Source organism: Condylura cristata, unplaced genomic scaffold (assembly GCF_000260355.1).
Source record: "Condylura cristata isolate star-nosed mole 26May11 unplaced genomic scaffold, ConCri1.0 scaffold00023, whole genome shotgun sequence".
Lineage (NCBI taxonomy): Eukaryota > Metazoa > Chordata > Mammalia > Eulipotyphla > Talpidae > Condylura > Condylura cristata.
In genome coordinates this window covers 31350578-31422666 of record NW_004567124.1, presented here as the reverse complement: position 1 = coordinate 31422666, position 72089 = coordinate 31350578, and the positions used below count along the sequence as shown (strand labels likewise).

Genomic DNA, 72089 nt, shown 5'->3' with positions numbered 1-72089 from the left:
AGATTAGGTCTGTCATGGCTGTTATAAATAATGGTGCTATTAAATAGAGTAGAGAAGGGGAGTATAGCTATATTTTTTAGTTAGTTTTCTTTTCCTTTAGTTATATTCCTAAAAGTAGAACTGCTGGATCATATGGTTTTAATATTTTAGTTTCAGGGGATTCTCCATATTGTTTTTCATAATAGCTGCTACAAATTTACATTCCCACCAACAATGCACCAATGTTCCTTTTTCTATACAATTTGTTATCTCTGAAATTTTTGATCACAGCCATCTCAGTCAATCTGTGACTTTTCATTGTGGTTTTAATTTGCATTTTTCTAGTGACTGTGTCTCATTAGATAATTTATTTGCATTGTATTGTTGATTATTTCTTTCTGTTCAAAATGTAGTCACTCTCTAAGTACAATCTCTAAAACCACCTCCTTTAGAAATTTTCTGAAATGCCCATATATAGAACTGTCTTTCCCTCTGGTTTCTGACAGCATGTTTTTCTTACCATCCTTTAGCACTTAATTTTCTTCACCTTGTTATTTTAGCAGTTTATGTGTCCTTTCCCACCTCTAGGACATGAACCGATTTCCTATTATATCTTCCATGATGCATTCTCAAGCACAGTGCCTAATAATTGTTTATTGACATAGAAAGGACTTCAAAACACAGCATAAAATGTTATTAAGTGAGTGTAAAGATCCTGGATGATATAAGAGATTGAAGGAGGAAATGACCCCCAAAGAAATGTGGAGGCCAGCGAGGGCTTAGAGGAAGATGTTTTATCATAAATAGGATCACCCTCAACAGAAAGTTGTAGATGGGATTCAGAAGCCAGTGAGAAAATGTTGGAGATCAGCTAATCTTAGTTCTGGCAGGTCTTCCAAATCACCTGGGGAGTTTTGTAAAAAGTAAACAAATCTACTGATTCATAATCCCAGGAATCTGCAATTTTAGAAACTCCCCAAGAGAACATAGAACAAGAACACAAACACATTTTGTGTTTGGTTGCCTCCATACATGTCTTGACTTACTCTTCCCTTGCATACATAGAGCAGATAAGCTTTGGAGGTGAAAAGAAAGAGGCTCCCACCTTGGTGATTTTTAATGATACTCAGCCAAGTTTAAAACTGGTAGGTTTAAAGGTCTCTTCCAACTCTGCTTTCTTATGATTTTAGGTAGGAAAGTCAGCTGAGCATTGACAGAGTGGATGAATTTAGCTACTTGAAGAAGGAGGATTGAGGACATTGTTGAAGATCACACAGCAAAGCCCTGGACTAGGGAAACACAGCACACTCTTAAAGGAATCACGTAGTATGATTCCAGGACCAACCTGTCGTCATCTTTTCCATCCTTCTCTAAGTGCCTGGTCCATACCAGTCTCTCCTATATTTGCATTCCTATCATATAAATTTGCAGCACTAACTCAGTTTTATTTAAACAGTTTAAAAATATCTCAGTGATTTAAAAATACCTATTAGGTCTTAAGTGCTATATAAGCAGTAGAACCCTATACTAGAAAATTTTAATCTAGTGATCACACACAACCTCTTCATAAAGATTCCCCCAATCTCTGTGGGCTCTCTTTTATCCAGAATGTAAAGGATTTACTGTTTTAGCATTGGTACTTTTTTTTTCACTCATTTAGTTATAAACCTTTTCTCTGTTAAATAAGCTGTAAGCCCTAAAAGCCAAAGGCGGCATCTTCTTTGTTTTCTTTCTAACATCTTATTTTCCCTTATATTCATAGTTGCTCAGTTAATATGTATTGAACAAAGAAGTGTTGAGGTTTGTAACAGAATTTTTTGTCTGCTGGTGATAGACATCTATATTTGGATTTTGGTGGTGCAGGTCCCCAAGTATATTCTGAGTGAGTTACTTTTGCCCAGGCAGCTAAACATCTTCATTGCTTTGTTAAATGGACATGTTCAGAACAAGAAAGATTTGTTAATGAGGCAAAACAATCATCTTCTCTGTTCTGGACCATATTACTTTCAATTTATTTTTTTTTAAAAAAAGAGCTTAGAAAATACAAGGAAGTGAAGATTCTTGGGATTCATGACTCTGTGGAGCTTAAAACATCTTTGGAACTCAAGTAAGAACCTTAGAGTATCTGTCCACACTCTATTTCCCTAGCTTGGCAGACTTCAATGGAAACCTAAAGTAAGTCTTCATTCAGCTAGAATATTTCTAAATTGCTTATCTGTGGGACTCCTGACAGCTCCTGCCTTGGGCATAGATTAGATGGAAGAGGGGGCTGCCCGGGTCATATGATTTGAGGGGCGCCAGAAAGGCTGCCTGCTCTATACATGCTCCTGTTTCCTTACCCTTTTTATTTTAGCCACCCAGGCAAACAGTTGATCAGTTTTGATTTTTGGTGAAACTCAATAGGTGGTACAGGTTTCAAAACCATAAACGGGGGAGTTAGGGTCTACAAGCACATGCCTGTCTTCATTGTCAGGATTGGAAAGGTTTTCCTAAGACTCACTGTGCACTGCAATTAAACGTGCAGATTTATGACACAGGGCCGGCTTCAGTTTCCAAGCTGTCTCCCAGACACCTCTCCCTGAACAAGGAAATGCAATGCTGTTACCTTTCACTCTGCACCTAAATCACTGGGGTGGCTTAGGGTGTTTCGTCTACCAAGTGCAGAGTGATCGCCTTTAACTGATCATGCATTCCAGGGTAAGTCCTGGGACCCCCACCCAACCCCCCCATCTCCACTCCCCCGCGGCCTGGGGGAGAAGCTCTGCAAACGGAAGCGGCCTTTGTTCAGCAATTAATCATTTGAAGTCAAAGTGTGTTTGGATACTACAAGCCCACTAAAGCTATGAAGTGCTTGATTGTGTAGCTGGTGAAATTTGGTCTCTAAGAGGACGTCCTTCATTGTAAATAGAAAAATATTTTAGGAATGGGATAAGGAAACTTGTCAAATTTAGGAATTAGAAGTGATGGGCCAATTTATCATAGAATAATTTTTAGAGACTGGAGTCTGATGGTCTTATGTGTAAGGAGTTCAGTCTTTCACATCTAAGATATGTTACTTCCCTATGCAGCTAGTGAGACAGACCTGGGTGGCACCAGGGTGCACGGGTGGTCAGGGTCAAAGGTCAGCCTCTGAAAGGCAGAACGAGTATAAAAGAGTATATGTTGCTTTAAGTATGTAGCCTATTGGCCTGACTGAGAAATGATTTCAGGGTTACCCATTATTTCATATTGCCTGTGGCTCTCTTCACTGAGTTATTTTCTTACCCTTTGGAAACATTCCAAATAGACTAGTAGTCAATGATGTTTTCATCAACTGCTACAGTAAGGAAGAAATTTCCCTTTTCATTGAGGAGTTAATGAGTTTGGTCTCTGCACTGTTTGATTTAGCTGATGGTGAAGAGTAACTCGACTTATTTCATTAACTTTCATAGCTTTTTTTTTTAACATTTTATTTTTGTGTAGAAGAACTGGGGTGTAGGCTAGAGGATTCATCAGAGACAGAGTGGAGAGTGGACCAGGTGGATCCACTGAAATGCACTGCTGAGGGGAGCAGTGGGTGAGACAAGGGAGGTCTGCTGTGCCTTGTGGGTCAGCTCTCTGGATGGAGATCCAACTCAGGCGTTGTAGTGATGGCACTGACATTTAACCCTTAGGCCACCAGGGAGGCCCCTAACTTTCATAGGGCCTCTGGTAATAGTTAAAGCAAGAATTCAAAACACTTAGTGAGGGAGTATTGTTACAGCAAATAGAAATAAGGAAGGTCCACAGGATCCCTGTACATTCTCATGATAGTACTTACTTAGAAATAAAGCTAGATGTTACTCCTTCCCCCTGGCATTGGAGAGACAACATGACTCAGTAAACTGAGGATAGTACCTTGTAAAGATCGGAGGAGTCTCCAAAAACAAAGATAATTTTCAGAGTATATAAGCTTTATCGTCTGTGTTCAGAAGACCAAGCTATGTGTGGGAAGATAGCCTGACAGAGCTATGTTCTTTCAAAAGCACATTAAAAATAAACACTGTTGGCCCTCCTGGTGGCCTGTGACTTGAGTCTCAGCACTACCACTGCAAACACAGTGTTTTTGTTTCTTTTTGTTTTTTTTCAAAAGCACAACTCACAGCCTGAGTTCAGTCCCCAGTCAAGGAGCTAACTTAACCCACAAAGCACAGCAGACTTCTCCTGTCTTACCCACTGCTCCCCCTCAGCAGTGTATTTCAGTAGATCTGCCTGTTCTGCTCCCCACTCCGTCTCTGGTGAATACTCTCACCCCTCCCCACCCCCACACCTCTGGCCTATACCCCAGTTCTATGTGAAAAATATAAATAAGCACTGTGAAGTTGAGACTATTTATAATTCAGATAGTCCTAATGAGGCAAATATCAAGAAGTTATCCTCATCCTTCCCATCTGAAGTACCATAAATCATATGATATCAAGTTTTCTTAGACAGTGAGTCACTTCACACCTCCCTAAAGTCTCTTTGGAATGTATTCTTTGTTCTTCGACCTAATGCCATTTAAGTCAAAGCTAGAAGTTTGGCAAAGGAGTGAATTTACTTTTGGTATTTTATCTTTGCTTCCTCTTGTACACCTGTCTGATTGGTGAAGTCAACCCAAAATGGACAATCAGACTGGCAAATTGCTTTACAAGTATGATCTCCAGCCCACAAAACCATATCCACTCTTCAAAGGAGCCTAAGCTAAATGTACTAGGCCATTGACAAAGGCATGTTTTCTCGTGTTTCTTTGTTGATTCTGTTCCATGTATTTCAGACTAGTCATCAGAATGAAGAGTCCTTGTCCTAAAGACGTTCTGTTCACTTGTCCTTAAATTTTCAAATAAGTCCAGTGGAACAGTAATTTGGACTTTTAGCGTTTCACATCCTGTTTCTGAGGGAACTGGGGTATTCTCTATAACATGCTGACTTAGAGTCCCATTGCTGTATTTGCTGTACAGAAAGCCTGCCTTGTTTGTTTGTTTTTAAGATTTATTTATTCATACAGAACTGAGGAATAAGCCAGAGGTGCAGGGGTGGTGAGAGGATTCACCAGAGATAGAATGGGGAGCAGAACAGGCAGATAGACAAAGTACAGTACTGAGAGGAGCAGGAAGCGAGACAGTAGAGATCTGTCACACCATGTGGATCATCTCTGGGGCCGGGGATCAAACTCACACTGCAGCAGCTGTTGTAGCTTGCGTGCTGTGTCCTAACCCTTTGCGCCACCAGGGAGGGCCATGCCTGTTTGTTTTCTAAACCATTTTGACCTCTCTTAAGTGATGGAGGGAGACAGGAGGAAGGAAGGAAGGAAAAGTTAATTCACATTCACATTACAGCTTGACCAAATTTCATGCTATTTACCAAGATGCATTTCATAAACTGTATTCCCTGTTAAAGCTTCCTTTCTTTTACCTTAATCCACCTATGCTTTCCAATTGACTGAATGCCTTCAGTGAAGCTGTGTCGATGGCCCAAATCATGCAGTGACTAATGGGGGGTGGAGGGGGAGGTCATACTCTGCTAAATGACTGATTGCACTTCCTCTGTGACACTAGTAGCACTATAGACAAAAATTTTTACCTATACTCTTAAAGTCACTTCCACGGTTCTGTTGTCCACATGATTTGTTTAGTAATAAATGTGCCTTGGTAATATTTGATATTCCCCCTCCCCCAACCCCACTGAGTTGACCATTTTCACTTAAGAGAATTTCTAACAAATATTCCTTATAGGTATATAAAACAGGTTGTGTTTTGTGGAGGACTATTTACCCTGCTTTCTCTTTTTAGAAGGATTTATCCTTAGAAAGTTGTAGTATTATAAAAAAAATTGAGAAGGAAGTAGAAAGATTTCCCATATGCCATTTTCCCTGCACATGCATGGCCTCCCCATTATCAGCATCACTCACCAGAATGATACTTTTTTTTGGTTACCAAAGATGAACCCATATTGATACATCATAATCCCTAAAAATCCAGTTTTCCTTAGAGTTCACTTTTGGTGGTCTGCATTCTGTGAGTTTGGACATATGTATAATGACATATAGTCATCATTGTAATATCATACAGAGTATTTACATTGCCCTAAAAAGTCCTCTGTGCTCTGACTGTTCATCTCTCAATCCTCCCCCACAGCAAACACTGAGCTTTTTTTAATATCCCTATTTTTATCTTTTCCAGAACATTTGCCAATTGTCAAACACTAAAATTAATCCCACTGTTTAGAGTATAAACCCCAACTGAGGGTTGATTTGAAACCAGTCATATTCAGCCATCAATTCATTGCCTGCCTGACTTTTCTTAATTACATGTGTATACTAGCTTCATATTTAAGAGTTCTTCCAAAGTCGTTACATATCTACAGATATATATTTGGACTGGAGAAGAAAGGAAAGGAGAACAAGCAGATAACCAAAGGAAAGGAAAAAAAATAAAAGAGAAGGAAGGGAGAGTGAGAAGGAGGGAGGAGTAAAGAAGTGGGGAGGGGAGGAGGGAGAGAGGAAGGAAGGAAACGCTAATTAAGTGAGGAAAATTTTTAGGTAGAATGTAAGCAGATGGACCCATTTCATTTTTATTCTGAAGCAATTAAAGCCAATCAAGAGCCAATGAAATGCTGAATGGCAAAAGAAGAAAGACATTGCGCTTCTTCAATTCCATAGATGACTGGGTTCTGAACTGGTTTGATGTAGCTAAGTAATAAAAATTTAGCCTAGAGAGTCCAAAACATGCCCATTTTTAAGCTTTCCAAGAAAAGGAGATTGTAATCATGGAGACCTATGCCGCTAAGTGGAAGGACATGTCACTTAATTGGAATTTTTATCTTGGGACTCAGCTCTCTGTTGATTTAAAAAGCAGTCTTATTTTGTACGTTGTCATTTTAGGGTGGGAGCAATGTCCTCTTGCCATTTTCTTTATTCTAAGTGGATACAGAAATCCCTCCCCAGGTGGTTCTGATATGAAACCAAGGCTGCAAATCACTTCTGTAAAATAAGGACCCAGCAGGAAAATCAGAGCACCTGTGTCCTTGTCCTGTCATCAGACTTGTGTCTTCTCTCAGTCGACTTTGACATTTGAAATTTACTGGGGCCTTCAATAACTCCACAGGAAGCATATGTTCTGTAATGAGAAAGAAAAGATAGCATTTTCAAAAAGCAGTTTTACTGAGGCATTTATGAACTGAGAATAATTATTTTTCTCTTTAATTTATTTATATCTCCCCTCCCCCTATATTTCAGATTTTATTTTGGAGGGGGTGCCATGTAGCCTTCAAGATCAAGTCTAGGTATCTGCCAGTGAGTAATCATGAGCAACTGTGTGTGATATTCTAAAGTAAATATTTTAACCAGAAACAAAAATAGAACCAATATCAGAGCCAGAAGCAAAAACAAGTTCATAAACAATAGAGTCAAGGGGGAGATTGAACATGTATGTAGCTTGAAGCTGTCTAACCAGCAAGGTTCCTTGGACTAAATGCAGAAATGCTCCTACCTCCTATGAAAGAGGAGAAAATTCCAGACTGGGGACAAGTTATATAACCTCTCTGGGCCTTGGTCTTCTTGTAGACAAAGTAATGAGGCAACTTGTTGGAGTCCCAAAATGTTTATATATGTTGACAAGGACAAATATTTAGCACATTTGGGTGGCTTTGGTGACCCTTTCTTTTTCTCTCATCTAATCAATATTTTTTTTAAGATTTATTTATTTATTTATACAGAACTGGGGTACAGGCCAGAGATGCAGAGGGTGAAAGGATTCACCGGAGACAGAGTGGGGAGCAGAACAGACAGATCAACGCAGTACACTGCTGAGGGGAGCAGCGGGCGGGTCAGGAGAGGTCTGCCGCGCCATGTGGTCACCTCCGGGGCAGGCTGGGATAGAACTCATGCGGAAGTGGCTTTAGCTTCTTAGTGTTGTTTTAGCCCACTGCACCACCAGGAAGGGCCATCTAATCAATAATTTAACCTCCTTTTAAAAAATGTGTTTTGGAGTTTCTTCCCCCAGGGATAATTGCAAGACAATCACTCTACAACTCTGTGTATTGACTAAGCATTTAGACTCATTTATGGGAGGGAGGGAGGGAAGCTATCAGTGTGAGTCTTTGGTTTGTCACTTAGATTTTCATCATCAGCTGATGTGTGTGTGGCATAGAGTTGCCTGTCAGAACAGGGGCCAGGTGTGTGTATGGCCTGGTCATTGTCCCCAATTGGTCCCACTAGTTTAAGAGAATTAAGACATCACCATCATCTGATGAAAACTCCTAATTGCTTTAAGAGAGATAGAGATTCCCCATTCACTTCTGATTAAGAGAGATAAAGGAACTTTCCTGACTTTGGCACTTAAGTCAGTTCTAGAAGAATGCAAAAATTTGAGCACATAGCAGTAAGTGAGAAAGCCATTGAGTGAATAGTAATAACAAGACATAGAAGTGAGAACACACTTGGACAAAGCATTATGAATAGTTTGGTTTGGATAGAGAGTCATGGAGTAAGGTGAAGGACAGGACATGTGATAAGTTATCGTAGGCAGTATTTTTAATTTCTTAATTTTATAACAATTGTGTTATTTATTTATTTTTAAAGATTTATTTATGCACACAGAACTGGGGTACAGGCCAGAGGTGCAGGGGTGGCGAGAGGATTTACCAGAGACTGAGTGGGGAGCACAACAGGCAGATCAACGAAGTGCACTGCTGAGGGGAGCAGCAGGTGCATCAGGAGAGGTCTGCAGGGCCATGTGGGATCACCTCCGTGGCAGGCAGGGTAGAACTCATGCAGAAGTGGCTGTAGCTTCTTAGTGCTGTGCTTTAACCCGTTGCCAGGGAGGGCCCAGCAATTGTGTTATTTATATGTGGTATTTTCCCCACTTTTAGCAGGTGAAGAAATTGAGGTTCAGAGAGGTTAAATGATTGGTCTAAGAACAATATGGAACCAGATCTGGGTCTGAAAAGACAAGTAACAGTTAGTCTGAGGGAACTTTAATTGCCAGAATCAGTAATTTGATCATGTGCTATATAATTCAATGGTCAACAAACTGTAACCTCAAGGTCAAGTACATTGCACACTAGTTGTTGTAAATAGTTTATTGGAACACTACACTGAATTGCCATTCATTCTATATTTATTCTTTTTTTTTTAAGATTTATTTATTTGTGCATACAGAACTGGGGTACAGGCCAGAGGCTCAGGGGCGGTGAGAGGATTCACCAGAGACAGAGTGGGGAGCAGAACAGGCAGATCAACGAAGTACACTGCTGAGGGGAGCAGCAGGCGGGTCAGGAGAGGTCTGCCATACCATGTGGTCACCTCCGGGGTAGGCGGGAATCGAACTCACGCAGAAGCAGCTTTAGATTCTCAGTGCTGAGCTTTAACTCGATGCACCATCGGGGGGGACCCTAAATATATAAATCTTAAAAAAAAAGAAGGTCTCACCTCCCCTGATGGTGCAGTGGGTTAAAGCACAGCACTAAGAATCGAAAGCCACTTCAACGTGAGTTTGATCCCCGCCTGCCCGGAACGTGATCCACAAGCCGTGGCAGGCCTCTCCTGACCTGCCCGCTGCTCCCCTCAGCAGTGTACCTCATCAGTCTGCCTGTTCTGCTCCCTGCTCTGTCTCTGGTGAATCCTCTCACCACCCCTGCACCTCTGGCCTATACCTCAATGTTCTGTATGCACAGATAAATAAATAAATCTTTAAAAATATATATTTATTTATGCATACAGTACTAGAGACCAGAGGTGACCAGTCAGGGGGTCATTGAAAGTTTTTGAGACGGACCATCACCTTCTTAGAGTTACGCATTATGAGTTGAAACCCCTTTAGTTAGCTGGGTGACTTAGAGGCAACTAGATCATTTAGAAATTCAGTATGCAGCTCTCAGGCCCTTCATCTTAGACTATCTGAGTCACCTTCCAGCAAATCTCCTGGCCAAAACTTTGAAACTTAAGAGAATCCAAGCAGGGAACAAAACATGAGTAGAGAGTCATTGGATATAAGAAAACCAACTATACAACTAGGCTGATAGATGGCTCCTTTAGATGTCCTCTGGCTGCAAATATGACATGTCCCCAAGCGCTGGGACATTTCTGCCCAGAATGACCAGGTGGTGCTGTCACACCTTCCAATTTTATAAGAAAACTCAAGACTTTGAATTCTTATGTGAAGTTTCTGCATTTACAAATGTTAACAACAGAGTCAAATGTATTTAAATCTCCCATGAGTGATCAATACAGAATTTACGTTTACTTAAATCCTCTGAGATTGTTTAAAACTACAGTCCTGGCCTTTCCTGGTGGTACAGCGGGTTAAGACATAGCACTGCAAGCTGGCCGCAGCTGCTCCAGTGTGAGTTTGATTCCCAGCCCCGGAGGTGACCCACATGGCGTGGCAGACCTCTCCTGACCCCCTGCTGCTCCCCTCAGCCGTGTAGTTTGTCAGCCTACCTGTTCTGCTCCCCACTCTGTCTCTGGTGAATCCTCTCACGGCCTCTGCACCTCTGTACCTCAGTTCTGTATGCATAAATAAATAAATCTTTAAAAAAAAATAACTACAGTCCTCCAATTTGTAATCTTTTCCTATATAATTTCCAGGACACTGATTCTGTTGAATTTAATATGGTCATCAACAGCTCCTGTCACTTCTTTAGCAAACATAGGATGAACCCTTTGACCAGTTTTGAAGAACATTTGCACATGAGAGAAACAGAAAGATAAATAGAATTACTGACTGACTGAACTAGCAACTGTGAGCTTCTTATAAAATTTTTAAGACCTACCCATATGCTCTGTCATGCCTGTGTACAGAACAGGGTATTTGCCAGAATATTTAATCATTTGCTTCTTCTCATAGGTACAGTACAAGAGCAGCTGACAAACACCTCTAAAGGTGATGTGGCCTCTAATGTTAAGGACATATAGAGAATCTAGTGAGAATTTGCTGGTTTGTATTTTGTAGGGTGAGTGATGCTATATTCAGATGCAGTTGAGGGACTTAATATTTTTTTAAAAGATTTATTTATGCATACAGAACTGGGGTACAGGCTAGAGGTACAAGGGCAGTAAGAGGATTCACCAGAGACAGAGTGGGGAGCAGAGCAGGCTGACTGACAAAGTACACTACAGAGGGGAGCAGCGGGCAGGTCAGGAGAGGTCTGCCGCACTATGTGGTCACATCCAGGGTCAGGACTGAACTCAGGTTGAAGTGGCTTTAGCTTCTCAGTGCTGTGCTTTAACCTACTGCGCCACGAGGGAGGACCCGGGACTTAGTATTTTAATGGACTTAATATCTTCCCTATAACTGTTCTTGATGCCCATTATAAGCATTTACTCATTCATTCGGGTGGTATTTATTGGTCATTTTCTATATGCCTAGTACTGTGCAAATTGCAGAGGAAAGTGAAGTTTGAGAAGCTGCAGTATAGTAAAAATGAACATAATAAGATAAATGAAGCTTGAGGGATGTGTCAACTTTATCCAACCAAATATTTACCTTTCTTTTTTTTTCTTTCTTTTTTTTTAAAGATTTATTTATTAAATAAAATAAAGGATTTATTTATGCATGCATGCAAGAGCTGGGGTGTAGGCCAGAGGTGCAAGGGTGAGAGGATTCACCAGAGACAGAGTGAGGAGCAGAACACACATATCTACTGAAACACACTGCTGAGGGGCCTCCCTGGTGGTGTACAGGGTTAAGCCTCAGCACTGTGAAGCTGTCTGCAGCCACTGCGGCATGAATTCCATCCCTAGCCAGAGAGCTACCCCATGGCAAATATAACTTTCCTTACAATAAAGGAAAGAAAGGTTGAAAGTGTCCCCCTTTATATTAATAAAATGACCTAAAATGCCAGAGGAAATCTTGGGCAGGACCAACTACATAACTCATACTACTTGTTCAAAATCTAAAAGTTTGAAAATGGTGACACACAGCATTAAAACCAGGAGCCCTGTGTAACTGTAGAGATCACATGCCCGTGAAGACTTGCGGCTCAGCAATTTCAAAACTAACTGGAGTAGTATTTTAGGAAAGAAGAATGTTTTTCTATTTTGTTCTATAGGTCTTTTCTCATTAATAGCAAGGGTTGAGCATACAATAGTAAAAATGATAGCTGTCATTTCTCATATATCTTAAGATCTGGCTGGGAGCCTTGCATGTGACACTTTCTACTCACAACCTAATTATATGTCTTGACTATTTTCTGAGAAAAATATTAAATGATCAGTGAATCATACTTCATATTTTAGAGTACATGTTGAAAAGAATTAATATGAAAAAAATCCTCATTCAGAATTTCTGTAGTATCAGAGATTTAAATTTTATTTATAATACATTCCTCCAGGAAACTTAGGAGGGAAAAACTGACGCAGTAAATATAACCTTTGTTTTGATATTTAAATAGTTTCTCTTATTTATGTGTTTGAGAAAATTTTTGTCATACCAACACCAAAGTTTAACTTCTAGATAAAGCTTTTAGAATCTGTTTTCAGATCAGAAAAATTGAGGTGAGGTCCTGGGTTTGCTAAATCTCAGGGTAATAACATTAGTTGATTTGTTATGATTTAGGGCACATCTAAATGATCTTTCTTTGAACTAGTACTTCACTAATAGTTCACTCATTTCATTTGAAGTTAGAAACTGTTATGTGTCCTTAAGGAGTTCCTTTATCTCTGTGATGGAAGACTCCAATGTGGTGATGTATTATTGACCAGATAGATAGAGAGAGAGAAAGAGAGAGAGATCGTCGATCGATCTCAATTCATTTTATCCTCACAGTAATACCATGTGGTTTATATTCCACTTTATAGCAAAGAAAATAGAAGTTTAGAAAAAGTTGATTCACTTGCACCACAGCTTTAATAATTAATTGGCAGACAACAAGCATATGAAAAAATGTGCAACATCACTTGTAATAAGGGAGATGCAAATTAAAACCACAATGAGATACCACCACATATCAGTGAGAATGGCACATCTTAAATCAAATAGCAACAACAAATGTTGGTGAGGATGTGGAGAAAAGGAACTCTCCTGCACTGCTGGTGGGAATGCAAACTAGTCCAACCACTATGGAAAACTGTTTGGAGGTTTCTCAAACTGCTAAAAATGGATCTTCCATATGACCCAGCAGTCCCACTCCTACGTATCTACTCAAAAGACAAAAACACTGATTCAAAAAGATACCTGTACCTCCATGTTAATTACTGCCTTACATGTAATTGAAAAGACATGGAAACAACCCAAATGCCCAAAAGTAGATGACTGGATTAAAAAGATGTGGTACATATACACAATGGAATATTACTCAGCAACAACAACAAAAAAATAAACACATGCCTTTTGCAGCAACATGGATGGAGCTGGGAAAGATCATGCTTAGTGAGATAAGCCAGAAAGAAAAGGAAAAATACTGGATGGTTTCACTCATAGCAGGAGTATAATGGACCAGGCAAGAAAATAATAATAATATGAACAATTATATACCAGAGATATTTTATGGGGGTGGAGTGGGGAATGGGATCAAAATCAGTGGGGGGAGGTAAGTGCACTGGACTATGGTGATGGCACATGGGTGATTTGGTGATGGGAAGCCCACAGGGATTACAACTGAGGTGGGAAAAGGCACAAAATGATGTAAAAATAAACTATTATATTACTATTAAAACTAAAGGTAAATTAAAAAATAAGTAATAATTAATTGGCAGATATAGGATTAGAATCCTATCTAGCGAATGCTGAAGCTTCCTGCCTCCAAACTATGCCTTCTCTCAACATTTTAATCGTCAGGAGTATCCCATAAAAATGGAACTAAATCACTGCATGAAAATGTTTGGAGAAGAATAGAACCAGTGAGTGTATGATGGCCTGTCATCTGCAGAACTGCCCCAATATAGGAAAAGGTTTGCAGTGGGGACAGAACCTTAGCTAAGAAGACCAGAATTCAAAGGCAAAAAGAAACCATTAAAGCCAAAAAAATGACTCAAATACTTCCCTAAAAGTTAGACCTGGAGAGAAATTGTAATTCCAAACCATGCCATTGGAATTGGCATTAAAAGGTCACTAATAGATGTCTCCTAAAAAGCAAGTCTTGCTGGAGCGAAGTCAAGAGTAAATGCTACAAACTGTGGTCTCATTTTCAGTATCATCATCTTGGTTTTGCAAATTCCTTAATAGTCAGTCTCAGTGTAGTCTGACCTGAATATGATCCTCTAGTGCATTCTTTTCTCATGTGGGTAAAATCGGTTATTACTGTAAAGGGAAAACTTTGCTAGGCTGTGTGGTATGTGCACTCAGACCCATGTCACTGTGGAGAAGTGCCTGTTCCTAGGGCAGCTTTGCAGATGTATTTCTTCTTGGATTATATAAATCATTGTTCATCTTTGTCTCATTTTTATTTCTTTTCTGATACACAAGCCAGCATATTGAATTCATTGTAACTAACTTGTACATGTGGACAGGGAGATTGGATTACTAAGCGTGTGTTTTAAGTGAGCTGTGTGAAATTAGCTAAAAACTAAAGCTGTCCACCTCTTCAATATTAAGTAAATATGTGATTAATATTGAGCAAAAGAAAAGGCATGTTCACTTTCTAACTGTCTGAGCTGGTAGATCCTTAAAAATGTAATATTAAAACATTTTGAAGATTTTTTAATGAAAAATGCAAAGGATAATATAACACACCCACAGTCCCATCACCTAGCATTATGACCTGTTAATATTTAGCCACATATTATTTAAGATAATATTTAAGGTGTTTTAATAGAAAGTGAAGCATTATCGATAAAAATTAAATTCTATTTGACCTATTCTTTTCCAAAGCCATTCTCTTTACCTTTCTAGTGATAACTTCTAGGGAGTATCATTCCAGCCTTGATTTACCTATAATGCATCTGTAGGTAAATGTAGTAGTTTGTACAGTTTTTCATATGCACCCATCATTTTGTGGGTACCATATACAAACATATATACAGTTCAGCATCCTTGTTGCACAGAACAAGTATTTAGTGATCACACTGCCTGGACCTACAATATCTTCATCTTTCAATGATTCTGTGTAACATATGCACATTTATATTTTTTAAAGATTTATTTATGCATACACAAATGGGGTACAGGGCAGAGGTATAGGAGGTGAAAGGGGAGCAGAACAGGCAGACTGATGAAGTACACTGCTGAGGGGAGCAGTAGGAGGGTCAGAAGAGGTCTGCTGTGCCATGTGGGTCAACTCCCTGGCCAGGGATCAAACTTGTGCTGCAGTGGTTGTGGATAGCTTCATAGTGATGCACTTTAACCTGTTGTGCCACCAGGGAGGACCCACATATGCACATTTATTATTATCCCCCTTTTTAGAAAATTAAGGCATAGGTAAGTCATTTGTTCAGGTTTATACTACTACTAAGTGGTAGGGCTGAGAATAATCCCATCGTCAGGCCCTGGAACCTGACCATTTGACCACCATGCTAGATGGCCTCTTACCATGTCGCCGCAGAATCTTTCATTTCCTCAATAGCATGAGTCTAATATCTGTCATTGTTGAATGCCTAGGCCTACTTTATTTCTTTCCACAGTTACACCATAGTCCATTAGGTAAATATAACCACATAAGCAGCATTACATGGGGGCTAAGATCTATAAAATAGGATTAGTAGAAGTTTCTATCTCATGAGAATTAACGGATTTATTTCAAGTGAAGCAGGAGAATTGCAGTTGGCATGGAGTAAGCAAGCACTCAGAGTAACCTTCTGTTTATTATTATCTACAACATTTTATCCTCTTGAACCTAATCAGTGGGTTGATGCTAATTTTTCATTATTGCCTAGTTTGTCACAGTGAAAACCCTTTGTCTACCTATGAAAGTTTCTCTGGCATCTGTCCCTAAAAGAGGAATTGATGACTCATATGGTGTATGTGTTTTCCATTCTACCTGATGTTGCCAAAACCAGCTGTACCAACCTATACTCTCTAGAATACTATGGCCATTCCCATTTCTCTATAACCTCAGCAACAGTTGATATTGTCTAACTAATAGATGTACTGATCTGATGACATAATTCACACAGTAGAATTCACCCTTTCACAATACACAATTCAGTATATTCACAAGAATATGCCTTCCCAACCAGTCCCTGGCATTGCTAATGTACTTTGTGTCTGCCTAGATTTGGACATTCTGATATTTTATATAAATGGAATCATATATTATGTAGGATTTTGAGGATCATTTACTTTGCAACGTGTAGCAACACTTCATTCTTTTTATGGCCAAGTAATATTCTATTGTATGGCTAATACCACATTAAGTCCATTTATCAATTATGGGAATTTGGGTTGTTTCCACTCTCAGTTATTATGAATAATGCTGTCATACGTATTCATAGGCAAAAGTTTCTGTGGATATTTATTTTCATTTTCTTGGATCTATTTACACATATATGCCTAGCTTGGAATTACTGGGTCATATTATTTTATAATCCCATCAGGAGCAGATGAGAATTCTGATTTCTCCAAATCTCATCTCCAACACTTGTTATTTTCTGTCTTTTGATTCTAGACATCCTAGTAGATATGAAGTAATATCTCATGTTGATTTTGATTTAGTGTTTCCTTGGTGGTTAATGATATTGAACATCTTTTCATCTGCTTATTGGCCATTTGCATGGCTTCTTTGAAGAAATGTCTGTTCAAATCCTTTGTCACTTTTTTTTTTTTAAAACACTGCGGAGGGGAGCAGCAGGTGAGTCAGGAGAGTTCTGCTATGCCACATGAGTCGCCCCCAGCGCTGACTGGAACTCTCCCGTGAAGCAGCTGCAGTCAGCTTGCAGTGCTGCACTTTAACCCAGCATGCCACCAGGAAGGGCCCTTCTTTGTCATTTTTTAACTAGGAAACTTGTCTTTTTATTTGGGTAAGAGTTCTTCAGGTATTCTGAGAAGTCCTTTTTCAGATATATAACTTATAGGTATTTTCTCCTGGTCTGTGGCTTATCTTTTTACTTTCTTGACATGAATTGGTATATTTTAATTTTTATAGTTTTCTTTTTTTTCCTCAAAACTTCAATTTGCAGAATTGTCTTCTTCTTTTCTGCTGAGTGGATCACAAATCAGATAATTTGAAGTGAACATTGAGACTAATGTGGACATGTCTAGTATTCCATATGAGAGGTACCTGCATCCCAGGCTGTCTAGGTGTTAATCTAGGTGAACATCTCAGTGATGAAAATTCAGTTTTAATAATAGAGAAGAAATACCTTCACACCTAGAGTTTGAATTTAATGTTGAAAATCTCCTTAGATTTTCAAACTACAGCTTGATTGTTTATTGCAAAGCATTTGCATTTGTGCTTAACCTTAACCCTTTTTTTCTGTTCCTCCTTCCCCTGCCTCTTGTTTTCCTCCCCACTTTCTATTTCAGACTGAAGATGGCTCAGGAGTCGGTCAGCAAGTTGACGTCAGAGAAGAAAGTAGAGACAAAGAAAATCAATCCCACAGCTAGTCTGGTGAGATGAATTTTTTTTAGTGTAACTTAAGATGTTTCCTTTTAACCTGAGATGCACCCAGAAATGTATCTAAATTTAAAGGCTAAATCTCAAAATACTGACAGGTACTATCCAGGATTTCAGCTCCCACCCCAAGTTATACATGATAAAAAAGATTATAGATAAAGGAGAAAGAAACAAACCAGAGCTTCTTGTGTTCCGCCAACAAAAAAAAAATGGCCATTTTGTGATAAATCAAATTTGTTCATTTTGCCATTTAACATCCTTCTACACCCTACCCCATTCCCATGATCCCCCTTACCTCAAAACACTTCTTCTGAAGGTTTAAATATTTTATCTTACTCAGTTCCTTTTCTTTTTTTTAAAGATTTTATGTATTTATGCATACAGAACTGGGGTATAAGCCAGAGGTGCAGGGGTGGAGAGAGGCTTCACCAGAGGCAAAGTAGGGAGCAGAGCAGGCAGATGAACAAAGTACACTGCTGAGGGGATCAGCGGGCGAGACAGGGGAGGTCTGCTGTACCATGTGGTCACCTCCGGGGCGGGGATCAAACTCACCCTGAAGCCACTGTGGCTCTCTGGCAGTGCTGCACTTTAACCCGCTGCACCACCAGGGAGGGCCTCCTTTTCTTTTAATAGTTGGGAAAACTCAGATGTACACAGATATGACCTATGTAGGAGCGGGGTCCAGATCACAAAGCCAGTAGCACACTTCTGATTGCCCGGTGTCTCTCCCTGGGCTGAAAGCTAGCAATCCGGTCAGTCCTTCTGTCTTGGAGAGGACGTTGTCCTCCACAGCACAGTACATTTCTCAGTAAGGATAGCCCTGACACTCAACCCATACTTTACAGAGAATACTCAGAATAGCTTAATGGTTAGGAACCCAAAGTATCAGAGTTCAAATCCCAGCTTGAGATTCGAATATCAGGCTCCTCACTTTGACTCTGAGACCCTGTTTCCCTGTATCCTCACTCCAACAGCTACTTATTTTCTCCTTTTGTGTTATCAATACTTTTTTCCAACTACTTTAAATCCACTCAAAGCAATCTGAGTTTGGAGGGGCGGGGGGATGTGGGGGGGGGGTGGAGTTCCTGAATCCCAGGTGATATTAGTGATAAAGTGATGTTAGTTCTGTTGGTTGATTGTGGCATCACTTATAGCAACCCCAACAGCAGTTTAATGAATGTTGAGGGAGGTGATGAGTGAGAGTTAGAGACTTCAGACCCCTTGACTATAGCCAGCTGTGGTTGGAGCACCTCGCCCCTAGGAATACACAGATTCACTGCATCCTTTTGAAAGTGATCATTACACTCATTTATATAATTTTCAGTAGCAGTGGGCTCAGCCTGATTTGTATCTTCTTCCTTCATCAACCTCTACAACTTCCCCCTTTGTTTGCTCCTCACCCCAATTTTGACAGCCAATGCTGTATCCAGGGGCAGAGGGAATGGCTCCACTCTGTAGAGTTAGAGGGAAGCAGGAAGTACTGCCTTCTAGTATAGGCGACCCCCTTATGAGCAACCTCCTATTTATAATCCTCACCTTGTTAGAGTGGTTGTTTGCTGTGTTGGAAGTTAGGGAAGAACTTGTAAACTGATCCATGATTCAATTTCACAAGTCAGGGTTGGGATTCAAACTCCAGGAGGGTTTTAAAAATTACCAATTTAAGTTTACGTCTATGCCCAACTAGAAATTCACTCCAGCATTGCATCACAGCTCACAAGCAGGGGAGAACCTGTCCCTTTGAGATGGACGGTTTCTGTTTTGTGTCCTCATTTTCTTTCACTACATTGTCCCAACAGACTGCCTTGTCCCTCACCTAGAAGGTTGTCCCTGAGAGAGCTGAGGGAACACAAAGTAGAAACCCCATGGCACAAAGGGATCTGCCTTTCTGCAGAGACTCAATTTAGTCACCTTCCATCCACCTCTGCATCAGCTTTTCTCAGTTCTGCCAAGTTGATGGCATGCAGACACATTCAACTAGGATCCAGTGATCTTTTATATCTAGGCTCCTTAGAAATTATTTCTTGAATATTCCCTAATTTTGTTAGTGGACCAAGGGATAAGGTTAGGAGTTAACACTATAAAGCGAGGCTCTTTGTCACAGAAGAAAACAGAGCAACCTGATATGGTAAAGGTCAATGTTTAAATGACTGGTCATTCATTTTGTTTGTCTTTTAGAGAGTAAGGGTGGTGGATTGGGACATCTATCAACAACTAAACCAAAATTGGAGGAATTTATCAAAGTTTGAGGAAGGTGGAACATTAAATAGTACTAAACTCATTTTTTTCCCTTAAACAACAGAAAGAAAGACTGCGTCAGAAGGAAGCCAGCGTGACCATCAACTAAACAAAGACATCTGAAAATGCTGACCAGGGTGACAAGTACTCAGCATGATCTTTTGCCAGGCCTGTGCTACAGGAAGATCTTAAATGATGCCATTACTAACTGTTTGTTATGCTAATCTCTTCCTGAGGTCATCTGCAGTGAACTGGCTCTTGCCTTCTTAAAGAAGTCACTTACTAAGCCCCAGCAACATTGAAAAGCTGCTTCTGGGAACATTGCAGGAGGATTTGATAATTACCACTTATAGAAGTCTAGAAAGGCCAGAAGAATTACCAAAAGTTCCCCCAAATATTTTAAGTGGAGATTTCAAGCCTCTAACCATACTTGATATATGTAAACTTAAGGCAGAAAAAGAGAAGCTCAAGCCTTTGTTTGTATACAATGCTGGGTGATTATTGTTCTTAATTTTGATTCTATTGTAGTAAGATCCTGAAGTATCTTTCTCAACAAAAAATGTTGAAACCTGCCCAAGTTATTTTTTGAGATATCAGACCCTGTATTTCCCAGGCTGGAAAATGGCTATTTTGTTGCTGATCAGGTAATGAGAATGGGAGAAAATGTAATGTACCTGTCCTTTGTGGTTTTTCTCCTGGAGCAGCTGAGACTCCCAACTCTCAGAAGAAATACTGATACTTGAACAGGAACAGACTCCGGGACAGAGCACCTGCTTGGACAAAATGACTTAGTAAGAGAGCACACGTCACATTACTTGTGAGTGGATAATGTCACATTGACACACGACTGAGCCCTACATTGTGTTCTGGGGTTGTGTGGGGCTGGACCTCTCCTGCCCCTCATAATCCCTGCCCCTAGAAGGTGGTTTCCAGGCAGAGCAAGTGATGTTTACAATGTTTTATAAAGACTGGCAGGCATGTGACATCAGGTAAAACAGGCACCTTTGACATTGAAAAAGTTTTTTACATCAAAATGAAATTGTGATTGCATTAATATTAAATATTGAGTGGAATGTCTTGCTTTTTTTAACCCTGGGAACTCAGGTGTTGCTTGAATCACAAGGAAGGCCATACCCTGGACCTGTCTCCCTGACACTTTTTCCTAAGCACTACTCTCTGAATCTGTGTTGGGGTTTGGGGGGAGGAGGAGGAGTGAAAGGATTGAGGGCAAATTGAAAATAGTCTCCAAAATCACCACGCTTCCACCTTGAAGGGAGAGAGATCCAGATAGTCCAGACAGGAATAGCCTTTCCAAGCCCCGCTGTCTTGAGTGGCTACACTTTGCCCCAACATCTTGAAAAGTTGTATTTTTCAGCTTGCCGGGTGCCTGAATGTCACCCAGGACAAGCCTGCCCGTCCTCAGGCCCCTTAGGGACCCCAACAAGATAGCTAATGAAGTAGCACCATATCCTAATGTAATGCCCATCTCTGGAATAAAGAATGCACAATCAGGATCAAATCAAGTCTCAGAAGCCATATTCATGAAGGTGCTATCACCCTTTCCAACAAATCAAAAGAAAGGATATGGTGACATGGTTGGTTGGTGGTGTTTTTTGCTTTGGTTTGTTTAATTCAGAATTAAAGGTGAGAAAAGCAACATAAAAAAGCTGGTAAGGAACTTAGATAACTAAAGTTACTTGTGAGTAGGCATCTTTCATACTGCTCTCTTTGCATTTTCCTTCACCTCTAAAGAAAACCAAGAGAATTCATCCATTTAAAACCAATTTCACTTAGAGCAACCCTGTCCACCCTGATGCTACCTCTAGTTTGATCACACAAAAGAAAACTGCCTGTGTTGGCCCACACCTTGGGAATCAACTTTGAGTTCAATGAGACCAGCATTCACTTGGTCCGCGTGATCCATACAGACTTGAAGGAAGCCATCAGTGGGGTCTCTGTCATCCATTTCAGATCTCTAAGTAGGATGCTCACAAAAAAAGCATTGAAGGTGGCAGAACTGGCAGGTCACCCTCCACAGATACCCGTTCAGGGACCCAGTGGTGAAGGGGAATGTGTGGAGTCAATGCATCTCACAGGTAGAAATTTACAGCTCAAGTTGCATTTCATTGTAGTGAACAGATGAGAAACTGGCAGTAAATACCTACTTCCAAAGAATGAAATTTGCCTGCCTCTGTTGGAAAAAAACTGATGACTTTGTCACACCAGTCAAGTGCCATAATTTAGTGTAGTTAGACACCATGGTGGCCCTCGTTCTTCTCAAGCTGTGTGAACCTTGCTTTATGTATCTGGGTGCCACTCCCCATGTGCGCATATACACCCCATTGGCAACATAGCCTTCCCTTCTAAGTGACACAGTAAAGTTTCACAAAATTTGGTCAAGATGGTACCTAAAACAATTTGTAAGTGTATTCTTGCTAAAGATGTGCCTGGTGGCCTGGGTTTGTAGATTATGCTGCCAGTGTTGAGAGAAGTATTTGTTTTAATTAAATTCTCACCTTCTGACACATTATATTTTCTCATTTTCATTTCTACTTCTCCCTGGTCTAGTGTCACTGGCGCTGGTCACTGCACCCAGCAGTGCAGCAAACAGCACTGAGTCACAGTCTGAATGGGAAAGAGACACGTCGACTTGTGGTCTGTGTCTAGTCACCAGACTGTGCTGACAAGGGAGCCTCTTCATTCTCTGACATCCTAGGTCTACTTAGTAGTACTCTGGTCTCCCCAAACAAGGATAAGACCAATTTGTGTCAAGAAGAGGGAAGACATCCAAAAGATACCATTGTTCCCTAAATATCTGATCCAAATTTCAAGTATATGATTTTAGAAAGTTGTTTAAATTTTATTTAAAAATTGCTAGCAAGAACTATCTTTTCGGTTTGAGCTTCATTTTTCTTTGATTCTGCCTATTCTAAGCAGAAAAAAAAAATGATAAAAAGCTGAAAGGGAAAACAAAACATCAGATTTGGTAGTCCCCAGTAAAATAGATATGTTGTGAAATTCAGTGTTGTAGAAGTTTTTAACATAAGAATTTCAACAGCCATAAGAGCTGATGATTGTGGGCAAAGTATGAGCTCTGTAATGATCACTTGAGACTCAAGTCAACAAGGCAGTTTTTAGAATATGAATTTGAAAGAGTTTTCAAGAATTACCCTAAATAGTTTATTTCTGAAAAAGCTCCATACAGTGAGAAGGGGTGTGATATAGTAGAAGTACTAGACCATTAAAATTTCCTTACCCTGAATTCCCTCCAAAGGACAATTTATAAATATGTGGAATATCCAGAAGACATGAATAGCACATTTCATATATTAAGTATTTTACCTTCAAGAAGGCCTAAAGACTATGGAAGAGAGTGGATTTAATTAAGAAATGCACTTGATTCATGTCAGCTACTTTGTTGTCATAAAAAGTCTGCACACAAAACGAGTCTATGGCAAAACTAATAGTATTTTAAAATAATGGATAGCTTTTAGGCTTTCCAAATGCAAATAGCTTGTTGGATGTGTTTCCATTTTCCAGCTATAGAGAGAAACAACCCAGCTGCTTGGAAACTTTTCTACTGTTGGTACAAAAATGACTAAAAGACAAGTACCTTCAGAAACAGGCCTCAGCAGGTCTGTCTCCTTCAGACTCGCATAACAGTATTTATGACTCCATTAGCAATTGAATCCAGGCATAAGGAGGCTCAGTTACACAGGCGTATGTGACCAAGAGGTCCATTTTGTGTCATTTCTGCACACCCGTCAGTTGTTGACACCTTGTTAGAGGCACTGAATGTTAGTTTCACAATTCTTCATTTCCCCTCCCAAGAAGTGGGCAATCTACCAAACTCTCCCAGTTCAACACTTTGCTGGGAAGTAGTGAATTCAAAGAGTTTTAACTTGTCAAATTTGAAGCCAGTTCAGTAGCTTCATTTGGTCCAAGACTCTTAATCAACATGGTGATAGAAATTTAGCATTTGGGAAATTTGCGTAGTTAACAGCTTACCGGGAAATCTGGGAAATAGTAGTTCGCTCACTCAGGTCTCTTAGGCCCCTGTGCAGTTTCTACCAGCAGAACCATTAGGGAAGCAAGTCAAGCCTCGTTCAGTAGGACAGCTATCTTCAAATGGAGCTGACTGGGCCCGTCTCCCCTCTATTCCTGACCACCATGGGCACAGCCTAGCATAGAGGTCCCATTCCCCCTTCTCCTTCCCTGCTTTACTATGATGGTCCACTTCAGTTAAGAGCTCAAGTGAATTCCAGACTTTATTGCATATTACATCAATGAAGTACTTGTTCAAGGGATCTTCTCCATCCTAAAATCTGAGAAAGTCTGACTTCGTCTTAGGTTTGTATAGGGAGGTGGTAACTCATTAATTATTCTGCATTTCATCTATAATCATATAAGTCTTTAATCTCAAATATATTAAGAATCTCTTGTTGCCTTTCTAAAAGCTGATCCAGATTCTATTCTTTTTTATGCTTTGTATGACATTTGATAGTATTGGGCTAGCAACATGCAAATGAATCCATAGTTTCTGCCAAACTCACCTCCAAAGAATTTGGAATCCTTCCCTATGTAGTAAACAACCTTCTACAAAGGGTGCCTTACAGACTGAATATTTCCCTAAATCCAACCTGTGCCAAGACCAAGGGAATCTCTGGCTTCAAAGACAATCTTTCTCCCCATATATGGTGTGAGCTGCCAATGCATAATCTCATACTTAGCGTATCGAGAACGAAATCAAATCTTTTCAGTCACGTTGTCACCGTGGTTTGTCAATGTCTTTGGCAGAGTTTCCTTTACTTTCCTTTATTGTTCGCTTCCAGGGCTTATTTCCATTCTTATCTCATGAAAGAAATTATTTTTTAGTGTTCATTTTGTCCCATTTTCTAGGGCTTCCTTTCCAAAATGAAAGGCTAAATCACTGGATAAATAGGGAACTTGCCTCTGCCTCCCCTAGATGAGGTTGATAGATGTTTTCAGGAATAAACAGCTCTGAGAAGTCTTGGGGCACATTTTGAACTCCAGGTTTACTTCTACAGTTAGTATGTAAGTGGGAATATCTCATATAGACATTATACTGTTCTTCCCAGTAAGAGACTAGGAGAGATTCAAAATCTCCCACTTTAGATAGGTTTGAGTGAACGATAAATAGCTCATTTTTCCCCATTTTTCTTGGTTACTTTCCTCTTCACCTCTGACACCAAGCCATCAAGAAGGTGGTCTCAGCCCTACTGAGATTACGCTCTGAATAATCCCCCAAAGACATCCATTTCTTTTGGAAACAAATTCATGACTGAGAGAGAAAGTTTAGTGACAATTCTCCTGTCTGCCCAGGGAGATGAATAGGATTTGGAGGGATAGATGTATTTCAAATCAGGGATAGATGTATTTCAAATCATTAATTTTGCATCCTGCAATTTTACTCTGCAGATCTTTGATTTCCCAGGACACGCAATATGACTCTACTCTAAATGAGATAAATAATCTTTGGAGTATAAGCATTAAGGAAAAAAGACTTCCCTTTCAAGAAGCATATAAGATACTCCTTAAAGGCAGAAAACTTTTGAAATTAGGAATTGAGCTTTTTTTTTTTTAAGACTCCTAGAGAAAATATGTCATTGATTCATTGTAGTCTTTTCCTTTCATTGAGTTTTAATTTAGACTAGCATGGGAAGCCCGGTGCCTTTGGACTGGGATTTAGGGGGATCGTGCTTTGGCCTAAAAAATCAGCACTGGCCTGCATGCCCAGAACCTAAGTGAAATCAGTCAGGATCCTAATAGGAATCAGGCCTAATAGAAATGTGAGTTATTTCAAGTCCTGCAGGGCTTAGTTTTCTCAGTGATACCTGGACCCTCAGTTCTACTTCCAGCCATGTATTCTACCCATGCAATGATGTGTCTTCATTGTGCCTTGTGAGATTGCAAGCAGTGGAATGCAGGAGACAGAGGAGGAGAGTTTCAAAGAGGTCAGCAATATTTTACTGAAATAACACATTGCTAGGAAGCTAGTGCTTCTTGCCATGGTTCTGTCATAGCCTTTCAATGGAAACTCAAGGAATCTGTTAGGCAGATGGGAATGCCCAGTATCTCGTATTGGGCAGTGCTAGACAATGTACTGGGAAAACAGGAACCCCAGCGAAACCACCCTGTGTTTGCTTTAATAACTCCATTAAAGTTCATGTTCATTTCCATGGGATGGTTGGCCATGGACCTTCCTGTTTTCTCTCTGCATGTCCAGAAGTTCTCTTGGCATCTCACTTCATTTCACTTTCCCTCTTTTCCACGCTTATGCTTCGATCTCCCCTTCCTTCACACCCCACAGCTATTTTTTCCCTCACTTTACCTATACAGTTTCTCCAGGGCCCTGCTTTTCCCCCTCCCTCTCTCACACCCGTCCCCCAGCCCTTTGGACTGGGCGCTTCGCTGTCACCGAGACACAGCACTGTGACTGCCTCTTGTTAATGTCAGCATCACCTCATCACTTAGGCGAAGGGGAAAATCCATAAAAGAAATGGAAAATACATTTCTCATTTCATGCTACTTTATTTTAAGAAGGTTGAGGGGAGGGTTGTTTTAGTCCTCCTTGATTTCTCATAGATTTCACTTTAAAGCTGTCTAATTAGGAGCCATTCATTTGACAAATTATAAATCAGTCCAGGTCACCAGCTATGATGCATGAGATTACATTTTTGAATCTCAAGAACTTTTTTTTTTTTCTGCTGGACAAATGGATTGACTTCTGTACAAACATTTTGAATCAGACTTATTTAGAGCCACGCCTATCTTTTTATTACTCATGATTTGAGCATCTACCCTAGTCTGAATCAGGATATTAACAACTCGTGGTTCTTTACAGATCAACAGTAATTGTTACACTCTTGAAAGTGCTCTAAAAGAAAGTGTTTGTCCTGAAAGTGTGTCAACCATTTGGCCTCAAAAAATGTTGTCTTTACTGTTCAATTGAGTATTAGACCTTTCCTACATGTAACCTTGAAGGAGTTTAAGTAATAATGAAGTCAGTTTGAGAAAAGGTTTCAAGATATGAAACCTTATACTTCACGCTCTTGGATATACCTTATTGTAATAAGCTAATTGGGTTCAGGTATTTTTCCCCTTTAAACTTTTAAAAATATGTATTTCTAATTTGTTTGCATATTTAATATTGTCAGAAAGGAGAAGTGCTTATGAGTTAAATTTATAAATGTCAATTGGAATCAAATGAAGTATTTATTTTTAAAAAGTAAGGGTGAAGGAATCAATATTGACTTGCACATAATGAAAATATGTGTACGTGTATAAATATATTTTTTTCCTTCTTGACACTACCTAGACACCACATCATTGTATTTTTGTACATAGTATATCTTACAAAATATAGATTGTCTATTCAAAGAATTCTATCTCTGTGATAGGTTATATTTATCCTAAGCTGTTGATAACTGTTAATTTGTTCTAAGAGATAGAACTCTATTTTTTTGATATGCAGAGTATTGCATTCATGGCTTTCAGTTGTAAATATGCTAAGGGTATTTTAATAAATCTTGGTTTCATGTCTGTCTGGTGTGAAATGCAGATTTGTTTTCGGGGGACATGTGAAACAATCTGCCAGTTCTACACTAATGTGGAGAATACCTGTCATTTCTATCCTTCAGTATCGCAGCAGTGAAGTGCCACTGTCTTGCGGCAAGAGCTGGGTCTCATATTCATATTTTCTCAGTCTTCCTTGTCCACCCTAACAGGAGTGGGCAAAGTGGCTAATCACTCAAAGCTAACAACAAAAAACCCAACCAAGCATTGTCTCAACTGGACTAACCCCAAAGTAACACTGCCAGAACATCAAACCCCCAAGATGGTTTGGGAGGAGAACCACAAAGATGAGTGATTTCAAGTTGTGAGTTGGTATATGATACATTTAGGGAAACAGAACAGAAATATGACTATTTTATTCAGCACTTAGCAATAGTATAAATTCTCTTCAAGCAATGATAAGACATATGAAGTTTTTATGAACAAAAAATATAACCTTTCAGCAAAACTCTCTATTATTTAAATGGATATATAATTGTATTTGCTTTTTGATTCATTTGTTCAGTGTTCCTAAATGCCACATATTCCTGCATTCTAGAAGTTTGTTAAAATATACTATAGTGTGGATAAATACATTTAATGAAGGGACATAATTACTAGCTGAGGAGTTATTTCATCACTAGGAAATTCTAAATCATAGTGTCAAAGAACTGCAAAAATCTTCAGACATTGGATAAAATCTTTCACAGAGTAAAAGTTTCAAGGTTGAAGAGACTTGCTGAAATTCACAGACAGTGTTAATAATCAGATCAAGTCTAGAATCTAAATCTCTTGACGCCAGAAGCAAAGCCCTCCCACTATTCCATTCATTCATAATGTTAAACTTGTCTCTTAGTATAAACACTCTGTGATGGAGAAATGTTCTAGAACTGTTGTTTGAAAAAAAGGGCCCAAAGGCTCCTGTTTGTTTAAACCATTATTAAAATTGTGCTCTGAATTAAAGCACCTAGAAGAGGGTGGAATCCTATGTATTGTAACAACTTAGAAGAGGTATTATCTACCTCAGGAAAAATATCTTCTCAGGTTTAACCAAGATTTCCTCTACCTTGTGAGCATAATGAAACCAGCTGACTTACAAGTACACTTTTTATCTATTCATTGATTGATCTGTATATTCTAAAGTTCCAACTAACATAAGTTCCTGAGGTTGAACATTTCGCTTCAGCTGCCCATTTTCACCTGGGTGTGATGCATTCATGGAAATGAAGACTTTGAGGTTTGTCTAAACTGGCTCTGCCTGCGTGGATGCGTGTGTTACTTTGGATGCCTCTGAGTCGGTCTCCTCAAAGTAACATCCATTTCATATCCATCATTGTGTAGCAATGAGTAGTAAGAGAAAGTAACTGTAGTTAGTTAGCAATTGCTGCAGAAAACAATACCCCACAACTTAATGGATTGAATCAACCACCATCATTTCTCCTGGTTTTTGTTGGCTAAAGAAAGTTTCATCTGGGCAGTTCTCACATAGAATCTCATTAAAGTTAGAATACTATGTCTGTTGGGTCTGTTGGCATCTGAAGCTGGGAGACTTGAATGGGACTGGAACAAGTACTTCCAAGGAAATTGACTCACTCAGCTGGCAAGTTGGTACTGGCTCTAGGCTGGGGACTTCAGCCCTTCTTCTCAGGGCTGGTGGGATGACCCAAGATGAACATGTGATACTTTGCTTGGCCAGACCCACAAGTCACAAGTCACATCCCATCACTTTTATTATGTTATTGTTTGAAGTATTTCCCAAGTTCTTCCCAGACTGAGAGAGGGGGAAATAGACCCTGCCTTTTGACAGAGGAATGTCATTACCACATTGTAAATGTGTATGCAGGTGGGAGGTATATTCACGACCCCTTCTTTGAACAATTCAGTTTGTCCCAAAGCTTCTGTTTTTTCTGTGTGTGTGTGTGTTTAACCTCCTTGTTCTAAAACTAAATTTCAGACTTCCTGATTCAACATCTCTCCTTCCTTCAATCTCCTTCCCTCCTATATTATAGAAATGTTTGTCTTGCTTCTCTGAATAGAGACCTTTTTAAAAAAAAAATATTTAGGCATACAGCACTGGGGTACAGGCCAGAGATGCAGGGGTGGTGAGAGGATTCACCAGAGACAGAGTGGGGGGCAGAACAGACAGATCTACCACGTACACTGCTGAGGGAAGCAGCAGGTGAGACAGGAGAGGGCTGTCACATCAGGGCTGGGGCCAGGGATGGAACTTGCACTGAAGCGGTTGCCGGTAGCTTACAGTGTTGCATCCTAACCCATTGCACCATCAGGGAGGGCCCTGTATAGCGACATTCTTTACCTTGGAGAAAGTGACCTTCCTAGCAGACTTTATGAACATTAGTGGAGAAAAGGTCTCAAAAGTGATCCTGGTATTCTTACTCAAAAATCTTTCATCTGCATTTCTTATCATGAATAATAAAATTGCTAACCCCCCTGAAGCTGGGTCTTGGTCAATAGTAAATAGAATCACACATTATTGGTGATTTCAAGTAGCGCTGTATTGGATTGTTATAGTAAAACTATGTATGTATATATGTACTAATAAAATATTTTTCGTCCTTGGAAAATTCCATTTCTATAGTATAAGTGAAGACGTGATACTAAGTGAAAAAGTCACATAAAAATAAATGTACAATTCCACTTAGTACATAGAAAAGTCAAATTCATCAAGACAGAAAGAAGATAATGGTTGTCAAGTACCGAGTGGTTGGGTAATAGAAGGCTATTATTTAATGGGTAGCAAGTTTTAGTGTAAGAAGATAAAGTTCTGAAGATGAATAGTGATGATAATTACACAATGTGAACATAACACCACAGATCTGTTCACTTAAAATGGGCTAATTATATATAGGCTATATAAATATATTAAGGGCTTCCTGGATACCAGATGTTATATTAAGCATCTCATATGCATTACTTGGCTTAATTCTCCTAAATACTATATGGAAAAATTACCTCTATCATCATTTTATAGACAAGAAAACTGATGCTTGGAGAAGTTAATGTCCCCTGCAGTTAGTGTGTGGAGAAACCAAGCTTTCCAAAGAAACACTCTCCTCACTACCTGTCTCTAAAATCATGGGAATACAATTAGCTCATTGAGCAAAAAGGATGTATAAACAAGGCTTATTAGGTCCTAACCCATCAATGATGTTACAGCTACATTTTTTGAGATAGGGTAAAAATACTTTCCATCTAACTGCTTTTTTCATATCTTTTTTCATATCTTGCCCTTTCAAATCTTAATACAATATTTGTTAAATAGCCCAAGTGAATTGGAGCCATCAGCATTTCTTTAAATGCCAAAGAAACTATATGTATATGAGGAAACAACTAACATGCACATTCAAGAATTTGCTTCCTTCTGTAGTTGAAATAAATTAGGATATACCAGTATAATAAAAGGCCAAAAATCAGCAGGAGTTGGTGAGACCATGTGAAGGTGCTGTGAGATTAGAAGGAGCAGCGATCTAGTTATCCTAATGTAATCTCCCAATGATTTGATCTGGAAATATATCTGACACAGAAAAAGTATGTCCTGTCTACTGAAAAGAATGTTTAAACAAAACTGGATCATACAGTGCTAGAATTTTTCAGAGCCTGCCACCAGTGTTGTAATATTGGTGTTATTTGATTTGAAACCAAATTAAGACCCAATGGGGCCTCCTTTCTGTTGGAAGAACCACAAATGATTAGGTAGTTATATTCTGCTTTCTTATGCTGAGCAGAACCAGAAGAAAGAAAGAAAGAAATCCTTTAAGAAAGAAAATGTCCTCTCTCATTCTTCAAGTTCTAGAAGACATCATGAGTTAGTAAATTATCCAGAGTTTTGCCTGAATCTCCAAGACTCCTAGCCTCATTCCAACCTTCAGATTTGTTTGGCCTGTTGAGAGAAACTTGCATTTTAATTTACAGGCCCTCAAATGAGAAGCCATGACCCTAATAGAACTGTAGGGGCAGCAAAACATAAGGAAAAAATCATGGGCTTTGAGATTAGACTCAGTCTTTTATCCCAGTTCTGCCACTTACTGATTTGGTGACCTGAGCCAGTTAAGGTATGCTAATCCTCAGATTCCTCAACTGAAAGTAGTGATAAAAAAAAGCACCTCGAACATTGCAGAAGGTTGCCAAAAATTAAAAACAATGGAAAAATATCTGACAGAAAACAATGATAAACATTATTCCTTTCTCTCATGTAACAACGACCAGGATTGCATCTGCTTCTCCTGGGATCACCCCCTCTTGAACTTCACAATGGGAAAGGATTGACCCATCTCCTCAAGCCTCCTACTTTATTTCCTGGTTTTCATGAGAGTTAATTCATTCTGGCCCTTCTCGTTCCTCTAGAGGTGACACATTCTTTAGTCCTAGCATTTTCTAATTGGACTTCCTCTACTTTGATTTCCACCTCTATTTGGACCAGATAATTTATAGGATCCCTGATGCCTCTGCAAGCAGTTACAACAGAAAGCAGCCTCTGGGCCCTTGTCCAGGAGAAAAGACCACTTTAATGAAAACAGATGGGCACTTATAGTAAATATTAATATTTGAGATTTGATTATTAAAGTTTTGAACTGGAGATTGGTTCCTGAGACATTTGTCTTGAAACATGTTTTAATCACAAAAAAAGGTGATGGCATGGTAAAGAAAATGGTGGCAGAGTGTTCCATTATAAATACAGAAACCCACTACTTCAGTTGCAGGTGAATCACAGAACAGAACAAAATGTTTTATAGGCACCAGGAATGTGTGTGTTCAAATGTATCCCTACGTCAGGCAGGAGAATTGGGATCTAGCCTTCACTGAGTGAAACTAGAAAAGCAGCACATTTTGTTGTTGTTGCCATTGTTAAAGTTCGGAGGGGTCTTTACAAACTAAAAACTATTGAATAAGTTTTGAGAGATTAGCGCAAGTGTGATTAATATGGTGTTTGTTGCTTCCTACCTGTGGATTCTGAACGAGATAACTAAGAAGCTGGGCTAATGTTGATAGCTTTGTTGTACTTATAGGACAGAGTAGAGACCAGGGCTCCCTATGCTTAAGGCTGCTTAAATGCCTCTGTTATGGGTTAAGATGATGGTTTTTAAGCAACAACGGACACCTGGCAATACCAGCTGACAACTTTTGTTAAACCAGCAAGACGTACTGGTATCTAGATGGAGTTTGAGATTAGACCTAGTCTTATATCCCAGCTCTGCCAGTTTTCTACTGATGGAGCAAAGTGTAGAAATTTTGGAAAAGAAGCATCACAAGACCAGAAACTGGCTCACACAAGGCCAAAGCTGAAGGTGGGGGTAGAAGTGATTAACATAGTCAGTAAAGTAGGTATAGAGAAGTCCAGAACACCTACAGGGGAAGGGATATGAAGATTGAGAATCATTGTTAAAAAAAACAAACAAACAAAAAAAAACTTCACTCCTCTTTTTAATCCACCTAGTTAAACAGTTAAACAAAAAAGAAAAAAGTTCCTTAAGCATCAACTGATAGCAAGTGTCAAGCTGCTGTAAATTTCAAACCCCAGACCAGAGGAGGGGATATGGAGATGGAGAACCAATAGAGAATCTCAGGTCCTTTCAAGTCTCATCTAGTTAATCAGATTTAAAAAATTAACTCCTTGGCCCTCCCTGGTTGCGCAATGGGTTAGGACGCAGCACTGCAAGCTGGCCGCAGCCACTTCTGTGTGAGTTTGATCCCCAGCCCTGGAGATGACCCAAATGGCGCAGCAGACCTCTCCTGACCCACCCGCTGCTCCCTTCAGCAGTGTACTTCATCAAACTGCCTGTTCTGCCCCCAACTCTGTCTCTGCTTAATCCTCTCACTGCCCCTGCACCTCTGGCCTGTACCCCAGTTCTGTATACATAGATAAATAAATCTTTAAAAAATATGTATGTATATATAATAATAATCCCATTTAAGAATGCAGTGGTTGGGGGTATTGGCAAACTAGAAATAATTTACTAGAGAATTGGTGAACTAGAAGGCAAATCAGAAGAAAATGTTCAAAGTGAAGCTCAGGGAGATGAAGCACTAAAGAAAAGTAGAAGACATGGGAGAACAGAAGTAACAGCAATACCAGCAAAGTTAATAACAGAATTTCCCAAAACTGAAAAAGACCTCAGCTAACAGTTTCAGAAGTTCTAAAAGCCCCAACCAGAATAAATGAAATAAATAAATTCACTCCTAGGCACACCAGAATTAAACTTCAACATCGAGCAAAAAAGAGACATTAAATTTAAAGCATCATTATAAGAATAACAGATGTAAACACCTATAATATATGAAAGCAATTCACTCCTAGACACATCAGAATTCAACTTCGGCATCCAGAAAAAAGAAGACATTAAATTCAATGCATCATTATAAAAATGATATTTTTAAATACCTATGGATAAATGCATTAAAAGTAAATGGGTTACATATCCTAAATAAAAATCAAATTCTGTCAACTGGGTATCTTGGGGGGAGAGAAGCAAAAATCCTTATAAGATATGTAAGGATTCTGAAAAGGTAAAAGTGAAAGAAAAGTGTAATAAAAAACATAACATTTTTAGCTAATAACAATTTAGATGCAAAAATTAGATTGACAAATGGCTTATCAAATGAAACCAGAAAACAGATGATAACAACATGCTTTATTCAGTGTTCAAATAGCACACAAATGAGAAAATTTTATAGCAATATTAGTATTTAAAGCATGCTTTAAGGCAAAAAGTATTACTGTAGATTAAAAGGGACACTTCACAAAGATAAAAGTCTCTACTTACCAGGCAAGTAAAACAATTTTAAATTATCGTTCCCTAAAGTATGACCTAAAACTATTAAAGGAATAATAGAACTCTAAGTAGAAATAGACAAATGAATAAACATGCAGATGAAACTGATAGAACATAAAGTAGAGCAAATTTGCACGGCATGATTTAAAAATGGACCTAATGTGTATATGAAACAGTACCCAACAACTTTTAAGCACATACAAAAACATTTCAAAATTAAACTTGTTGTGGTGAACATAGCATGTTATACATAGATGTTGGTTTATAATGATTTATACCTGAAGTACATATAATGCTATAATCCAATATTAATTCAATAAATTTGAAATTTTGATTTCCAAATATTAACAATGAATTGAGTCACAAGACAAGTTTCACAAATCTAAAAGAATTGAATCTATTAAATATGGTCTATAAAAATACAATTAAGCTAGAAATAAATAAATAATACTTAAAACAAGAAAATTTCCATATTTATGGAATGTAAGCTACATACTAAATACCAGTAGGTTAAAAAAAAATCACAATAGACAAGAAAAAGTATTTTCACCAAAATAATATTTTAGGAAACAATGTGTAATGAAATAAATTTTTAGAAGGAAAGTTATAATTTTAAATGCATAAATGCAAAAGAAGGATGAATATTATTTAGCTAATATTAATCTCAAGAACTTAGAAAAATAATGATGAATAAAAACTTTTTAAAAGTAGGAGGAAGGGCCCTCCCTCATGGTGCAGCAGGTTAAAAAGCACAACACTAAGAAGCTAAAGCCGCTTGGGCATGAGTTGATCCCTGCCTGCCCCGGAGGTGATCCACATGGCGTGGCAGACCTCTCCTGACCAGCCCGCTGCTCCCCTGAGCAGTGTAACTTCCTCAGTCACCCTGTTCTGCTCCCTACTCTGGTCTCTGGTGAATCCTCTCACCACCCCTGCATCTCTGGCCTGTACCCCAGGTCTGTATGCACAAATAAATATAACTTTAAAAAAAAAAGTAGGAGGAAGAAAAAATAAAATAGAGAGGATTAGCAAAACCAAAAGTTGATTCTTTTAAACCATTGATAAGACTCAAGCAAATCAGAGTGTGAGAAAGACAAATAACCAATATCAGGATTGAAAAAAATGGACATGGAGCACCACTATAGATCCTACAAATAAAGTGATAGGAAGACTTATTATTTTTAAATTTTATGGATTGTTTTAAAATTAGATGATACATAAAATTACTTTTTAAAATACCCAATTAACCAAAACCAAGAAAAGAAGAGAGTATTTTAATACTCTTAAAATAATTAAAGAAACTGAAATAATTAAAAGTCTAAGCCCAATGCCTTCATTAGCAAAATGTACCAAGCATTTAAGAAAAAGATAGCACCAATTTCACACACTCTTCCAGACAATAAAAAAGGAAGACCAAATCAATGTGATGCTAAAATCTAATAAAGGACTTACAGTACGGGAAATTTACAGGCGATTCCAGTCATAAACTTAGAGCTAAATATCCTAAATAAGATATTGGCAATTTGGATCCAAAAGATAATACAACATAGCTAAACTTGCTTTAGTATTCTAGGAATGTGGGGGTGGTTTAATGTTGGAAAATTAGGCAATTTAATCTACCACCTTAACAAAATAAAGGGTGAAAATAATTATCTCAACTGATACCCCTCAAAATGATGAAATGTGTCATAAACTAATAATGATAAATTACTCTTCCCAAACTAGAATACAATAGCACTTCCTAAATCTAATATACATCTAAAAAATAAAATCCTAAGCAAGCATGATATTTAGTGGCAAAATGTTAAAAACCTGTAAGATTGAGACAAAATGGAGAGCTACTATTGTCTTTCTAATCATGTCTACATGGGGAAAATGTCTGAGGCAGCAGTAATATAAAGGAAAGGTAAAAGTGTAAAAATTGTAGAAATTAGAAAGAAAGAAAACTTAGAGATAATAAGTACGTATGTGATACAAAATAACCTATAAGCAAATTATTAGAATAAAGGGCCCTTTCTGTTGGGGCAACGTGTTGAAGCACAGCACTATGAAGCTAGTTCATAGTGCTTCAACACAACTTTGATCCCAACCAGGGAACTGACCTACATGGCAGAGCAGGCCTCTCCTGTCTCGCTCCCTGCTTCCCCTCTCAGCAGTGTGCTTTGTCAGCCTGCCTGTTCTGCTCCCCGCTCTGTCTCTGGTGAGTCCTCTCACTGCCCCTGCACCTCTGGCCTATACCCCACTTCTGTATGCATAAATAAATCAGTATTTTTTTAAAGAATTAATAAGTATATTAAGAGTTGCTTTAGAATAGAAGGTAAGTATATTTATATACAATTTGATGGTGGTAAATATACATATTATAAATACCATTCACATATTAAAATCCAAGTAAGTACAAATCCAATCACATAGTAAAACCCAAGTAAGTACAAAGAAACAAATTTAACAAAATATGTGAATTTCTACACATAAAATTATAAATTGCTATTATAACTAAAGACCTAAACAAATAGATAAGCTTATTTAGGTATCAATATTTTAGGATATTCTGTCACTCCTGTTAAATAGATTCCATAAAATTCCTTTCAAAATCCCAACAGATCTCATTGTGAAACTTGGCAAGATGATTCTAATATTTGAAGATGAAGGTAAAGTGTCAAGAATAATCAAAACTCTTGAAAAAAGCAAAACACATTAGGTGATCTAAAAGAAAGGGCTAGACAAAGACAAACTTTAAAATCAACTGTTGAAAGCTGACCATGGATCTGAGGTATCCAGTTGGGAAGGAAAAGGGTGGCCAAGGAGGAGAGAGGGAAGGAAGGGTGAGGAGAGGGGAGAGAGCAGCCTGGGTTTTGATAGAGGACCTTGTGGTGTGGGAGCGATGGTGGCCACAGCTCAGAGGAGAAATCCTATACTATCAAAACATTAGCAAGGCTGTAAAATAATGGCACTTCATTTAGAAATAAAATTTAAAAATGGCCCACTAGTTATCAAGAGGCTATTTAAAACTATAGTCATTCTTAGCAGTGTGGCACTGTTGTAAGGATAGAGAAATTGACTAAAATGGAGAGCACCGATCAAACACATACAGGGGTTTAGGATCCATGGCACAGGTGGCTACCTGGAGAAGGGGAGAGAGGGGGTTTGCAATAAAACGTTGGAATAATGATTATTAATACAGAAAAAAGAAAGCCTAACCTCTTGCAAATATATACAAGTATTGCATCCAGGTGCATTGTAGCTCTAACTGTGAAAGGGAAAGAACAAGATTTAGAAGACTTGGGGAAAGATTTTTAACCTATACACAAAAAGTTACCAACCACGAAGGTTGATAAAAGTTTTACTGCATTAAAAATAAAGCTTCTTTTTACCAAAAGATATCTTTATAAAACACAGACTGTGTGAAGATTACTGCAGTACATATTTCTGATATAGGATTTCCACCCATAAGAACTATAAATTCATATAAAAAGACCCCAAAGATTTAAGAATCAATGAGAAAGTAGACAGAACGGGTAACCAAATGACTTGTACAATTTTGCAAAGTTAATCTCATTACTGATCAAGGAAGTCAAAATTAAAATGATTGCAATTCAATGTATGAGATATCAGTGCAATTTAATATAGTCATAGAATGGCTGGTAATGAAATGAGAAACAATCTTCAGTATCAGTGAGGATGTGGAACAGGGAAACTCTCGTGCTGTTGGAGAGAATGTCAATTGAGACAATACTTTACAACAATAGTTTGGCATTATCTACAAAAGTTAAGCAAACATATACTTGATGACCAAGGCACTTCACCCTTCGGTGACTTCAGAAGTAGACTAGAAAGTAAAATTAAAAAAAGAAGAAATTGAGATGCATATTCATATACTAGAGTGTTATTATAATAATGAGACTGACTGAATATAGCTGATCAAATAACAGCTACAGAACATGGGTGAATCACACAAACAAGATGACAGAAACCCAGAATGCTATGCCATATGATTGCATTTACATAAGACTCAAAGCCAAGTAAAACAAACTAATGTTTACATGCACACACAAGGACATACACCTGCTACAGAGAAGAGTAACAATGCAGGAAGAGTCAAGTGGAGACCGGGGTTATTTGGGGAGTGGGGCTTGGCTGAGTAGGAGCATGAGTAGATACATAATTTGAAGGTCCAATTCAAAATGAAAATACGGGGTCTCTTGCTTATAAAGCATTAGGAATTTCAAAACAATAAAAATAGAACATAAAGTTCCCCATACGTGGTGCCCTGCAACCATGATGGTGCTGTGAAATCAGCGCCAGGTACACGCACACCAAGGCCTCCATGGTGCTGGCAAGATTTCAGAGGCCTTTGCTTTCTAGCAGTTTAATAAACTTTGCTGTGGATTTTTTCTATGTGTATATGATAAAGCAAGATAAGGGTAATCTTTAGAAAGCCCAAAACAAACACGGGAACCATAATTTCATTCCAATGTAGGAATGCTGGAGGTTAATACAGGTCAGACTATTTGGTTAGAAGAAATAATTTTAAAAGCATCAGGAGGCTGGGTTCTTGTCACAGTATGACTTTAGGCAAGTCCTTGGACCTTTTAAAAACTTGACTTCTCGGGTCCTCCCTGGTGGCTCAACGGTTAAAGCGTTAAAGCACAGCACTAGGAAGCTAGCCACAGCCACTTCAGCACAGGGAGGTGACTCACATGGGGCTCGCCTGTTGCTCCCCTCAGCAGTCGTCAATCTGCCTGTTCCACGCCACACTCTGTCTCTGGTGAATCCTCTCACTGCCTCTGCAACTCTGACTTGTACCCCAGTTCTGTATGCATAAATAAATAAATCTTTAAAAACAAATAAATAATAAAATCTTGACTTCTCAATCTATCCAGAAAGGCATTGGTTTCCATAACACACACAGTTCTGAGAACATAATGACATCAGATTAGAAAGAACAAGCTGATAGATCCTACAAGACAGCAGTACTGAAATGTTCTTTACACGTTAGATTCCATGTTTAAATGTCCCCAGGCTGTGACCACCCACTGATTTTAATTTAGAGTCACCCATCTACTTTATGTTTTATTTTGGGCTTGACCAAGGGATACCAGTTGAATTTCCAGGTTCCTTTGCAATTTCATGTACAATTGAATTCCAGCATTGGGAATGCCATACTTGTATTTTTGGTTCTTTGGGATATAATCCCACAATCCCCATGTGATTCCCTCTCAGCCCATGTAAAATCATTTGCTCCTGTTAGAATCCCTTTGGCGTTCGACACATTGGATGTCTTCATTCAGATAGGCTGGATTTTGTATTTGGAGGGAAAGATAAAAGTGTAGAGAAGAGGTCAGTGTGCCCTCGTCTGACAGGACACCAGGAAGGGATCTCTGTAAGAGGCCTCTATTTAAAAGGTCAGCTACATCAGCAGATCTAGGACAGCTCGTGATTGTCTCCACATGTATCTACAGGGCTAGAATCTTATAGTTGTTAACGTTACCGATTTTTTTTTTTAAGCATCTTTGCTACCATGGTCTAGAGGCTAGAGACTGGGTCTTAGGTGTTTTTCATATTTCTTCAAAACACTTATTACTTTGAGCTTTGTGGCCATTGAGGAAATTTATCAGAGGAACCTGATTATTCTATGATGAGGACCTTTTACTTTTGCTCCCAACTTCACCACCCCTCCTGATTATCCTGTAAGTTTCTAAGGCTCCTCTCTTGGAAACTGTCTCCATCAGACTTAAAAGCTCCAGCTGTGACTGGCCATCGTTCAAATTTCATAAGCATAAAGTAGAAAGAAGTCTTTTACAGCCTAATAACTGATATCCAAGGAAACGGTAGAAAATGGACCAGAAAATCTGGTAGATATGATGACACTGGGGGACCCTGGACCTCAGCTCCTGAGCCCCAAATGTGAGCTGCTCCACAGACTGCAGCCAGATCAGTATGTGCTATTTTCTCATTATTACCTCACAGAGGGCTTTTCTGACCTGTCCTTTCTTCCCTGAGAAGTTCATAGGGAATTTTGGGGAGGCAGGGGAAAGATTTCTCTGTAATCACTGTATCTGTTTGTAAACACTCCCTGTGATTCCCATGCCTCTGAGCAGGAGTGTGCACCTGACTCAGTGGGCAGAGGCCTGGAGAAAAGTGTTCTCATCTCACCTTTGTCTTACTCAGACTACTAATGAGGCTTCAAGGACACCTTCCTCCCTTTAATTCAGCTTCCTCACAGGCTCAAATAAGATCCTGTCTATTAAAAGATCTTTGAGGCCCTCCCTGGTGGCGCAGCGGGTTAAAGCACTGCACTAAGAAGCTAAAGCCACTTCCGCATGAGTTCGATTCCCGCCTGCCCCGGAGCGGAGGTGACCACATGGCAGACCTCTCCTGACCCGCCCGCTGCTCCCCTCAGCAGTGTACTTCGTCGATCTGCCTGTTCTGCTTCCCGCTCTGTCTCTAGTGAAGCCTCTCACCCTCTGCATCTCTGGCCTGTACCCAAGTTCTGTACAAATAAATAAATAAATCTTTAAAAAAAAAAAAAGATCTTTGAAACTTATAAAATGCTAGTTCAGTTTGAGTTAGCCTGATATTCCAGAAGAGAAAACAAAGATGAAGGGAGGTCATGACTCATTCAAGGCCACATAACTGCTATGTTTGTTGAGATTTGATCTCCCCACACTGTTGTTCTGCATAGGCTGATATCTTGGGGCAATTGTGGTTTGATTCACCTAAAGACAGGATTGAACTGAATGTTTTCACCCATTTGATTGCATGTCCAGTTAAGTCTCTGTCAATAACAACTAAAGGAGTTTCCCCAATGCCACTTAACTCCTCTCACAGGGTCAGGTTAGATTCAGATATTTTCATCTTTGCCATATCAATAATTCTAAATGAAATCAAGCACTTGACCTCAGCTGGTCACCTGACACAGGCAGTATCTGCAAGGACAGGAACAAGAGAGCAAAAGCATAGTCCACAATGGACTATGGTGGAGAGCTACAGGTGTCTTCACAGTGGGGGTGGTGTGGTGACATCCACCTGAAGGGTGTTGGTCTATGCTTCTAAATCATATACAATGCTGTAAACCAATGTCACCTCAATAAATATAAATAAATAAATAATTCCTAAAAGGGCAGGAATTAAACTTTAACAGGACTGAAGGTGATAGATGGAAGAGGAAGATATTCTGATTTAAGCTCCTTCATTTAAGTTGAAATTTCTGTTTTAAGAGAGCTGTTCTCTGAGGAACTTTTCCACTTTGGAGTAAAGGACAGGAAAAGAAAAAACATCCCTGCCCCTAAGTTCATCAGCTTTGTTTCTTTGCAGAGAAATATGCACAAGTCTCTACCCAGCACTTCTCATAAGCTACTGGCATTTTTTTGGCTTCCATTGAACCACCCGAGTTGCCTATATATAGCCCTGTCTTGTGTAAAGAATTTAAAAAGCATTAGAATGCAGAAATCAAAGAGACAATAAATTTAAAACCAATCTTATTGTCTGCAGCCTAAAGTGTTATTCAGATCAAAGGGGAGGGGACATCTGGCTTCTGGCTTGCTACAAAAGGCAGATCACATTACCTACCAATCGCTAGATTCATCCACTCTCTCCATTTGGGGGCATGGGGGACATGGGTTTTTTAGCTCCCAGGGAAGCATATTGGGTGAATCAGTCAAACCTCCAACTTTTGAAACAAAACACGCTCCACAGGATTGTATGAAAAAGTACTGATGCCGCACAACACTTTGACCATAGGGTCGTGTATAAAGCCTTCAGGAACGAGGGGCGGGTCTATGTCGTCATCATGTGGCCCAGTCTACCGACCAGGCCATCTACTCCCATCTCTCAAGCTTGAACTGTCTGATTTGTAAATCTAACTTCCTAACTGAGGATGAACATCCGTGTTAGATTATTTGAATAATCTTTTGCCCAAATCAGGGGTTGGAAAAGAATCACAGAATATTTAGGTAAAAACATACATCCTCCTTTCTTCCATTCTAGTTAAAATGTACTGATTTGTTTGACCATAAATCTCCTATAACAACAGTTTTAAAAGAAAGATCCAATGTACTCTTCTTCAAGAAATTAACTTTAGTGCCTCTACAAATTCTATGTTTCCTATCTAAATAACATCTCAAGTGGCCCTGGTAGCACAGATGAGGGAATTATGGCAATGGAATGCCTTTCTTAATATGCAAAGCTAGTAAGTCTTCCATCAGTCCAGGACCACGATTTCATTTGCCCCCATGGGCAAATGCCACAAACACAGGTGATAATTTTTTTTTTTTTTTCAGAGTGACTCACAAGGAACCAATCAAAGAAGTAAGCAGCATAATTAAGAGAATTTGCCAGTAACTCAGGGCCTCGGTACCAATCTTTCCCCCTCATCAATTCCTCATCCCAAAAGGACCTGAGAGAAATGGAATGGCAATACGAGTTCCACATTTTAGGATCTTGCATATCGGTCCCAGCAGCATCTTCCATGAAGATGGTTCACTTCCTCTCCAAGATAACAGACAAAGTTTCTACTGAAGGACCCTGGCCAATTTCTTGATATTGCTCAGTCCCTTCCACTGCCATTTTCTTCTAATTCTTTCTGACCTGTATAAGTGTCTTGTGGAAACTTGTAAATGTAAAAGCCAAAATCTTTTGTCTTCACTTGCTGTCTAAGCCTCTCTTTTCCCCACCTATACTCATCTACCTCAGTCTTTCAGGTGAAATGTTCTGGGCTCTGTACAACCAAAAGTTTTCTTGAAAAATGACCAAGTGATATGACATAGTCCTAGGTTGGTAACCTTCACTAAGAGGCATGATGCACTTTGAAAATCTTACTTTTTGAATAGGGATGCCATTTGTTGCTGATGAAAAATGGTCAGTCACAGATACAAAGACTCTTGGATGAGAAGTAAGAATAATGGGAGAAATTTTAATTTTACTGCTTGACATGGTCTCAGAGCAGAAGGATATTGCGGGCCTTCAGTTTCTGGGGTTAATATCTCTCCATCTGATTTTTCATCAGCATTAATAGTTCTTTAAGTTCATAGTTCTTTAATTTTAAGAAAAGAGCCCAGTTTCATTTGTTTCATAGAAAAACATCAGAGGGGAGATTTTGGTGTGAATCTGACATTCACATTTGATAGTAGATCTAACAGGAGAGAAAGTGAAGAGTTTAATAAAATATTTAGGGAAAGCCCAGCAGGAGAGAAACTAACTCTTCCAGATTTGTGAACCACTGGAGAGGCAAAATTTCCATGTTGAGTATCAGGGCAAGAAACCAAATAACAATCTTAAACATTGACTTCTAGTCTGCTCCATTTTTCTCTTGAGAAATTCAGTCTCTTTCTGGAGTTCAGTGCCACATCCCATAAACTCTTCTTTGGATATCTTCCTGCTTTTATAGGAGAGAAAAAAAGCCTGAAAGCTTGGGTTGTATATTACCAACTACTAAAAGAAAAAAAATCTTAATTAGAGTGTTGATCACATAAAATAGCATATTGCCTAAAAAGAATCAGGAATGCCCCCCATATCTGTTTTTTATGATATGTCTATGTATTTATTGCAGATACAATTACAAAAATATTGTCTTCCCCCATTAGGGAGTCTAGGTTTTATTTTGATGGACATATAATTTTTCTCATATTTCTAAAAGTGGGCCTTTTTTTCCACCCTGCTTTCTCCCATGCCTCCAGAAAGCACATCAATAAAAACCAAACTTTGGCAGAAGGGAAAAAATGAAGAGCAGAAATGAATGTCTAATAATTGAAAGCACCATGGACCCCATTATGGTTTATGGCCTTATTCTAGAGGTCGGATGAGCACACCATAAAGAATGTGGCACTAAATTTATTAGCATGGTTATCATCTTTCAGACAAGACATAAAGCTAAGGAGACCCACTTCTTCCATCATCTGCCATCACTATAGATCCCATGGCACCTTCTACAAGAAGAGTCGAGTTATCCTGGCCCAGATCCAGATCCAACTATCTGATGACTTACATTTCCTTTGTAGTATGCCTGGGAGACATTATAGGGTCTTCCTCTTTGAAACAAAGTCACTACCATGAGCTCCGCCAAAATGAGCTTCTGCAAAGGGATGTGGGAAAAACTTCTCACATCCAACCATGTGGATCAAGTGAACAGAATGAGCAGTGTGGCCTGAGGTAGGAAACTGAGCTAGGTCATCAAAGTCTTTCTAGTTTGTTCCTCAATAGTTTCCTGGCCTGCCCAACACAACTGCTTATTTATATATAAATGAGTTGTGAACTGGCTGGTCCAAGGCTATATATATTCCAGCTTTTCTATTTCCCTGCACTATATCCTCCCAGTCAAATAAAAAGAAAAATGAGTTTCTTTTTCTTTGACTTGCCCTTATCACCTTTTGACTTAATACCAGAACACTTTCCTAGAAGATTTATAAGAAAGCAAACAACTCACGTAACATAGTACAAATCATTTTATGTCTCTGATTTCACTTTGTTTTCCTCCAAAATAAAGATCATTTTAATGTTTGTCCTGCCTTTCTCTCCAAATTAATGAGAAACAAACAAATGACGTGGGCCAAAGTGTATATTTTTTATTTAAAGCCCTCTACAACATCAAATTGTTGTCAGAAAACGATGGGTAGAAATTTTTGTTGGACTTAAGTAAGTGAACACATGAAGAAAAGAAAAAAAAAATACACAAATTTTTCCTTTCTTCCTTGTGAAACTGCACTGATATGACTGTAAAGAATTTAAAAGGTACAAATACATAAGGACAACAAATAAGAAAACAATAATAACTGACTGATTTTAATAAACTTTTTGGGAAATAGAAGCCTGGGGAGAACGAAATCGCACAGCTCAATGGACAAAGCTTTAACTGGAGTTAAAAATTCTAAGTGGTGGTCCTCCCTGGTGGCCCAACAGGGTAGGGCGCAGTACTGCAAGCTGGCAGCGGCCGCTTCAGTGCTAGTTCCAGCCCTGGCCGGTGATCTGGTGATCCGCATGGGGCAGACCTCTCCTGTCTTGTCCACTGCTCCCCTCAGCACTGTACTTTGTTGGTCGGCCTACTCTGACCCACTCTGTCTCTGGTGAATCCTCTCACTGCCCCTGCATCTCTGGCCTGTACCCCAGTTCTCTATGTATAAATAAATCTTTTTTAAAAAATCCTAAGTGGGCCCTCCCTGGTGGCGCAGAGGGTTAAAGCACAGCACTAAGAAGCTTAAGCCACTTCTGCATGAGTTCGATCCCCGCCTGCCCCAGGAGATCCATATGGTGTGGCAGACCTCTCCTGACCCGCCCGCTGCTTCCCTCAGCAGTGTACTTCGTCGATCTGCCAGTTCTGCTCCCCACTCTGTCTCTGGTGAATCCTCTCACCCTCCTCATCTCTGTCCTGTATCCCAGTTCTGTAGGAATAAATGAATAAATCTTTAAAAAAAAATCCTAAGTGGAACAGACAGACAAAATACAGCAGAAGACGGATTTCACCATGAGGTGTAAGTCTGAATAAAACATTGAGTCAAAAATTGTATATGCAAAACTGAACCCCCATGTCCCTTCACCCAACCAGTGAAGTCAGATGTGGCAAGTTAAAGATGGCAGAAAATTATTTAACACCTCTCTTGTCATGAGGCCGGGTTTCCTCCTTGCTTGAATCTAGACAAAATCTGTAACCACTTTTACCATTTGAATAACGATGGAAGTGGCATAGTGTGGATTTCAGATCCAGCTTTAAGGGGCTTCATTTTCTTGCAACATTTTCTCTTGGAACTTAACCACTATATTCTCAGAAGCTCAAGGCACACAAAGAGACCACTTGAACCAAAACTTCCACAGTCAATATGGCAGTCATGTGAATGAGTCATTGGGAACATCTATCCCAGTTGAATCTTCAAAACTTCCAGCCCCAAGGAACAATCTGATAGCAGCAATAACAGGAAATTCTACCCTGGGTAATTATCATTCACTGGAGTCCAGTCAACATAGGACCATGAGAATTAAAATTTAAAAAAAAAAATTAAACCATTGAGTTTTGAAGTAGTTTTTCATACAGTATATAACTGGAACGCCAAGCAACCACAACCTCACCTGACCAATCTTGTTTAGGTTTATTATTTCAGGAATTAAACTCAGCATGCACCAAATCCAGAACAATCAACTCAACTAACGACAGGCATGAATCAGGAGTCAAAAAAAAAGAAGAGGAATAAATGAAATTCTTCTAACTGAACAAGAGATTACCTTTCTTCCTACCCTCACAGAAAACTATTTCTTTCAAAACTCCCATTTCTTGATTTACTTTTTGTGGTATCTTGTCCATTTGGCACCTGGTCCAGTTTCTTTCCAGACGGTCTCCAATACTTGCAGTTCCCAGTCGCCCTTGAAACTAATGTTTATAATTCGCACCCAGTTGCGGTTGGCCAGCAACGCCAACTAGACTGACAGGCAGAAGTAACTAACCTGAGTCAGCGATCAGTCACGGGGGCTCCGGTAATTTCTGTCAAACCCTGAGAAGAGAGCCTGGCTTCGCCAGCATTCCGGCTGGCTGTCTTTAGGGACATAAGTGATGAACAGTGGACAAACCAGTGGTGTTTTTCTTCAATAGTCCCCTACTGTGCTGAGCCATTGCCATGGCTAGCTCATTTCTGGATTTTATACTTATTTTTGCCTCCACATAAAATTATTTGCTCATGGCCCTCCCTTTTGGTGCAATGGGTTAGGACACAGCACTGGAAGCTAGCTGCAGCCGATTCAGTGCAAGTTGACACCTGCCACCCCCACCTCCCAAGACGATTCACAGACCTCTCCTTACCCGCCCCACTGTTCCCCTTCAGCCCTGTACTTCAGTGTACTTCATCGATCGACCTGTTCTGCTCCCCACTCTGACTCTGGTGAATCATCTCATCACTCCTGTATCTCTGGCCTGTACCCCAGTTCTGTATGTATAAATAAATAAATCTTTTTTAAAATTACTTGCTCTCCTGAGATTTTGTGAGCTACCTGCCTATAGACTTTTAATATGTCTCTTTGTAATTAAGTTAATTAGAGTGAATTCTATTGTTTGTAATCAAGAACAGTCATTCATATATTTAATAAAAATAAGATTTTGAAGATATGTGAAAATGAATCTAGTAGACTAGTTACAAGGAAAATTCAAAATACAATTTCTTTTGAAACTGGGATGAAGGTTCCCACATGCAGGCAGAGCTTTATGTTTATAAGGTTCGATTATCCCCTCACTGAAGAGGGGGAATCTAGGATTTCTTATCAGTTTGGCCAGATGTGTGAAGCAAAGGGAAGCATGAGGTTAAAAGATGTTGGTTGTTAAACACCAGTGATATCAGACTCCTTGTAACACTAGGAATTTGTCCATTTCATCTAATTTGTTGACATATGGTTGTTGGCATTCCCAGTTTCTCTCTCTCTCTCTCTCTCTGTCCCTCCCCCCCCTCAATCTCCCCCCTTTCCTCTTTCCCTTTCCCTCCCTCCCTCTCGCCATTCTGGATAAATATTTGTCAGATTACTTCTGTCTGATAAAATCTGTTCTGCCCCTCTAGTAAATTTTTCATTTCAATTATTATACTTTTGAACTTCACACTTTCTATCTGGTTCTTTTTTTACAGTTTCACTCTCTTTATTAGTATTCATGATTTGGTGAACTTTCATTCTCCTATCTCCTTTAAATTCCATGGAAATGGTTTCTTTAATATTTGAAGCAATCGATCTAAAGTCATTGTCAAATAAATCCAATATCTGAGCTTCCCAGGGTCAGTTTCTTTGTTTGCATCATTTTTTTCCTTTCCCATGATTTCTTGGTTCTTTGCAGGTCTTACAATTTTTTTTTTGCTGAAAACTGAGCATTTTCAGTATTATAATGTGGCAGCACTTGAAATCACCTTTTTCCTTCCCCAGGATTTCTTGTTGCTGTGTGTTATTGTTTGCTTCTTTGCTTAGTGACTTTTCTGAACTAATTCTATAAATTCTGTATTGTGTTTATATGTGGTCACTGAAGTCTTTACATGGTTAACTTAGTATCAACTAATAGTTGAAAAGTGATTCCCTTAAACATTTGGAACCAATGAGTCTACCAGTCTTTACTGGTGGGCTTTGTGAATTTTGGGACACTCTTTCAACACTCAGTTAGGCAGTTGACAGCTCTCCCTCACCTTCACTTCCTGCTTTTGTAGCTCCTCAAGGTCAGCCTGAGGTAAGAGCTTAAGGCCTCAGATTGATCCTAAAGTGGGCACAGCCCTGGGCATGCCCACAACCCTAGACATACATTTGGTTTTCTTGACTCTCCATAATATATTTGAAGTTTTTCAAAGTCTTAAGGAAAGCACATTTCTCAGATTTTCCTTTTAAGATTTTTGTTCAGCATATTCTTTGTTCCAACCATTCTCCACTGCTCAATTTGGCCACAAAAACCATCACTTACTTCTAGGTGTGTTCAGTAAGTACTTCACAGTGGGAGCTTCCAATCTAGCCCTACCTAAAGATATCCTTAAAAACGGGGTCTCCTGGACTGACAGCTCAAATAATGACCTGGCAATCAGGGAATTCTCTGGGAATCTGACCAGTGGCTGCCACATTGCTTGGTATTTGCCTACTGCTAGTTGTTAAGACTTTTAAGAAGTTGGAGAAGGAAGATAAAAAAAGACAGATTATAATGTCACAATGCTCAATGTTCTTACAGAGATTCAAACTTTTTGTTGAATAAATGCTCCCCAGACTATTGCAACTCCTTGGTTAATTTCTGGAGTTCTAAACAGTTGATTCTGACTATTGCCAATTTTTCACTGGTTTTATAGAGAAGGGGATTTTCAGAGTTCCTCACTCTACATTTTTGTTGACATCCCATCAAATACTTTTAATTTTTAAACCTAGAATACCTTTCTGTATCATGTTTCACTACCCTTTTAAGAGCTGTTCAGATATTACCTCCTGAGGGTGACTTATCTGAGGACCTTGTCTCCTGCAACCGTCATTGCCCTTCAAGTCCATGGAGGCCATAACAAAAAGAGAGGGTGCAAAGAGTATCTGGCTGAATGCTGCAGAGCAAAGGCTCCTGAGGATGGCAACTCCAACCTCAGGGTAGCCTTAATCACTTGATGTGAATAATCAAGATTGAATATGTTTTTTGATACTGTGTTCTGTCCTTAAAAGCACAAACTGGTATTAATCAAAAATGTCATCATTGTGTATAGTGTTTGGTGCACAAGTGCTGGAGTAAAACCCTGTGTGTTCGCCAGCCCCTCGTAAGGACAATAACAGCACAAATGTTGCATGACGAGTAGATGTGAAAGCAATACAAATAAAATCTTTAGCACAGTGTCTAGCATAAGCACTTCATATATAGCTGCTGAGATTTTCATTATCTAGTCAGAGAATCAATATCTAATGAAAGTCCTGTATTGTGCAGTTGAGTAGGGTGGGACTGCAGATATCCACTAGTTCAGTTGTATGCCCAGGGCAATGACTCTCTTAACCTCACGTCTTAATCAAATGGTATCTGGCATATGTTTTAATATTCCCAAAGACACAGAGCTCACCATGTCAAAGGCAGCTCAGGCATTGCTGAATCTCACTATTTAAAAGTTCTCCCTTCTATTATGGTGATGGCACATGGGTGAAGTGGTGGTAGGAAGTCAATGGGGATTACAACTGAGATGAAAAAAACTACAAAATGAAGAATGATGTAATACACACACACACACACATTAATAAATAAAAGTTCTCCTTTTGAAATGGACAAATGCCAGATGATTTCACTCCTATTCATATGTGAACTATAAAGAAACAAAGCAAAGGAACAGATAAAAACAAACCCTTGAAAAATGATTGCAGAACTGAGGGTGCCATAGCAAAACGATTGGGGTAAGTGGGGCCCAATAGAAGGTGGTGGAGAATTGTTAGTGCTTTGGGGATGGGTGTGTTGTGATAACATACATCTGAAGAGGTGTGAACTTATATCCCTAAAGCATACACAGTGTTGTAAACCCTCATTACCTCAAGGAAGTAAAAAAGAAAAAAAAAAGAAAGGTTTTCTTCCTACTGAGTCAAGCTCAATCTCCCATTATTCCCAGAGTTGGCTCACATAAAGCTTTCATATTTTCTGTGGGACGACCATTCCATTGTCTAAAGACACAGACATAACCCTCATTAGTTCTTCCTTCTACTTCTGAGAAAGAAATTGTTACTTTGAACTGCAACGGTGCTTTTTTCACTGCCACAAACTGAGGCTGAAATCAAGAAAGATCTGGAAGGTCAGGTGGAATGAATCCCCTTTGTGGTCATAGATGATTTAATGATCCCTTTTGTACCTCCCTTCCCATGCCAAGTGGCCCACTACCTGTTACACACACACACACACACACACACACACACACATATACACACACAGAGAAGAAGTTCGATTTATTGTTTGCTTTTTGGGAAAGATTATATAGAACATTATTGGGGTGAAATTCTAATTACAGATTCACAAAACTTTGCTTTAAATCCAATTAGCTTTTATTAGACACAAATTACCTCAACCTCATACACAGCAAAGTACCTCAATCAAAGTCTATATAATCCTTTGTTGTTTTTAAATGATTAAAGCTGATATAATACATAATGCAGTTGATATTAAATATCTTGAGAAAGACAGATCAATAGAACTACTCTCACTCTTAAGCGTTAACTGGTTCTTTATAAATGGTCTAAACATACACTGTTCATTTGAAATTTTCTCCTTAAAAGGACTGGTGAACTACCTGCTATTTGTTTACATACACACATCAGAAGTCTTCCAAAATAACATTTAAAATCTGTCTTAATATTGCCTCAGAAATATTAACCTTTAAGGAACATTCCATTCAAATAATAAAAGTTCAGGCCTTGACTCTGTAATGCATATTCAGACTTGTCAAGAGTTTAGTATTTTCCCTCTGACTGGTAAAAGCTTCCAATAATATGCACGGTGTGTCTTTGCTCAACTCAGAGGAAGTCATAAAAAGGAGAAAAAAAAAATGTTTGAAATCACAGTGACCAAAGGATTTGAATTAATAATTACATTAAATAACCATAACTTTTTGTTTAACTATTCACATTCCACACAGTGGAAATTATCCTTTCCTCCAGATTTTTCGCTTACATTTTTAACTTTGAAGAACTACAATAAAAAAAAAAAACTTACGGACTTAAGGAATGTGTTTTTCTTTTAATGCCAAGCACAAAGTGTACATCATGGAATTCATATTTGGTGTATGGCATTATTTTCATAGGAAAGCTCAAGATCACAAATGTCTTGTCATTTAAAAAAATCTACTATAGTAATGAACAAAACCTATCATTACATCATCGGTGACTCCAATACAATACGGAAGAGATATGGCACAGTCAGTAACGATTGGGAACATTCCACACTTGTGCTACTCTTAATAAAGGCACAGAAAAAGAAGCAGGCGTTTCCCTCTTTGGCTCGTGCTGTATTTTTTAGGGCAGTTATGCTGCTGATTATCCCAGTGAAGTTAATTTTGAGGAAATTCTCTTTACTTAAGCCAAATCCGACTTACATGCAAGACTGTGGTACAAGCTACTAAGATTACTGCTGCCAACTTAAGTCATCTCCTTTTAACAAAATTGCATGCTTGTGGCAGAGTTAAAACAACAAGAGAAATCCAGTGTCTGCTAGTTCTGAATGTCATTTTTCCTCTCTAGTGTGGTTTTGCATTTTCAGCTCCTTCCCGTTTCTTTTCCTCTCCCCCACCCTCAAAATTCTGGCTTCGCATTCGTGTGCTTAATTAAATCCATTCTGTGCTTTATTGTTGAAGGATGTGGATGATAGAAAGATTTAGAGCTGGGGCATACACTGTACACAAAAGGCACAGATGATGTGTTTGCGCAAATTCACCTCGTGTAGAATGATCAGTAGTGAGTTTAAAAGTTTTAAAATTAGACCTAACGTTTTGGGTGTTCAAGATAAGTTCTGCCTCAAAGTATGGTTCCTGTTTAGTTGTTAGATGGGAGAGCACTGGACCAAAACAAAATAAAATAAAAGCAGACTCTTTATGGTGCTTTGAACACTGGGGCCTTTTGATGGGCAACTGAAATGCAAGTCTGTGGTGTTTGTTTGCCGAATTACACGACTCGGCTAGTGGGGCAAGAAGAGTATGGGAAGGGCGGTTAAATCTAAAGCTTCAGGTTTGAGGGGGAACAGGTTAGCCAAATGCAAACCACAGTAAGGTTCATCCACCCTACACTTTGGCCATTAGGTAAATCCTAAACAGGTATTATGACTAGCCGGCGTTTAAGCAGGAGACAGTGCCTACTGAGAATTGAATGGTTCCTATGTATGTGAACCCTACTGCAACACACACCTCTCTAAGGCACCCAAATGCTCACATTTATTAGCTGCACTTTCCCAGGAGACCCTCAGAGGCCAAGGAAGAATGGGAGGTCCCCTCCCAGATAGCAAGCTACTCCTTGGTGAAGGCAATCTCCTTTATTTCCTATCTCCTTCTCTCTCCAGCTCAGTTCTCTAACAGTGGTTAGAACAAATGACTCAAAAACATACTTCTAGCTTAACTGGAGCAGGCCCTAAGCTCTCTCCTCTTAGACTGGCCCTATGGCAGGTACACACAGCAGAGACAAGTCTTTATAATACAGGTGTGTGGGTCTCAGAAGCATTACACAGAAATAATGAAATGGGGAAGAGGTGATTATAACCAAGCTAAAGGAAGATCTTGGGCCCTTCTGCTTATGCCATTTTTATTCTGTTGCCATCCTCGCATGTAGCTCAAAGAACTACATCTATCATCCACCTGAGAGGCAAAGCAGAAGGGGGTTTTGGGTTTAGCTCACTTGTTCCGAAAATAGGAATGGTCAGCGTTTAGGGTTTAGGGTTGACGTTTGGATTTGGATTGGTTCTAGCAGATCACAATAACAACCAAAATTAAGGACTTTGGGCCTATCTCATTTCTCTTCTGTTCACTTGAGTTCTGTCAAACACTAAGAAAAAGCTTTTGCCAAAACACAGGTCTCACTATATTTGAGAAGGTCTCCTCTCAAGACTGTTCTCACTACCGAGTTTTGCTGGCCTCACTCTCCACTGCTTCCTTCTTTCATTCCTCTCTCCCTCTTACCCTTCCTCTGCCAACCACCCCCAGTTTAAAGGGTCTTGCCAAATGGGAAACATTGATCTCTGCATTCAAGAGTTCATTTAGAAACCTTGGCAGAAAGGGGAGCAGAACTGAAGAAGGGCCAGTCTGGGGAAGGGAGGGTGGGGACAAGCAGGTACAGGTTGAAATACCTTTGCCAAGTCTACAGTCGCCTCCTGCCCTCACAGTAGCCTCTTCCATCAACACTCACTCTGAAAGGAGATTCTAGCACCCAGGGGGGCGAGAAGACAAAGGCAGAACCAGACCACAACCCTGCTCCTTTGAATGTGCCCAGGTAGTGTGGGCTTTCTGTGCCAGGCAGGGGGAAGTGGGTACCTTTGCATAATAGAAAGTGTGCTCTAGCACACTCATGCACACAAACTACGCACTAGCAGGCTCCTGCAGAAGGCGGTGGTTCTTCTTGCCTCTAGGGTTAAGCCAAGTTAAGAATCGGGTTGCTTTAGGTCTGGCTCTGGGCCTGCCTGGGATTGCATCCCTAGGGCAGACTGGGTATACCTGGCTTAATCCAAATCGATGGATATGCACCGACACTGCTTCACACGAGTGACCCTCTTCTTCTTGGTAGGTGGCTGTAGTTCAGGGCAGTTGAGAGTGACCATCATGGTGGTGAATTTCTTGGGCTTGCAGAAGGAGCAGGACTGAAAGGAGCCTTCCTCCTTCCGGATGTGTCTGGGGATGTAGAAGGAGTTGCACTGACCGTAGCAGAAGCGGTTGATGATAGTGCGGCTGTTGCAGCCCTCCTCGTGGATGGTCTGCTTGAGCGGCTGGGTTTTGCACCAGTCTCGCTTCAGGTATTTGCGCTCTGTCACGTGCAGGGCCTCCTGGCTGGACTCCAGCACCTCCTCCCCTGGCATGGCTGTGCCTCGCCCTTGGCCCCGCCCCCGGTTCCTGGAGCCTGGCTGCTGGGGAGACTGAGTCTGTTCCGAGTCGTTATGCTGAGCTTTGTCTGGCGGGGGGATGGCTCCTTGGGACCCTTTCTTTTTCCCTTCAGCAGCTGGCAGCAGGGTCCCCAAGAGGAGAAGCAGCGCTCCCACTGTATAGGCGGTGCGACTCATGCTGAGGGAGCGAAGAGAGATTGGAGACATGAACCACGGAAGTTACTTAATGAAACAGTAATAACAGCAGCTACCATTTTATCAGCACTTGTTACTTCATGGAAAATATTTCATTTACTGCTCACACTATCGCAATGAACCAGGTTCTGTTATTCCCATTAATCATCCAGACACACACTGCACCCATAAATATGAGTGATATAATGGATATATGTTATTCATTATATATTCATATATAATTCCTGTGTTCCCACAGGAATTTCCTCCTGACTCCAGACACCAACTACATGGGACTTGGACTGATGTCACTTGTTGCCTTTATTCTTGTATCTGACCATATTTGACGTGTCCCTATTGTACCAATACCAGTTTTCCACCTCTCTTGGATGTAAAACTGAAAGCAACTTGAGAACAAACCAAATATATAGCAGTATTGCAAGCAGAATGAATTCCTTTACCTAATAATATGTAACTCTTAAAATTCCCAGACTGCTCACTTATTCTCCTTTTTAAACTGGGCATGAATATTCATTATGTCACTCATGTATGCAGGTGTGGTGTGTGTAAACAATTTAGGAGGTAGAAAAATGGACACAAGAGAACAGGTCCATGTACGTATTTATATCAATAAATGTCACAGACATGTTGAATAAACAATAACACTGAGTTACTGTGGATGAGTTGGGAGCTAGTTATGGGTCAGAAAGAGCAATGGCATAGGACCAACAGCAAGAAAAATAATCAAAGAGGTGGGTAGAGGCAGAGAAGGGGGACACTGACAGGAAAGCCATAATGGAGAGAGGGTGAGAAATGAATTGAGTTCAGAGTGTAAAGCAGAGAAAGGAGGGCTATTCTTGAAGCATATTTTTTAAAAGAGTGCAAGAGAGAAGCACTAGATGACTGAGTTTCTCCTAGGACATACTTCTCAAAACTGGTAGACAACATCTGGGGAGATTGTTAAAATGCAGATCTGAAGCACTGAAGTACTTGCCATTAAGGGGCACAGATGAGGATTATTAAAATAAGGAAAGACTTATTTTCAATGGCAATTTCCAATTCACGGTCTCCCTTCTCAGGCCATAACAAATATCTGACCTAAGTCCTGAAGTTTCCCCTGCCCCGGCTCCATGGTTTTCTGAACCTAATAACACAGCTGTGACTCACCTATTTATTCTACCCTCCCCCGATGCATACACACACCATCCCCACCCCACTCACTTTTGAGCACCCGTGTTATACCTGATAACCACAAAGTGCAACTTAATAGTAACCTTAGCATGGACCTTAAGGAACTACACACCTTGGCACTATTAGCGTGGGCAATTATCATTCAAAGACAAAGGGATTATGAACTCCACAGTTGTCCAGGAACAGACCCTTGGTAAGTAAAGACCATTCAACCCGAAGGATAATCTCAAATGAAGGTAATTAAACATTTAACTTAAAATAGCCTTAAATGGCACCATCTCCAATGTTAACCTAATACTGTGGGGCAAATTCAAATTTGAAGCTGATAATGTGACATTTAGTTCCTGCTCTCACTGCAGACTCCCTGGTTTTTGTCAGTTTATGTTACAATATCCCTGTTCTTTAAACAGAAACTTTTTTGCCCCCAACAACAACAAAAAATTAATTTTGTTGTTTTGTCTTTAAAAAATCACTCATGAGAAAAGTCTAGTTATAAACCAGTGCTGATTTTCTCCAGAGACCAGGATAACTTGAACCATGACTGTTCAGTCTCCTGGGCAAATATATTGTGAATTTGAGAAGCTTTCACAAGTTTCTGCTATTTATTCAATCTGGGTCAGGATCTAAACTAAAATTCGCTCTCGGCCTACTTCCAGAGAGGAGCATACAAGTTATGCCCAGACCTAGTCTCCCATATCCTCCAGCTCTTTTAGAAATGGACTCTAGGAAAGATTCAGACCTCTGGGAGCCTCAGAGCCCAGCGCAGGGGTCCACCTGGGACTGACTGGGGATGTACATTGATTGCAGGGTCACCTCATAAGACTAGCCCCCACTCCCACCCAGACAGTCCAGCCCTTTCACCCAGCCAACTTAGGACCCTCTGTATATCAATTCTTTTTTCCTGGCATTTCCACATCTATCATCAAACAAGTACAACATCTGACAGCCATGAGGACTTATTCGTGAGTGCCTGACAGAGAAGCAGCTAACTGGTAAGGAAGTGATTGTTGTGGAGCACATTGACTTAGAGAGTTCCTTTACACTTTCAGTTGCCTTCACATGTGCTGTGGAGAGGTACACCCCATTCTTCATAATCCTTTAGATTTCTGACCTTCCCAACCTCGGGAACTTCTTAATGTCCACTTTTTAACCTGATCCCCTGTGGCATGCTCTGAGTTTTACTTTGTAATTCAAGTCATTGTATTCACTAAGCAGAAACCATCATAAAGCAGTAAATTCAAAATGAGTCAATTGTGGTTTTCAGTTTTAATTTGGACAGATTTCCCATTCCTATGGGTGCGTGCATACCTCATAAACCGAAGCGGTCTAGAGTGACAGGCTGGTTTGTTTGTTGGTTGGTTGGTTGGTTTAAGAATACTTAATTTTTCCCAAAATAAGGTTTATTAGATGTGAAAAATATTATGCACTGTTTTTTTCACTTTTTAAGGAAAAGACTACTAACCTTTAATGATCTTCAGTGCTTATTGCAAAGCTTTTGAATTCTTAAACTTTATAAATAATTATTTGGAGACAAGTGAAAAACCAGCTTCAGGAATCTCAGTCAACAAAGGCCTCAGCTTCTCAAGAGTAGCAACACTCTGAGGCGGACTGCATATTCAACATGAGTAAAAGTGAGGGGGACTAAACTATAATTAGAACTGAAACTAGGGGCTCTGTCAAGTCATTGTGGTCACCCAACATCCACCCTTCCCCCTGCCCCACACACACACCAAGCTGATCTTGATTATTCAGTGAAGGAATAAAACTGCCTTGTTCTTGAAATCCCAATTGCACTGTCATTAAATAGTTGCACTCTGTAAATATGGAGACCTGGAGGAGATCAAGAAGATATAAATTCCTTAAGGAAAAAATTTTCCATATCAGCACCTAGCAAATTGTCCCATAATCAAAGCACAATTCAAATCTAACCCAGATTTAGGTCCCTGTGAATTATTGCTCACATCCAACATAGGAATGCAATATCTTGTGATAATTTCCATTCATGAAATGACCCACCCATAAAATGACCCACTCACATCATTTAATTAAAGCTTGGGTCTCTTGGACCCAAGTCCATAATGCCACCCATAAAGACCTTTTTTTGTTTTATCTTTTTCAGTTTTCTTCTTGCCAAATTTTGCCTTAAGTTCCACTTAATACATTGCTGTTTCAGTAAATACCGTTATCATATTTTTATGTTATTTTATCTGCAATATACCCTACCAACAAGACCTACCTTACCCTGGTTGTTGTTTTTTTTATTTTTTAAAACACTATCTTCTCCCTCATTGTACCTGTCAACAGGCAAAAACTTGGCAAGCAGTTCTATTTTACCTGATGCTTTCTTCTACTTTTCCCTTATTGATCAACAACAAATTTTTGTGCCCATGAGAACCCATACCAGCCACCTCTCTCTTGTGCAGGTCATGGCAATTTATTCCAATCTTCACAAAGGCTCTAAGAAATAAAAATGTTGTATGTGACCTGTTTCTAATGTTCTTAATGTCTTTGGAAAAATTGAGACAGTCTTTTGGGGTAGTCTTCTTGCCTATTTCTCACTGTAACCACCCAACCTGCTCACAATCAGTTAAATGGTGTGTTAAGTGGGAGTTACAGTGAAGAAGCAGTGGTCAGCAAGCCAGATGTCTCTGCCTGGTAACGTCTGGTCAACCCTTCCTGCTAAATCAAGTGTTAGAAAGATAGTCAACAGACATGATCCAATTACTCACCCAGAATAAAAATAGTATAACAATAACAGTAAGGTAATTGACAGCAAAAGCCCTAAGTTCAGGCCAAGATTATTGTTCATTTACTAAAGAACAACAAAGAAGTCAACTTACAGAAATTAAGTAAGGAATTTTTTCTTAAGAATAGACTGAGTTGGGGCCCTCCGTGGTGGCGCAGCAAGTTAAAGCACATCACTAAGAAGCTAAAGCCACTTCAGCATGAGTTCCATCCCTGCCTGCCCGGGAGGTGACCACATGGCACGGTGGACCTCTTCTGACACACCCACTACTCCCCTCAGCAGTGTACTTCATCCATCTGCCTGTTCTGCTCCCCACTCTGTCTCTGGTGAATCATCTCACTGCCCCTGTACCTCAGTTCTATTTGAATAAAGAAATAAATCTTAAAAAAAAATAGCCTGAGTTGAATTTTTTTTAAAAAACAAGTTCCACCAAAAAAATTAAGAAGAGTGGTTGGCAAACTATATGTTGCTTGTACACTAATCACAACCTCCCTAAGCTGAAGACAGTTCAAGCTGAATCATGCTGGGCCCAACATCACATAGAACAGAAAGAAGATCATCTGGAAGTTACCATCCCAGAAGCTCTATGCTCAACATAAGAGTTTTTGGTGATGTTAATGGTGGCATATAATTCTAGTGGTTGAGAGAAATGATTTAGAAAGTAATAACTATCAAATGTCCACTAAGTAGCATGCTTGAGAGATAGCCAGGTTACAGGTTCTGTACTACAATGAAAGATGTGTGCTAGTCTTTGTGTCAATGAAATATGGGATTAAAATTCTGGACCACCCTGTGATATATACAAGTGCCATTTTTAACTGTCCTTCCTAATACTGCCACTAATAATATGAGTGGAATTTTTTTTGAGCCTTTACCATACCAAACATTATGCTAAGTTCTGACTACATTTTATATATTTATTTCACAATGAATTATGAAGTAGATGTTCCCCTGTGGCAGAACCAAAGTCGCGGCCAGGTCTATTGAACTGTCTTAGCCACAGTTCACGCACACACAGCGCAGAAGTTAACAAGGGACACATGGACTTGTTTCTAATGAAATAAAGTTTGAAGAATATTGTAACTCAAGTAATTATCTATTTTGTATCTTCGTCTTCACATGTGAAGGAAAATACTTCTTGTCCGAGGAAATACTATTGTACTTTGCATTTCTAAGAGCATGTGTTCAAACTAAACACAATTCCTTGCAGATGTAAGACATGGGCTGGTAACACTTGCCTAATCTGTGCCTTTCAGTTGGATACTTCAGTCACCTCCCCCCTCCTCTTTTTCCTTTACATAAAAGGTTTAGGTTTTCACCATTGTTCTTTACTCTCTCTTCTAGGACATGCTCCACAACTTTACTGTCAACAAACATTTCCTAGGAGAGGGGTTTGTGGCATAAAACTTTCTGGCATTTTATCAGTTTTAATACTTAAGCATTAGACTGAGGACTTCAGTCTAGAAGACAGGACAGGCAACGCTCAGAGATGAGAGACATAAATGGTTTCTATTCTTCCCTCCATGTTACCACTCCTATTAATGATACATTAGCCAACTTGGGTCTCCTATAGACTGTAGTTTACAAAAACATCACATCAAATGTTTAAGAAACTAAGAAACCTGTAAAACTACAACGTTTACATCATGTTAATTCTACAATGACTGAGGGTTAAACACACATACACACGCACGCACAAACTCACTAGTAGCAATAGCTCTAAAGAACCCTTAAATAATTAGTTAATACTAAGAAGTGGACAATGCCATTTATCCAGTGATAGTAATCAGATTATATACTGCTGCATACTTGGGTATGCCAAGAGGGAGATGAAAATCTGTAACTTCCCTTCAATTTCCACATACCAACCCCCTTCCAAAAGAAGAAGGGGAGGGCTACTGCAAAGCCCTGGGGTGAAAGAAGACTCCTCACTCAGGGACAGGGGTTATCTTAACCTCTTCTTTGCTATTTATTTAACTTGTGTGTATAGCCAGAAGGAAACCACTACTCTCGGGTCCCTGGGACGGCTTAAAACCCTGGTGACCCACTTAACACAGTAGATTGTTTTAATCAACTCGTGTCCTGGCACCATCTCGAAAGAGGAACATAAACAGAGAGGCACATCGCTGGCATCTGTTCTTTTCCGCAGGAGATCTAATTACCTACTGATGGTCGCCTCTCTCCCTTGTACCACTTAAGAGATCATAACCCCCTAACATTCAGGCCCTTTCTCTGTCCTTAAGAGCTGGGATTCCTAGTAGGTTTGGGGAAGGCAAGGGGCAGCTGGGTTCGACTGACGAGTCCAGCCCGGCCAATTCTGGGTGCGCGAGAAGGACTTCACTGCAGAGGCTGACCACCTTCTGTCTGTGCCCACCCCCACTCTCCCGGGAACCTTTGCTTAACCCCTGCAGGGTGAAACGCCAGGCTCAGGCGCCCACAAGGCAGAGCTGAGGACAATGCCAAATGAGAGTGGGGATGCTTCTGTTCTTCCTAAATCGGAAGCCTACAAATAACTCCCGCGGTGAGATGACAGCCCCGACACCGACACTCTCTTGCTCCGCAAACTGCTGAGGGGTCCGCAGGGTGAGCAAGGCGGCAGATGAGGAAGAGCGACGGCCTGGGCGCCCAAGCCGGGGGCCTGCCCCTTGTCACCAATCCCGCGTCATCCGTCGCTAGTGAAGCGCGGTGAGCCGAGACCAAGGACTCTGGGACGCAGAGTAAGCGGTACCCGCGGAAGTGCCTCAGGCTAGGCTATAGCCGCCTGGCGCCTGAACGTCAGCTGAACAGCCCAGCGCATGCCGGGCGGCGAGAAGCCTGGAAGAGGGAACCCGGCGCCAGGAATACTCAGCCAGCACGTGGGTGCGGGATGTATTTGTGGTGTGAGCACGGCAGGCTCTCTGGCATTGCAGTGGGAGACAGCACAACCTCACTTCAGTTGTATGGTTACGCGACCCTTAGGTTTCTGCAGTGGCCAAACCCGGCGGCTCCACTTGAGCCCGAGTCTCCGTTTCACCTAGGGAACGGGTAAACGGGCCTATCGTGGATCTCGGTATCCACTAGCCCGTGGTGGCATCGCTCACGACAAATCGACGTGCGCCCCCAGAAGTCCCCGGGCCCAATGCCAATGCCCCAAACCGAGCATGCTGCCGGCGTAACTTGCTGCGCGGTCTGTGGCCGATTCCTAGGTCCCCACTGCTCCCCGCTGCTCCAACTCTATCCCTCTGCTCCCGTGCTCGAGTCGCCTGAAATTCGCGCTCGTGCTATATGGGCAGGTCTGGTAAGGCTGCGTTGCCACGCGCGCCAAAGGCACATTAGCCAGGCCCTCGGAAGTGGCAGTGGGATGCCCGGCTATCGAGCTCGCTGTTGACAGGCATCCTCTTTCCCAACCTTTCGGGCAGACCGCACTAGTGAGGTCCCAGCAGCCAGGACCTCGGCAGCTTACAGCCCCGCAAAGGTTCTTCCTGGTTGACCCTACAAAACCTCACGACCTCGACTTGCGCTCTTGTTGGGCCGCAACCAGTCTGCACCGCACGGAACTTTGGAGCGTACACAGTCCCCCTAAACACGCGCGCAAACTCACACACACGCACACACACTCACGCCCCGTCCGCACTCACCTGTCACTGAGGCGGGTCTTCGGGACCTGCGCTCTCGACGCGTGGCGCTGTGTGCGGCCGCGGCCCGAGCCGCCGGGGCTCGGCGCGGGGTCAGCTGGGCAGAGAGTAAGGCTCTAGCTGCACACTGGGTCGCCCGGTCCGCGGAGGGCACACCGAGTGCGGGGCATCGCGCCGTCTCCCGTTTAAATGCCGGCAGCGGAGCGCGGCGCCCGGGGCCGTGCCTCTCCATTGGCCAGGCGCCGCCGCCGCTGCCGGACCCGCTATCCGCCCCCTTTCCCGGTACTGCCCCCGCCCCCCGCACCCCTCCTGCCTCCCCGCGGGGTCCCCTCTCCGCCTGCCTCGCCTCTTTGTCTGCTCCCCCCGCCCAGGCCGGCTGGGAGAGGTCACCCCAGGGAACCGCGCCTGGAATGCACAGCAAATCACATTTTCCGCTCCCGTTGGAGGGGGAAGCGCGGGAGGAAATCCCCCAGGCTCCTGGCCCCTCATTCCTCCTCCGCCCCAGGCCTGGGCTTTTCCTTTCGCCAGCTCCGCTTTGCCTGCGTCGGTCCCGCGATGTGCTGGGTAGTGGACAGTGCCCTAGGAAGAGCAAGATTTCTGTGGGATCACGGCAGATGAGGCGGTTCTTTCCCTCCGAGGGAGCGGGACTGCGGCGCTCCTGGGGGGGGTTGGGGGGGCGATCGCCGCGGCTCCAGCGCCGCTCCGCCGGAGGGCCCCGACTTCGAGGGCGCTGACCTCGGCGCCCAGGTTTACCTAGGCGGGCTCACGGCCGCGAGCAGAAGCCTGTTGCCAATATGACATTCTCCTCTGCTCACCCGCCACGAGTTCTTTCGGCTCAGATGTTGGCGGCCTCGGCTGGGAGTGTGCAGACAGAAGTATGGGGTAGAGTCCGCCTACAAGGACCCTCACAAATCAAGGTTTCCATTTCTAAACCATCTTTTGAAAAGAGAGAGCGCTATCGCTAGCCGGGAAGAAGTTTTGTGTTGCACGTTAAAGATGAATAAATCAGGAAAAACAAAGCGTCAGGAAATAGCTTCCCCGAAATTTAAGACGAAAACTTAACGTATGTGAAAAACGGATGTCACATTCTGTATTCATTACTAAGAACCCAATGAATAGTGGCGAACAGACCGAGCGCATAAGTATTTTTTGAAAGATGAGCGAACACTTTCATTTGTTCTTCAGCTTGAAAATTGGTTTCTCAAAAAGGCCGTATGTTCTGCGCGTGGAAGTTACAGCCCGTGCAAAAATCAACCCGGCTGCAAGGTCAGCAGATGGCTCCTCAGCCAGGTCAGATGACGACTCTGTTGTAGGAGGAAGTTGGAAGGTGTCTGCAACGACTGAAACAAAATAAACAAAACGATGAAACCCATCAAAGGTACTTCTGAAACATCTGTGATTTAAGTCCTTGGCGAGGAAAAACAAAAGTAAAAAAGCGACATGATTTTTTTTTTTTTCCTCTTTAGGCAGGCAGTAGGAGGTGGGGGCAAAAACAGTGAACACCTACTAGATACTGTTAGGAAGTTGAATTAGAGTTTTTTAAATAAATGCAACTAGGGAGAAGTCGGCATGAAATCGATATTTAGAGAATCTCATCATGTGCACGTTTGTTTGTGCAAACCCATGAATTGGAGGTTGTGCCTTACATATTTTGTCAATAATGTTTTTTCAGATCCCCCCGTGAGCCATCTTATAGCTGCCTGCAGGATTCCAACTTCAAGAGGCTTGAAAAGTCATCCGAATTTAGTGAGCTGAGGGAGAAATAGGTAGTCAAAAGTAATCCCAAAACATTTAAGGCAATTAACAGTCCAGCCCAAACCCACCACCAAACTGTAGAAGCCAGCTGTTCTCTAAAGTGTAAACTATTCCCCTGGAGAAAAAGAGAGTGTTTTCTAAAAACCCATTAACTTCTGTCATCTAAAATCAGTGCTTTAGTCATCTTTCTCCCCAAGACTGATGAACCGATCCAAATGAAAATACAAGGTGACAGAGCTCTTACCTCCTGGGTTGGAAGTAGTTTTGTGGAGTCCTGACATTGTGATTTTATATATCTTAATTTCTATGTCTTTGTATCTTTATCTAGTAAATGTCAGTAGATGGTCACTATGTTCCCACTTCTGGAGCTTTGTCAGATAAACCTCTCTAGAGTAGAAGCAATCCTACCCCACCTGACTCTTTGTCCCATTTCTCTGCATCAGTTTTTTTTATTGTCACTTCTTTCCCTTGGCCATTAGGTTGCAAGCTTCATGCGAATGGGGATTTTGTCTTGATGACTTTTGATCACAAAGGACATAGAATATAAAGTATCTAATGCAGAATTGGGATTCAATAAATAAATACTTGCGAATAAGGAATGCCCAGGACATATGCCCTAACTAGGATTATCAGCTGAGCCAAACCTGGAGCCTGAGGCTGCATGAATAGAACAAGCACAGGCCCTCACCTCACAGAGTTTACAGTCAAGTGTGTTTGTAAATATTTATCTAGATATCTAAACTTTTCTCCTCATATTTGTGTTTGCACAGCTCTTCACCAGTCATTGCAAACCATTATCCAATCAGGATGAAGGATAAGAGTAAAAACTCTACAGACCACTTTAACCATAATTACATAATTGAAACCTGCTCTCAGCAAGAGGGGAAAGAAATAGAACGACTCCATGTAGCTTTAAAGTTAACGTCTAAAATCTGAGCTGCCTAATCAATGATTGCTAAGTGATAAATGTCACTTAAGGAAATGACTTTGAAATGATGTGGAGACTGTTGTGAAAGTGTAGACCCTTTTCAGCTACTGGTCTGTAAAAGAGAAGTTCACTTCTGCCGGTTTGCTTCCCTGTGTTTGCTTTGCTTTCCTATCTATAGACTGCGTTTTTCTCTGCTTGACTCCCGAGATGCTAAGAAGAAACTACTCTCCAAATCTAAGTAGGAACTTTAAAGGCCCTTGAGGCAAGTTTTTACTTAGATCTGTTTATGGTTGTTTGCCTAACTACAGAGACCATCTATGTCACTTGCATCAAATTGAGGATAAAGCCCTATACCCATGTGGGACTGACCTTGAACACCCTTCATAAAGAAAAAAAATGCCATAAACAATGAACTTAAGAAAATTTTTGAAAGGTGTTTGTAGAGGTTAAATGATTCATACTAAGAATTTCGGATTCAAATGACTCCTTTGATTCATAGCCTGATTATAATTGACAAAAACTGCAAAGATTAAACAGGTGAGTCTAGCAAAAAGCAGTGGCCTAGTGTTTTGCCTAGTGTTTCTCGTTCCTCTGAACACCAGCCCTTAAATGTGATTTAAAATGGAAATGATTAAACAAGAATAATAATGGGAATCAAATTTGTGTGACCTTCAAAGAGGAAACTACACACTGAGGAAAAATGCTCTCACCTTAGCAGCTATACTTCAGTGTTTCATTACATGACATGAAAGTTTGCATAGTATAGTTTTTTATCCTACATTTGGAAGAAAACAAATGTATTTATAAATACTAGAAAGAAAAATTAATTGACCACTAATGAGGAAGCTATTAAGTCAAGAAGAAAAATCTCCTCAAATAACCTAGCAGGACAAAAGTTAGCCTGAATGTTTTCCACAAAAAGAAACCTAAACAATCAATAAACACAAAAAGATGATAGATTATGCTAAATTGGGGAAATACAAATTGTAGTAAGAAGATACTCTTATTTATGTAGCAGATTGGCAAATATTTTAAATCCACCAAGAACAACATTGAAAATTTTAGAAGCAGTTACTAATATGCCTTGCTGGTGAGAGTGCAAACTGGCCTGAACATATCTGAGAGTAATTTGTCAACATATGATAAAACTGAATGTGCACTTAGTGTAGCACCCAGCAGTCCTCTTCTGGGTGAACATTTGAATACTTGACACTTAGTGAGCATAGGGTTGTTCATAGCAACCTCAGTGTCTGTCAATAGTAGAAGTTATAAGAAGTATTTTATTCATAAAACAAGATGCTGTACAACTCCTTAAAAGAATCAGACTGAGTTTTTACATTTCAACATACAACTCAAAAGCAGCTGTGTTTTAGAAAAGATTTGCAAAGATACAGGCAGTATGACATAATTATATATTTGTTCTGATAAACATAAAACAATAGCATAAAATATTTATGAAAATATCTGTGTTCACCTAGCTGTTTAAACTGTAGATTGGAATTCAGACCTTTGTTTGATACCCACCAGAATGAAGTTAGGAGCGAGGACTGGGTTGGGAATGGAAGACAAAAGAGATCTCAATTTCACTTTAAAAATCTTGACAAATATGGCAAAATGCTGAGTATTTTATTTTCTGGGATTGGGTACATAGGTATTTGTTAGAGTATTCCCTTTAGATTTTGGTAATGTTAAAAATTTCTCAAAATTAAAATAATCTCTCTATCCCAATTTCAGGAGTGATGTTGATATGATTAACATCAGATTTTTTCCCTCACGTGTGTCCTCTATAACCAGCTCCGAGCTAAGCATACTTTCAGGATACATCCCAGCCTTTATTGATGTTTATGTGTTCTGCTGCTATGTCTGAGGGTCTAACTCCTGCTATCAACTTTGCTATCTACACATAAGCAGTAAAACATTCACCAGTTTCCTGTATATGAGAAATGCATGTGCATGTGAAAATTTTGAATATTATTGCCAACTATAAGCATATGAAAAGATGAATCATGCAGACTTTTAAAATACCACTCCCAAAAACAGTGCAATAGACAAAGTGAAAACATCAAACTATGAACAGGTCCCTCACAGTCAATACACAGGTAAAGTGGGGGAAGCACTGGACTTGAGTCTGACTGCTCGTAGGAACTGAGTGCCCTAACTTACATTGCCAAGCCTTGTAAGCCAAATCAATCATGTGTTACAGGAATGCTAATAACTCCTATCTCTGGGTAGATGATGAAATTAAATAAATAAGCTGCATGAAAGCTGCCAGACACCTAATAAACAGTGTGGGCATGTACAATGAGGAACTAAACAAAGATAATGAATATATAATATTAACAAGGGTTGTATCATCTGTGTCTTATGTTTCACAGTGGTTGATAAAACTACCAAATGAGCTGCATAGGGGAAGGGAAAAAGAAAGGAAGGAAGGAAGAATAAAAGGGAAGGGAAATGTAAGGAAAGACAAGAAAAACAAAAAGAAGAGAAAATGAATAAATGCTATTACAGTAAATAGCACAGCAACTTCTACCTTGAGTAAAAGTAGTGAATAGTCTAAATGTCCCACAAAGGAGTAAACAGAATAGCGAACTCATGTGGCTTCTTTTGCCGGCAACATGAGAACCACCCTAACCAAAACTAAGAGTTCTTTGAGAGTTTTCACAGCAGTGACAGATCAGAAACACTGTCCTCAATATAACAGAAGCTGCTTGAAAGGAGGCCCTCATCTTTGTCCCGAGGTGGGTGGCTCCTAAGTTGGAAAAGTTTCTATTTCTTTTGAACTTTTGATGCGATACCATTTTTTGGAAAAAGTGGGTGGAACTTTAATCAGCTATTAATTTTCTGTTTTCCTTTAGTCCTTTAGAGCTTGAACTGCTGTTTTTCTAGATTATTATTATGATTTTTTTTTTGGTAGGCCTTCCAAGAAAATCTCATTCTACTGCAATTTTAAAATGCATGCTTTGGAGAAGATTTGCTAAAAGCACTTATTAAACTGAAGGTCTCTGCATTTTATCCAATTGTCTTTTGGCTACCCTGCTCCTTCCTTGACTTTTGGCTTATTTAATTCATTTCCAGTCTTTGTTCCCTTGAGATTTTTGGTATTTACTAGGATTCATGCTTTGAGATTTGCCTTTTCACTTTTTGTCATTATTAAGACATGAGGGCTTTTCTGTGATATTTGCTACAATTGACCTAACATCACCTGTATGGACTCATTACATCTTTTAAAAATTTCTGTACAACTTAAAAACACTATTAATATACTAGAAGCTCACAAAAGGGCCCTCCATGGTGGCACAACGGGTTATGATGCAGCACTGCAAGCTGGCTGCAGCTGCTTCAGTGCAAGTTCGATCCCCAGCCCTGGAGGTGACCCACATGGTGAGGCAGACCCCTCCTATCTCACCTACTGCTCCCCTCAGCAGTGTACTTCCTCGATCTGCCTGTTCTGCTCTCCACTCTGTCTCTGGTGAATCCTCTCAATGCCCCTGCAACTCTGGCTTATACCCTAGTTCTGTATGAATAAATAAATCTTTAAAAAATATATTATAAGCTCATAAAAAAACTGTAAAATAAAGAAAATTAAAATCTCTTCTAGTCCGACAATCCTAAATTACTACCTTTCACACATGCATACACAGTGTGCGCGCACACACACACACAAATATATATATATATACACACACACACACACACACAGATAATTTCCTTTCAGATAGCAAGGGCTTTACCTTAAAGTTGGCTTTTAGTCACACTAAACTTTACAAATATGATCTAGTTTAATCTTTTCAACAACCCAAAGTTGTTGCTATTATTCACTTTTTAAAGATGAGGAAGCTGATGTCCAGAATGGCCAGGTAACTGTTTCAGGGATACTGTAGGAGGCAGTGGAGGGGATCACACCAACTGGCACCTTCCCACCGACACACATACACTAGGCATGTGTTAGAACTGGCATTCACATACCATTGTTGCTCTACTAAGCAGGATGCTGGATGCCAAGTGACTTAAATAATTCAACAACTCGCATTGTCAAGACATTTAGTTGTATAAAATATGAGCATGTATATGAAAAATATGAATTTGGATACTACATGACTTTACTTAGAAAGAATTCTGAACACATGGCTGTTGAAAATTCAGATATGTCATCCTTTCATGGGGTTTGTAGAAAAACTGCCTTACTGCCATTATAATTGTTACTAATATCAGTCTATTTTTCCAATTAGGAGTTCTAATTTAGTTCAGTGGTTTGGGGCTATGTTGAGGGCAGAGAAGCAGAGTTGAAGGTGAGAAAGTAAATTCGAGACTTACTTTCCCTTTTAAAGATCATCATGCATCAATTTGCACTTGGCTCACAAAGGATCCAAATTTAAAACTCTTTTAAATTATGGCTCCTTCTTCACTCTTTTTCTCCCTAGCTTGAAAGGTTGGATCATCTGGAATATGATTTCTCATTCCTTTTTAAAAGAAAGACAAAAATGTAAACTGTGGGCTCCTCACCGCTTTTGTCAGAGCAATACATGTGTGCTTTATATAAACTAACCATTTGTCTATTAATGTTTGTAAAGAGATTCATAGACATGAGACATTTGGGACACACTCTCCAGAGAAATGTGGTGCCTTTGGAAAGAGGATCAGAGAAGAAGAAACCAATGGTTAGAGAAATTCTCTTTATGTGCACATTCAGAATGTGAAAGGAAATCTCCCCTCTGTGTTTCCAGCTGTTTCACCCCTGTGTTGAAGGCGGTGACATTAGGAGCAAAACATCTCCTTGGAGACTAGCTAGCCTGGCCTGTAAGTTTTCTCTCCTAGCTGTAACTCGTCCATGTGACAAGAAAGGAATGAATACATTGGACTGGACAACATGACAGTAACCCTAGCCCCCCGCCTCCAGATGCTCTGCCATGGACCTCTCATATAGAGCAGATGCTGGTCCCTTCTCCAATCTGGGTAGTGGGCATTCTCATAGAACTCAGTACAGGACATAGATCTCATAGAACTCAGTACAGGACAGGCTCTTAAAGTCTGTGAAGTGTGGGTCTTAGTCACAGAGACATGGAATGTCAGTGGGCCAGTTAGGATGTTCTTGTCCAGACAACTCGCTGTGATCATGTCTCGGCACCAGCCCTCAAAAAGCCTGCCTAGCCAACCTCCGGGACACTGGCCTGAGCCCCACACGAAGTTTCCAAATCTTTCTTGACTGGAAGGGAGAGAAGAGTGGAGAAAAGGGAGAAATAAGAGAGGGGGAGGTGGGGAGGGAAGGGAATTCCTTTTAAATAAGAAAGATAAACAACATCAGAAAACAGCAGCTTCCCTTAATTGGTTCTTAAACTTCAGCTCTGTAGCTCTAAATATCTATTTTAACAGGAGTAATGCTAAGTGAACTCTGTACTGTGAATATTGGGGGAAAGCCTCTTGTCACTTGGAAGAAGAATTTCAAGTGAGAGTTTGCTTTTGGTACACATATTTCGTGCAAACATCAAGTTTGATGCAGATGTTGCACAAACAGCCAAGGACGTGACTAGGCGGCAAGCTGACCAAGTATCTGCTTCCCACTGCTGAGGCTTGGGACTGGCCTGATGGCCTCAGGTTAACTTTCCCTCAAGGGCAGACAAAGGACTGGACCTAGAACACAAGACCCAGGTGCCCACTTAAGGCACCTATGCTCCCCGCTACTCTCTCTTCTTAGAATCGCACCCTACTCTCTTCCTGTTAGATTCCTACTCCTACCTCAAGGATCCTTCTCAGATCCTTTGGCATTTTGTGTCTCTTGTCATATTTTTACTCATCTTCAGGTAGGTTACTAATAGAATTGTATTTATGTGTGTGAACTCACTTGAAATTCTTCCCAGTGACAAGATGTTCTCCCCCAATATTGACAGCACAGAGTTCACATAATAACTCCCTTTAAAATTGACATTAAGGCCACAGAGCTGAAATTTGAGTACAAATTGAGGGATGCTGCTGTTTTCTGAAGTAAATTACCTACTTCCTGAGTAGAGTGGAAACACCTTGGGTGCTGACAAGTTTCCTTTCTCATTCTGGAGTACCCATGAGAAAAGCAAATGCTTTTTTTTTCCCTCAGTAGATGTAGTTTGAGCAGAAGCAAAGGAAGCTGAGATGAATCATAACACAAGTGCTCCAAACCATTACTCTTGCCTCAGTCTTCTGTCTTATCTCATCACCTGTGAGAGGTATGTGTGAAACAGCTAGCATGAGAGATCATCCCAAATTTGGCTGCTGGTGATGTCAGTTGGGACCTTCAGCCTGAGTCTACCTCACCTTGTCTTACCTACTGTGACTTGTGCATTTCTCCCTCAGTGCCTCTCTACCACTTCCCTCACTTTCACCACTGCTGACAGGCAGCTGTGTGAATAAAGTCCTTAAATCACTCCCAGGTCATGTCCTTCCCTGACCTAAAACCTTTTCTTCGTAGCTCTTACCAAAATTTTAAATGCTTCATTGTTTTCCTTTGCTTCATTTTCAGCTGCCTTGTTCATATGCCTATAACAGTCCTGCGAGGCAGGCAGGCAAGAACCCTCTCTGGCTGGGGACTGAGTCCTGGGCCTCTAGCTTGGTGCTTGGAATATAGTAGATGCTCACAGACATTTGTTGAAGTAATAGTTAAAAAGTTGTTCTGGCTAATTCTCCTTCATATTAGGGGTCTTTTTCAATCTCCCATTTTCCCCTTGACCCTGTTTCTGGTTTCTGAACTTGGCTGGAACTTAGGGTAATGATGAGCATGGGATTGCTCTGCATCCAAGCCCTCTATCAAATCCCCAGTTTTTCCTTAGGGTCAGAGAGCTATCCTGTGTCCCTGTGCATCCCAGCCAGGCACCACAGGCACTCTCAGAACTTCAGCTGCTTACTCAGTCACTTCCCTTGTACCATGAGACAACATTCCAGAGACCCCAGCACAGTAACTTTCATGGCCTGCCAGATGGGGTTCCACTAAAAATATCACACTGCACTTTCGTGAGAAGTTCATGATTCACTACTCCCCTTTTGTTTCTGGGAGACCTTGGAGATTTGTTGTAGGCAGATATTTTAGTCTTCTCAGCCTGGTGAAATAGAGTACAAAAAATAAAAGTGATACTGAATTATGAGAAAGAACAAATGTGACCAGGAATAATGTGCATTTGACTACTGATTTTTTTTTCTTTTTTCTTTTTGGAAAAAGGATCAACTAGACAAGCACATTTTCAGAGCAGCTACAGTTACAAATGTTTCTTCCTTTTCTAGAGATACCTAAGTATCTCATCCTAATTCATCTGGAAGAAGCGGGTATAGCATCAGCATTCTATCATGGCTCCTGAAAACACAACTCCAAACCACATGAACATGTAATTATCATCTGGTAGGACATTCTGGGGTCCTGAAAATAAGCTCTGGTTATGCCAAAGCATATTTTTCAGATCTGGCTAATGCTAGTCAGGTGTAATTTTGCAGACAGCTCGTAGAGTGGAGGAGTTCCTGTATTCCACTTTCTTCTCTCCTGGCTTCTTATTTTCTTAAATTGTATTATTATTTTTTAATTTAGCTACTATTGTTTTTTGCAATACTGTGAATGATTTAGGGGTATCATTTCACACCTCTTTGAATG

At 40.3% G+C, this 72089-nt stretch overlaps 2 protein-coding genes across 3 annotated transcripts in view; one reads left to right on the top strand and one right to left on the bottom strand.

The window, feature by feature from the left end:
- The window catches only part of FMN1 (formin 1), a 362087-nt gene extending 334823 nt beyond the window's left edge, over positions 1-27264 (top strand). For both annotated transcript variants that reach the window (XM_012728639.1, XM_004687569.2), the window contains 2 exons: positions 17376-17460; positions 19766-27264. In XM_012728639.1, coding sequence (XP_012584093.1) covers positions 17376-17460; positions 19766-19810 — 130 coding nt within the window. In that variant the 3' untranslated portion in view covers positions 19811-27264. The remainder of the gene's footprint in view (positions 1-17375; positions 17461-19765) is intronic.
- A 26373-nt stretch (positions 27265-53637) lies between these two features.
- On the bottom strand, positions 53638-61958 carry GREM1 (gremlin 1, DAN family BMP antagonist). Its single transcript, XM_004687948.2, has 2 exons — positions 61801-61958; positions 53638-54250 (listed from the first exon to the last, which is right to left on the bottom strand). The coding sequence occupies exon 2, from the start codon at positions 54247-54249 to the stop codon at positions 53695-53697; it is 555 nt and encodes a 184-aa protein (XP_004688005.1). The 5' UTR covers position 54250; positions 61801-61958; the 3' UTR covers positions 53638-53694.
- Positions 61959-72089: the final 10131 nt, after the last annotated feature.

What these genes read in the sequence shown, in the direction of transcription:
- GREM1 (XM_004687948.2), bottom strand. Translation starts at nt 54,249, where the DNA reads ATGAGTCGCACCGCCTATACAGTGGGAGCGCTGCTTCTCCTCTTGGGG.